Source organism: Triticum aestivum, chromosome 1B (assembly GCF_018294505.1).
Source record: "Triticum aestivum cultivar Chinese Spring chromosome 1B, IWGSC CS RefSeq v2.1, whole genome shotgun sequence".
Lineage (NCBI taxonomy): Eukaryota > Viridiplantae > Streptophyta > Magnoliopsida > Poales > Poaceae > Triticum > Triticum aestivum.
In genome coordinates, this window is record NC_057795.1 from 236,666,848 (window position 1) to 236,738,936 (window position 72,089).

The window sequence follows — 72,089 nt, forward strand, 5'->3', positions numbered from 1 at the left end:
TCCGCTTGGTCAGCACCGTTTGACCGTGACGGCTCGACGTTTTGGACACATTTGCCCCTGGGTTTGATACCCCCCACCTGTTTAGTCGTCTTCTAGCTCCCGCTTCACAAGAAAACAGAGAAGCGGCTGGGAAGAGAGGTGTGACATCGTGGTGTGGGGAGAGATGGGAAGGACCATGTCGACGTCGGCCATCTCGACGGAGAACTCGCCGCCGGCAGCCGAACAGGTTTGATAGCTCATCTGGTCCCCTGCTTTTCTAGGGTTTGCTAGATTTGGGGGTTAATTTCTGGATCTTGGCCTGATTTAGGTGGATGGGGTAGGCATTGTTCAGCACAGCTCCGAGTTCTACTTGGCAGACTCGACATACTGTGGCTTGGAGCCGCGCTCGAAGCATCGTTGCCCGAGGCACCAGCTAATCCCGGCTTGTCGTGTCGCCTGGGGAGGCGCAAGCACTAGACGTCGTTTTTTGGGTTGCCCTCTGGATGTATGATTTCATTTGCACTGCATTTTCGTTTCCATTTTCTTATTTAACTTTCAAGGAGAATTTTAATCAAATTTATTGATTCAGTTGCCAGATGAATGTGAATGGGCAGTTTGGGTTGACCCACCACCTCCAGAACGTGTTGGTCTTGCCTTTGAAGAACTGCACGAAGTGATCGAACATAGCTGGATCAGAAGTCACCACCTGGAGAAGAGATCAATTGATCTTGCGAAGAAGAATCGTGCATTGAACAAGGAGTTGAAGAAAATGAAAGAAATTATGTGCATAGGGACAATGTTGTTTGCTAGCATTTTCATTTGTTTTCTAGCAATCTCAATGGCTGTCTGTGCACAGAATGCACATTAGTTTATGATCTATGTAGCTCAAATGCACTTGTTATGTTATGAAGCTGTAATGAACATATGAAGTTGTATGAACCTAGCAGTTGTTATGTTATGTTATGAAGCTTTATGGACGCAACAATTTGCCAAATGCATGTATTGTGAAAAGAAAGATCAAACAGAACATAATTCACAACCAATCTTGCTGCAACTAGACATAGTTCACAAGTAGCATTTGATATTCTTCAACAACCAAAAGAACATAGTTCACAACCAATCTTGTTGCAACCAAAAGAACACATTACAACAAATCTAACAGTTTCAAACTTGCACAACACATTAGTACTCATTTTCCATATTTTGCCTTCTTGCTCCTTGTGTTGCTAGCTGGGATTGTCATCTCCCTAGCCCTGCTCCTAGTCAGTTTCACAGGGACTTGGGTAACAACTGGAGGGAGAACTTGCTCTTCACATGCAGCAACTCTTGCATCTACATTGCTGCCAGTAACTGAGCAAGGTTCTTCTTCTAGACTTGTAGAAGTGTTAAGCTTCCTCTTCTTGCTGATAGCCATTGGAGATGCTCCTCTCTCTGCTGCCTTCTTATAGTTCTTCCTTGGTGTGCTAACAAATAGGGAAGAAATAGTTGGTTAGTAACAGTACAAGAGATATTTGCAGGTAAAAGCACATAAATAAGGCACATAAATAAATCAAAGAGGAATATTACCTTTGAACTGTGGAAGCTTGTGTTGCTGTCTCATTTGTTTCACTGTGGGGCTCTACTGGAGCATCCTGTGCACCTGCAGGCTGCACTGGAGCATCATCTGCACCTGCAGGCTGCACTGGAGCTTCATCTTCACCTGCAGGCTGCACTGGAGTTTCATCTTCACTGTATGCCTCCTCTTCTTCTTGTTGTTTATCATGTAGGTCTGCATTTTGGTTAGGAGGGTCTTCTTCAGCATTGTCAGCTCCCCAGTGTGCATCTTCTTCACCAAATGCTGGATCAATGGCTTTTTTGCAGGTTTTCAGTAAGTGACCCAAGCCACCACACCTCTTGCATTTTCTCTTCCTAGGACCAAGTCCTTTTCCTTCACTTGCTGGCTTAATTCTTGTCTTCCTTGGCCTGCCAGGTGCAGCTTTGTTCTGTACAGGTGGACTTAGTTTGAAACCAGGGTCTACAATATCCCACTGCTGTTTTCCTTCAAGTGCAGGCAGGTTCTCAGTATATCTTTTTTTAAACATTTCAACTGAGAAGTACTTGTGCACATACTGGTCTATTTCTTTAGCTTCCCCTCTTAATGATGTTATGAAGAATAGACCATGTATGCATGGCTGGCCTGCAACTTGCCACTTTCTGCAACTGCATGTTCTTTTCTCTACATCCACAGGGTATCTCCACTCCCTCTTCTCCTTGTCTATGGCAGTCACCTCTGCTTCAGTTGGACTTCTCCTAACTAAAGTCATGTCCAAGCCTTTGGATTTTGCCATCAAAATCTTCATAACTCTGGGAATTATGATATGCCCATTGAATTTTTGTAGTTCTATGCTATTCCTAAGGCCAAATTTTTGCATTAAGTACTGCCTGATCTTATCCAACAAGTCCACAATGTGGAGACCCTTGAACTTTTTAATTTTGGAATTGAATGATTCTGCAAGGTTGTTATTGACATAGTCAACCTTGCAGGAATTTTAGTGTCTTTGCAGCCAGGTTGCCTTGGTACATTTGCAGTAGGAGTTGCAGGTGGATTGCAAGTACTACTAGGGGGTGTTGACCTGCTCCTAGAAGTACTTCCTGCAACATATGTTTTAGATGTTGCTTTAGAGGCAGGGGGCTTTGCTGCTGTAGTTGCTGCTTCTGCTCTACATCTCTGAATTACAGTAATTTCAACATTTGCAGTTTTCGAATCAGCATATGTAGCAAACATTACACCTAACTCATCATCACACTGTAGAGGATTCCAAGTAGCTTTCTCTACATTCCAGAATCTGAACTCAGCTGCATCATGCATACCCCAAGGATATTTCCTATAGATTGTAGACCTAAAATCATTGAAAGAACTTGTGCAGTCCACCACTAGAGGGAAACTGAAGCTTGCATCATGTCCCTTAGTACCACCCTTTGCTAAAAGAGTGGTCTCCATTCTAATTGTCAGAAAGAACACAACCGAAGTCATGGAATGCACCTTTCTAATCATGGAAACAGATGAGTAAGTACTGGATCTGGAAACTTACCCTACTGGGATCTCCTGCCTTGAATCTGTCGTGCAGTCACTCCTCATGGCATCGTCACCGCCACCACCACCGCTGTGCGAAGAGCGTGTCTCCACCATCACCGCCGCGTGATGTAGATCCGGCGATGTGGACTTCACGACATCGAGGCCATGGTTTCTGTGGGAGCCCGCGTCGCCGCCGAGTGCTAGGGTTTGGGTCGCCTTTGTCGTCGCCGATCTAGGGTTCGGGGCTGGGATAAGACAGAGGGAGGGGAAATGGCAACTACACTGTCTAATCTATGTGGACCCACTTGTAAGGAAGGCCCAGGGGCAACCAGTGTCCAAAACGTCTAGCCGTCACGGTCAAACGGCGCTGACCAAGCGGAGCTGTGACAGAAGGGCATTCGAGCTGACGGAGGGGAAAAACTAAGGGCAAAACTGAGCATGCCCGAAAAGTAAGGGCAAAACCCGGGGGTGTGAACCAACTAGGGGCAAAGATGCAATTATCCCTTTATAATATTACTATTCGTTATCGTCATCCTATTCCTAGGCTAGAGGATATGCTTGATGAATTGAGTGGCTCTATAATATTCTCCAAAGTTGATTTGCATAGTGGATACCATCAAATTTGTATGAAATTGGGGGATGAATGGAAAACAACATTTAAAACTAAGTTTGGATTATATGAGTGGTTAGTCATGCCTTTTGGGTTAACTAATGCACCTAGTACTTTCATGAGATTAATGAACGAAGTTTTACGTGCTTTCATTGGACAATTTGTGGTAGTTTACTTTGATGACATATTGATTTATAGCAGATCTTTGGAGGAACATTTGGAACATTTACGTGCTGTTTTTATTGCTCTACATGATGCACGTTTGTTTGGTAACCTTGGGAAGTGCACCTTTTGCACCGACTGAGTGTCTTTTCTTGGTTATGTTGTTACTCCATAGGGAATTGGAGTTGATAAAGCCAAGATTGAAGCTATTGAGAGTTGGCCGCAGCCCAAAACGGTCACACAAGTGAGGAGTTTTCTTGGCCTCGCTGGATTCTATAGGCGTTTTGTGAGAGATTCAGCACCATTGCTGCACTTCTCAATGAGCTTACAAAGAAGGATGTGCCTTTTGTTTGGGGTACCGCACAGGAAGAAGCCTTCACAGTATTGAAAGATAAGTTGACACATGCTCCTTTACTCCAACTTCTTGATTTTAAAAAGACTTTTGAGCTTGAATGTGATGCTAGTGGAATTGGATTAGGAGGTGTGTTATTACAAGATGGCAAACCTGTTGCATACTTTTTTGAAAAATTGAGTGGGCCTATCTGAATTGTTCTACTTATGATAAAGAATTATATGCTCTTATTTGGACTTTAGAAACATGGCAACATTATTTATGGCCCAAAGAATTTGTTATACATTCTGATCATGAATCTTTGAAACATATTAAAAGTCAAGCTAAACTGAATCGTAGGCATGCTAAATGGGTTGAATTCATTGAGACTTTCCCTTATGTCGTTAAACACAAGAAGGGTAAAGAAAATGTTATTGCTGATGCATTGTCTCGTCGCTATACTATGCTTTCACAACTTGACTTCAAAATATTTGGTTTGGAGACCATCAAAGCTCAATATGTGCATGATGCTGATTTTAAAGATGTATTGCAGAATTGTAAAGAAGGAAGAACATGGAACAAGTTCGTCGTTAATGATGGATTTGTGTTCCGTGCTAACAAGCTATGCATTCCAGCTAGCTCTGTTTGTCTTTTGTTGTTGCAGGAGGCGCATGGAGGAGGACTAATGGGACACTTTGGCGTGAAGAAGACGGAGGACGTACTTGCTTCTTTTGTCCAAAGATGAGACGAGATGTTGAGCGTTTTATTGCTCGCTGCACTACATGTCAAAAAGCTAAGTCACGACTCAATTCTCATGGTTTATATATGCCTTTGCCTGTACCTAGTGTTCCTTGCCAGGATATATCTATGGACTTTGTTTTAGGTTTACCTAGAAAAAAGAAGGAGAGGGATAGCATATTTGTTGTCGTGGATAGATTCTCGAAAATGGCACACTTTAAACCATGTCATAAAAGCGATGATGTTGTTAATGTTGCTGATTTGTTCTTTCGTGAAATTATTCGCTTGCATGGTGTGCCAAATACTATTGTTTCAGATCATGATACTAAATTTCTTAGCCACTTTTGGAGATGTTTATGGGCTAAGTTGGGGACTAAACTGCTTTTTAGTACTACTTGTCACCCCCAAACTGATGGACAAACTGAAGTAGTCAATAGAACATTGTCTACTATGCTTAGCGCTGTTTTGAAGAATAATAAGAAAATGTGGGAGGAATGCTTGCCTCATATTGAATTTGCTTATAATCGTTCATTGCATTCTACTACTAAGATGTGCCCTTTTGAAGTTGTGTATGGTTTCCTACCTCGTGCACCGATTGATTTGTTGCCTCTTCCATCTACGGAGAAGGTTAATTTTGATGCTAAACAACATGCTGAATTGATTTTAAAAATGCATGAGTTAACTAAGGAAAACATTGAGCGTATGAATGCTAAATATAAACTTGCTGGAGATAAGGGTAGAAAACATGTTGTGTTTGCACCTGGAGATCTTGTTTGGTTACATTTGCTTAAGGATAGATTTCCTGATTTGCGCAAATTAAAGCTAATGCCACATGATGATGGTCCCTTTAAGGTGTTGGAGAAAATAAATGATAAAGCATATAAACTTGAGCAGCCTGCAGATTTTGGGGTTAGTCCCACTTTTAACATTGCAGATTTGAAGCCTTATTTGGGTGTGGAAGATGAACTTCCGTCGAGGACGACTTCATTTCAAGAAGGGGAGGATGATGAGGACATCAATACCATTGTTACACCTACAGCCCCTGCTGCTATACATACTGGACTAATTACTAGAGCTCCCGCACGCCAACTAAATTACCAGGTACTTTCGTTTCTTGGTAATGATTCTAATGTTCATGAGAATATGATGCTGCCTAAATTGGATACATTTGTTTTGCTTACAAATGAAGGGCCTAGCTTGGAGAAGGATGAACATTGGAGCAAGAACAAGCATGGAGATAATGGCATGCGCAAGGGGAGCAAGAACGGAGTTACAAGAGATGATTTCAGGTCTTTGGAGCCACCATAACGAGTGCATGAAGCCTTGGACGAAATATACAAGATGTCACTTCATAAATTTCGTCCAGAGGCTATTCTAGGTGCTGCGTCACCTTATTATTGGGCCAGGCCCATGTAATTTCGAAATACATAAGTATAGGCTATTTTTAGAGTCCGTATGAGTGGGGAAACAAGAGATAGGGTTAGTTTCGGACCCCTCCACCAAGGGCCACGAAATTCACCCCCTCTTCCTCCATATATACAGCCCTTAGGGCACCATTTAGACTTTGGGATTTGTTTAGTTAAAAGTTAGCCATTGCAACTTCGTGTACTTTGTTTGTGTCCAACGACCAGACCAAGACCGCTTATGGATCCCCACCTTTATCAATACTTCATATATACTCGCAATATTCAGATTGCTTTTATCATATTCTTGCTTGTTCTTCGATTGCTTGCAGGAATAGACCTTCGTGGTCAGGTTGATTGTGCTCCGGCGTGGTCAATAACCTCTCGGAGTTGGTTTAGCGATTGCTAAGGCGCAACGTCGTGCACGTTTGTAGTCGGATCGTCAAAGTCGACTTCCACCAAAGCAATATCCATCATCTCATCGAAAGACGGGACACCTTTGCCTCTATCACATTTGGGTGGTTCCCTACCCTGGTACTGATATAGTAGGCCGCTTCAGCCTGGATGATCAGTCCTGCGTTGGTCTCCAGATCGACAATGGATGGCCCGTCCCAGAGAATCACTTGTGGTTCAAAGCAAGCGTTTCCAACGCCGAGGAATGGTTGAGTTGAAGTTCATTTCATTGCTTGTTATTTGTTGTGTGGTGAAAACTTTAGTATTTATAATGTATCCTCGTTGTCGATGTGGGTTGATGACCTGTTGTATGTAATAAAATGATATGCCTGTGATAAACTTACTAAATTTATGAATGGCTTTCGAGTTGCTTCTGTGAGTGAGTGGTGCAACGAGGCAAAAAATATATTTTCCAAATACATAATTGTACGTGCATTGCAACAGGTTATCGGATGAGGCCAATCAACAATAGTAGTACACTATTTGTACTAGCTTCACATGCTTTGCGCGTCGTGCGGGTGTTTTTACTGTAGCCATACTGTACTACGTAACTAGCACCTCGAATCCTCGATACTAGTAGTACTATATAGTACTAAGTAGTAGGAGTAGTAGGGTGGCATGGGCCAGAACAAGCATTCACGTCCAGGAGTACGACACACGCCAGCAGCACGACTTCCATCTGACACCATATTTCTTGGAGTCCGTGCTAGAGCAATCTCTTCAACCTCATCGTTTCTCTAACTCAGCCATCGCACGGTGGGCGAGGTGGGGGTTTGCCAATAGTCGGTTTCCTTAACTGCGGTCCCACTTGTAAGGCCAACTGCAACGCACGACCCCAAACGGACCTCCGTTTTGCACGAACTCCAATGATAATTTTGACTAGAAAAGCAAGACCAAAGAAAACAAGAACCACAAGAATACATTTTACTACTCCTGTAAGTTGGATTAGTCTCTTCTCGATGCATTCATTGTTGATCTGTGGAGGCTCGATCTTGCGTGCTTCTTTCTTCTTTGAGTGTAAAGAAGTAGACCGTGCTTCCTCGCATCTAGTCTCATGTCTAGCCTCTATTCTAGTACTCCCTACGGTCCATTTTTCTCTGCATCTAAGCAGCAACACGCATACCAAGTAGGAGTATCAACAAGTGCACTAATCTCATCTATAGCCTCTGTGCTAGCTAAAAGTGATAGAACATCTACTAAATTGTGCTCTATCAATATATGGATGTACTTTTCTTCCCAATACAAAAACTTGCATCCATTCTACTCCCTCCGTTGCACAATACATGCCTTCTATTTGTCAAAATATATATGTATCTACACATGTTTTAGTATATAGGCACATCCATTTTTGGACAAATGGAAGTCAAGTATTTTGGAACGGAGGGAGTACATAATAACAAATTTAAGTTAGCACAACTAGTCTAATCCGGGAGCACAACCGAAGATTTGGTCGGGTTCTTCCTCCTTTTTCCGACACGTGGGACATCCAGCATCCAAGTCGTGTCATGAAAGAAAATAGAGTGGTAGTTGAAGCCATGAGATGTGCATCTTGGGTTAAACTGTAAATAGAATCTTACTACTCTTGAGGAACTCCAAAAGCGGCCACCGAAGATCTTTCTTGGATTTGTTTTTCATCAGCAGCACGTTGAGGTGAAAGATGTGCAGGTTCAGTGGGTCTGCTTGCGTTTTCACTAACATGTGGGACCGCATGTGAGCAAACAGACAATGGGCTCCGCGCGTCCGCTGGTTGGCTGAGAAGAGAGATAGAGGAGTGCTGAGCATGGACTGCAGGAAATTTGTTCTACGTACTGTACCTCGATATAGGCTCGATATAGCGGGGTGGCATGGGCCATAACTAGTATTCACGTCTAGTAGTACGGCACACGCCACCCACATGAGTCCCATCCGACACCAATTTTCTTGGAGTCCATGCTACAACCATCTCTTCTCCCTCCTGTTTTCTCAGCCATCGCGCGGTGGGCGGGGTGGGGGTTTGCCGATAGTTGGTTTGCTCAACTACGGTCCCACTTGTAAGTGAAAATGCAACACCGCACGCATTCCTGCTTGAGCGGCGTGCCGGACCAATCGTGTGGGGGTGCGATGCGAACACGGCAGGCTTTTCCTTTTGAACTCGTAACTTCTAAAATTTGGTTCTGCTCCATGGCGCGATCGATAGATAGAAAATAACGATTTTGCCTAGAGTAATGAGAAGTTTGGTTCTAGCGTCGTTCATGCATGGAGTACGTACGAAAAGTATGAAGTTGATGCGAAAGGTAAGATAATTACTGTAGTATCATATACTACTACATGGATTTGACGGAAAGATAAAAATACATATGGATCCATCAGTGACATCCTCACGCCCTTGTGCGCCGGGTCACCAACTGACGTGTGAGGAGCAGCGGCATTGGCGGCGAGCTCAACGTGCTTCTGAACAGTGCCGTCCAAGGTTGCCCTGCGGTCCAAGAAGGCCAGCGTCCTATCGTCCTCCTCTTGCATGCGCGTAGACGTGGGTGATTATGTCCATGGTGTCTTGCTGCACTAGGCGCTGCGCGGTGAGCGCGACCTCCAGGTGGACATTCTCCGGCGCGACGGCGGGCAGTCGCAGGGCCACCAGTGCGTCAAACAGGTTGTCACCATAGTGGCCGTTGAGGGCGGCCGGCATCGCAGAGCCTGGGCGCGTCAGCTTAAGGCTTACGTCAAAGTCGTCCGCGAGCTTCAGGACGACGATGAATTGTCGAGGAAACCGACGAGGACCTCGTCGAACAAGGAGACGAAGCTGTCGTCCAAGCGGCCTCTCGCCCTGCCGGCCTCAAGCAATACTACCTGGAGACGTTCCTTGTTGCCGGGCCGCAGGCCGGCGTCGTGGACCATCTGGCACAGCCGGCTGATGCTCGCGCTCATCGCCTCCATGGGTCTAGCTTAGCTTCTACTACCTCCGTCCTGGTGTATTGGTCCCCATTGTAATCCATGTCAAATTTTGACCACAGATTTAACTAACAAAATGTTTACGCATGTTACTAAAAATTATATCACTCAAAACTATGCTCAAATATGAATCCAAAAATATAATTTTTGTTGACATGCATCAACATTTTGTTAGTTAAATCTTTGGTCAAAATTTAGCACAAATTACAAAGGAGACTAATAAACCAGGACGGAGGTAGTAGTAGTCAACTGATCTTGCGATTCAAGTGATCACTCTTGCCCTTGGTTTGCTTGCGTAGGTGCGTAGGATTTCGTACTACTCCTCGGCCCTCTACTGCACCTGCCTTTGGCTGTATGATAGGTGGGCCAGCCACCCCCTGGGCCCACGTGTCATTCACCCAAAGGCAGTTGCCGTAAGTCAATGAAGCTGCGCCCCCTCTGTGCCGGTGCAGTATAGTCATCTCACCGGACCTCTAGTTTGGGCCAAACGAGAGAAGTTTGATGTTTACTGGTTTGGTCCCCTTTGCATTTTGCGCCAAGTTTTGACCTTTGATTTAACTAATAAAATGTTAATGCATGTAAACAAAAATGTTGTGTAAGTCACATTATGAAAACCAAATAATCCCAAAACACTTAGGCATGGTGCATTAACTCCCTCCTTGTTTCTTATTTCGTGACATATCAACCAATGAGAGATGTGGGCCGTGCATGCTTTCAATGACTTGAGACTACCAAACATGACATGTAGTGTTTAGTTCATTGCATGTAATCCTATTAAGACTCTAGTTAGCAAGAAAACATTAAGTTCTCTCGCTGATAGGAATAAAACACCATGTATTCATTTATAGAGGGAGTAGTACATTTTTTGTGACATGCATTACTAGATATTGCTAGTCAAATACTAAAATCCAGATGGAAGTGGTAGTACTCCTAAATCTAGACGGTGGTGCTACTAGTACTAGTAGTAGTACTACCAATGTAGTACTCCTAGGAGTACTAGCACTGTACTACCCATTGGTCAAATTATTATGTGCTGCTCCTCACAATGAAGTGACAAGACCCTGCGCCGGAGATGGCACCTGAGTATAGGCGCCGTGTTCGGCATACCATAGTCAGCCTCACCGTCTGCAGTCACTATCATCATGGCTGTAGAGCTAGCCTGCTTACAACTAGCCCTGTTCGACATAATTTCCCGTGTGTAGATGCCCATGCATTGCACGGAACACAAGATTGGGGGTGGACTGCTCCGGCAGCGTCCATCGCGCCAGATTTTTCCACGGCCTTCTAGATGTGGTGGGGAGGAGATAAGGCTGATTGTGAGAGACAAGGAGTTGTTTGTAAATAGGGAACAAGTGCGGGCATCTTTTTACAAAAATGGAGAAGCTTGGTTTGTATGCGTCAGATCTAGATCCGACGGCTATTGGTGAAAGATGGGAGGCACAACATCATCACTAACTCAGGACTTGTTTGATTTGCAGGATTTTGAAAATGCAGGAATAGAACATGGCAATATTACAAGTTTCAAACTGATATTACAAATGTTAGGAGTAATGCTGCACCAAGGAAGAGGGAATTACTAGGAAGTTCACATAAGAAATTTCGTTACTTTAGGTGGATGCAGCGTTATCGTAAAAAACTAAAATCCACCGCCCTGACAAGTCACTAATGGGCAAATAAGTTTTCGAGTCTCTGGCCACTTGATGTTTCAAAAACAAATTCAGCTTTTGCGGAGACTTTGTCATTTAGGCTTAGACGCTTGCGGTGATTAGCACGCCATTCATTGTTGCGCAAGAGAACACCAAACCTCATTACCTTGAGCACACTTGCCTCTAGAACAAAGAACCTGGCCAATTTAATCTCATATGTGCTGCCTCGGTAGTCGATCAAATCAATTTCTGTAAGATGGAGATCAAGGCATTCGATGAGATTGTTATAGTGCAACACATTTTTCACTTTCGGGTCTTTTTTATCTGCAAAAGAAGAGAACATATTAGAGCAGCTGGCTGCATAAGATTGCCGTGTCATCAAGAGGTACCAATATCATTCGCTCATACGATAGGGTTGGCTGGCTAGTGATATTTTTTCACTCTCTCTCTCCCTCTCTCTCCCTCTCTCTCTCTCTCTGTTTCTGTTTCCTCTCATTTAACTAGGAGCACGTGAAGAGCTTGGGCATTTGTTGCCTTCCACTATGTGGCCGATGCCATATTTCGCAAAAGTATGCCACATAATACGCATCGATGTCAAATCAAAAGATTTTGGCACCGCTCTCGCGATGTGAGAGAGTTGGCACCGCTGTGCACACAGACCCACATGTATAAACAAATCAATCAAACCAACTACACCAGCCTCTCACTCTCCCAAACAAGTGTTTTTTTATTGCCTCGGTCCTCTCTCTCTCCCATGCAGTGTTTTTTCATTGCGTGAGTTAATTTGGCACTGGAGCAAAGTAGGTGCTCCATATTGGGGCACCAGGTGAGCAATGGAGGGGCATCGATGCCAAATGCATCACAAGTGAATTTGGCACATGTTTTGGCCTACATAGCCCACTTTTGTACTCCCTCCGTCCCAAAATTCTTGTCTTAAATTTGTCTAAATACGGATGTATCTAGTTACATTTTAGTGTTAGATACATCCGTATCTAAACAAATGTACGAGAACAATTTTGGGACGGAGGGAATACTACCTCGTATTTAGTATAAAATTTTGACCATAGATTTACCTAAGAAAATGCCAATGCATGTCACTAAAAATTACACCATTTGAAATTATGTTCAAATACGAATCCAACGATATAGTTCTTAGTGACATGCATTAACATTTTGTCAGTTAAATCTATGGTCAAATTTTGATACTGCAAAATTGGAAGAGTAAACCAGGACGGAGGTAGTACTTGCCCTTAGGGTAACCATAGAGTTATTGGAGTAGTCTAAGTTACTTTCCACTATGACTAGCCTAGGCTACTATAGTAGTACAACATAAAAATGATGCAGGTGATCACATGAGAAAAATACTAAAAACATTTCTTTCGATGCAGTGCGTAGATGTAGTTTTGAACACTACACTTGTCATCGTAATTTGGGAAAATTACGAAAAAATTGAGCTACGTTGTGATTACCGTTTACTAATAGGAAAGAAGTTTCACCTCGATGAGTAGCTTCTCCATGCATGGAAAGCATGTAAGGAATCCATCAACTTGATCCAGATTGGGGCCGATAGATTTTAGTGCTAAGATCTTCACTGTGTGCATGGACTGGGTCAAGCTTGTGGGAATCATTTTCTGGAAGACGGTCATAAATACATCAAGAAGAAATTTAAAAATGTGAATTTCAAGAAGACGGAGAAGAAGATGAGTGCTGTACCTGAACGATTACGGATCCAATAAAGAGTTCGGAGAATTTGGCAGACGAGTACACCAACGCTGTCAATTTCGGCGCGTCAATGACCCTGATTTTTGTTGGACCTTCTAGATCCGATACAAGCAATCTATCAAGGAAAGGCGCATTCTCAATGACCATAACGTGGAACAGCTGGAGTGATCTCTTCCCAATTGATGTCTTGTTGCGGGGCCAGCAAGACACATAAATCCATCGGAGATTCGTCGAGGCGATGTGGAGGCTAATGAACCCGTGGATCTTCTCAAGGCGAAGGTACTCGAGCGGAGTACAGCTGCGGAGCAGGTGCTCCATAGCCTTCTTCGAGATGACAACGTCGAAGAGGTCGAGTTGCTTGAGTTGAGGGAGAAGAAGAGCTGGCGCGACATTAATCTGGGGAAGATAGCAGGAGCTGAAGCTGGCGCGGCGCAGCGTTGGCGTGACGTGGAGCGCGGACGGCGGCAGAGAGTGACATTGTCCAGCTTCAAAGCTGAGCTCCTCGAGCTGATCTAGGGCGGGGGACCACTCGTCGAACTTGGGTTGGACCTTGCAGTTGGTACTAAACATGCGGATGTCAAGGCGTCTGGCTGGCCCAGGGTGCGATGAAAGGATCTTGGAGACTGCGGCCATGCATTTGCAAACCCCGTCGCAGAGGCAGCAGTCGACGGTGAGGTTGAGGGGGACGCAGCGCCAGATGGGGCGCCACCACCGGGAGAGCAGGGCGGTCCGCACAGCAGATTTGGTGGGGAGGAGGCCGATGATGACGAGTAGCATGTCGTCGGGGAGGCTGTTGATGAAGTCCAGGCTCACCGGATGCGGTTTTGGCTCGAGCGGCCTCTGCTTGTTGGCTGCCTCGCCATCCATCTCAACCGGCAGTGACGCTGTTGTACACGTGTGCTGGTGTGTGTTGTGTGCTGGGTGTGCGCGAGTGCGTCCTTCTGTGCATGCCGCCGCGCAGTGGTGAATTGTGCGCGAGTGCGTCCTTCGCGCGCAAGAAGTTTGTCCTCAATGCGCCCTCAATTTACTAGCATGCGGGGTGCTACCCCGAGTGGTTTCAACTTTGTTTCCTTCACCGCGTGTCAGATGGGCCTCTAGTTTACTTATTTTCACCCACTGCCACATGGGCCAACACACCAAGATACAGAACACGAGCTGACAACGCATCATGTGGATTGGTTGACCGGTCAACTAAACAATATATAGAGCTATACACTGACACAATGAGCATATAATCCGTCGGTATAGAGAGTTCGAGTGAGAGGGGAGGCCCATGAGAGATAGCAGAGAGAGAGAAAGAGCTACTCCCTCTGTTTGATAATGTAGTTACAACATTTTTTTAAGTCAAACTTTTGAAAATTTGACCAAGTTTATAAAGAAATTACTTATATCAGCAATACCAAAGATAAATGATAGTATGAAGTAAGTACATGTTGTGATGAATCTAATGATCGTTCCAGATGTAAATGGTTTTCTCCACATGTACCTAGTCAAACTTTTCTGAGGTTTGACTTTTCAAAACATCCATATGCTTATGGACGTGACAGAGTCCCTGACGAGAGAGAGAGAGAGAGAGAGAGAGTGAAAAAAGTGTGTGTGCATGTGTGAAAGAGACATGGACAACACACGATAAAAGTGGAGAAAAAGCATGCATGTCTTATGCAAACATATCACACATGCATCCTCGACAACGGAGACGAGGTGAGGAGATAGTGTGTGGTTGTTTGGAACCGAGAGAGGAAGACCCCTAGCACCTGGCCAAGAGGGGTCTGACAAACAAGGGAGAGAGGTCGAGAGAGACGCATGGAGAAAATGCAGACATGGGGAGGAGAGAGTGTATGTTTGTCATAGAGAGATCCCTGGAGATCGTGATGGGACTACATGTGTGGGAGATCGAGTGACAAGGTGTGTGCGCGATATAAGATGCCCCGAGAGATGATAGACGTATGGATGGAAGGAGACAGTACGTGTGTTCCTGATGGCTAGTAAGAGATAATCATACTTAGGGGGGGGGAGTGCTTGCGCCTATGGCCCTGTTTGGATATTCTAACTCAGTTAGAGGTTAGAGTTAGATTCTAACCCTGAACTAACTCTAAGTAAAGAGGTGTTTGGATGGCAGGGTTAGATGGAGCATGGATACGGCGAGGCACCTTCACGGGCGGTGCGAGAGGGAGGGAGGGAGAGGACGAGAAGCTTCGAGGAAGTGGGGAGGGATCTGTTGCGGGGAGAGCGAGAGAAAAAAGTATTTATTAGTGCTCCCGAGAAGAACTAACCCAAATAAGCACCTCTTGGATGGGTTAGTTTTTTTGGATGGGTTAGATGCATCTAACCTAAACTAACCCTCCTGTTGAGATCCTTTTGGGTTAGTTGACTCCAAACTAACCCAAACTAACTCTAACTCGTGGATCCAAACAGAGCCTATGATGGAGTGAGGGATTATGGTACTTAGGGGGGTGCGTGTCACATGGAGAGAGAACAAGGGCGGAGAGTGTTGGATGGGTCTATATGTATAGCGCGAGCGAGACATGTGTATGTGTGAACCAGGGAGATATAAGGCCCGTTTGGCTTGCTTCATGAGCATCTTTTGCGTGGCCTGGGGTTGTGACTGGATTTCATGCACGCTTGTTTGGTTGCTACCCTCTGAAAAAGAAAGCCTGCCTGGGCTGGGTTCCCTTGCACTTTAATTAGCCTGGCTGAACTCCAGACACTGCAAGTAGCCTGGCCCAAGCGACCGATTTCGAACGCCTGGCCGTGCCTGGTCGTGCGGCCACGAGGCTAACAGCAACATGGATGGATACTGGCATTAAATAATTGATGCATGGATTGATTGATGGGATGTTGATGCTTTGCCTGGCTCAGGCATGAACCAAACACTTCGGCACCACACAAGCCTGGCCAAGCAGAAATATTTTACATCTCATGTCCACACCAGGTAGTACCGACCATCAAGGCATGAGGGTCAGGTCACGAACCAAACTAACCAATAAAGTTTGAGAGAGATTAAGGAGCCCTGATAAGGCTGAGTGGTGCGTCAGATAGCTGAGAGGGGGAAAGAGATATTCCATCCGCTCGATAATGCAGTGCATGTAAATTTTTTAGAAGTGAAACTTTGGAAACTTTGATCAGGTTTACGCAAATGTTATTTATATCTACAATACCAAAGATACATCATACAAAACTACATCTCATGGTGAATCTAATGGTATATGTTTGCCGTACTAGATGTAATTCTTTTTCTCCACGTACATGGTCAAACTTTGTGATGTTTGACTTTTCAATAAATCTATGTGCTATGGACGGAGGTGAGTGCCTCAGTTGAGACAGATCAAGTGCGTGTGAAGGAGAATGAATAAGTGTGCAAAAAGAGTATGTGTGTGAAAGAGAAAGTGACAACAAACGATAAATTAGAGAGAGAGTGTGTTTTTTCATTTCTTATGCGAACATATAACGCATGCATCTCCGAGATGGAAAAGTGAGGCGAGGAGATACATGAAGATAGCTAGTGTGTGATTGTTTGCAACGGAGAGAGACACCCCTGTAGCACATGTCCAATAGAGGTGTGGCCAACAAGGAAAAAAGGTCGAGAGGGACACATGGATGGCATGGATGCATGGGGAGGGAGAGAGGGTGTGTTTGTGATAGAGAGATCCCCTCGAGATCATGAGGGGACTATATGGGTGGGAGATCGAGGGAGTGCGTGCGCGATACTAAGATGCCCCAAGAGAAATAGAGATAGACCATGCACATGTTTCTGATGGAGACTAAGATTAGCTAGTAATATACATATAGGGGGGACTGCGTGTGCCTACAATTGAGTGAGAGACCATCATACTTGTCTAGCAGGGCATGAGATTGTGTGTGTGTGCGTGTGAGATGGAGAGGGGACGATGGAGAGAGATAGATTTTTAGATGGGCCTATCGAGTGCGAGTGAGATATGCATGTGTATGTGTGACCCAAGTGGATGGAGAGTTTGAGAGAGGGGGGAAGAGCTCCGAGACGACATAGTGGTGTGTGAGAGAGTTACGGGCAAAGAGCCAAGGAATTTGTGTGCGTACGATGAGTGCACCCAAGATATCTAGCTTGGACTAGCTAGAGTATCATACATAGTGTGCGAGAGAGACCTATAAATGGTGTATATATGAATGCGGACTAGAAAGACTCCCCCCCCACACACACACACACAGAGAGAGAGAGGGAGAGGGACCAGCAAGGTTTTTGTGTCGGATGCGTGCGGCAGAATTTAAGATTGTCGATGAGAGAGTGAGAGAGAGAGAGAGAACAGGAGTCTGGGAGAGGGGGAGGTCGCGTTTTATGCATCAAAGACTGATATAAACCATGTTTCGATATAAACTTGCATTCAAATATTTAAATTGGAGAACATGTTGTCTGCAATCCACACATGAACGAATATATGCGTATATCAAACAAGTTCATTAATTTGACTTTCTACATGTTCATGGAGTACTATAATATTGTACAACATACTACTCGACTGAGGTGTTCAATTTTGGATTTAGTTCACTATTTTGACCTACTGAACAAGCTAGTTCATTGAATCGAGATATTTCATTTTGGGTTTGAATCGCGTTTTTGAGTGGGTTAACTATTTGTCATATAGTAAATTGCTAGCAACGAGCATGTAAAAACACATTACTCACGAGCATCATCTCTCCATCTAAAAAAGAAGTGGCAAGATAATATTTCAAAATTTGATTCGAATCGACTTGGTAAGGTAGACGTGGATGCTCATTCTCCGAAAATTTGAACGAACCGTTAAACATCCTCTCTGCTTGGTGGAATTCGCCCGAGCAAATAAATGGGAGACGCGAAATTACCGACCTATGTGGGACACGCATCAATTGGCCCATTGTACATCAAGGGTAGGTTCGTAACTTCATCCAAGCGTGCCTTCTCCTCGGTCGAAATGACATGTGCCGAATAATTCATAAACCATGGTCGGCAAAACACCCTCTCCTCTCCCGAAATAGCTCGTGCCCACTATTTCAAAACACACTCTCCTCGCCCGAATTCGCTCACGCTCACTATAGTTCAAAACATGCCCTCCTCGCCCGAAATCGCTCCCGCCCACTATTTGGGGAGAAGCAAAGTTACTCCACTATCCCCGACCCTCAGTACACAGACCCAACCCGAGAAGCCTATAGGCAAGGGTAGAACTGTAACTCCCCCTCACATTTCAGACAAATGCGTCGGTAAGACATGGTTCCACTCCCCTCCCAATCCCCCCCCCGCCCGCCCCCATTCATACCTCGTGGGCGCCAAATCACCTTCTCCCCGGGAAGCTCCCTTCTCCGGAGCCGTGAAACCTTAGCCCCACCCCCATGGCGCCCCCCACCGCACCAATTTCACAGCCGCCCTCCTCCCTAATGCTGGAGATGTTGTCCAATTGTCGTCGTGCACTGGGCCGTCTGCCTCTTACTCCGTGCTGCTGGTGCTGCCTCGAGGACGGCCGCGTGAACCGTACCAGAGCCGATTCACTCCCACCGTTGTTCACGGCGCCGGAGTGGCTCCAACTTCAGATCCGTCCAGAGACCTGGCGCTGCTTCCTCGTAGCCGTCGACCGTGGCGACATCGCTCTTTCCCTGGCGCCGGTCACCACCGCAACTGCGCCGGCCTCACCGACTCGGCAGCTGGACCAGCCTACTTCACCATGCTGCCAGATAGGTCGCACCCTCATCTGAAATCACTTTATTTAGGCGTCAATTGTCTGAATTTTTATTCTGGGCCAATCGATTCCCAATGGGACGTAGCACCCCTCGAGGCGGCGGAGCTCCTAGGCTGCCGGTTGGCTGGTGTCTAACGTAAGGGTGAGGGGCCGCAAGTTCGCCGCGGAAGCAGTGCTTAGATGGCTATCTTTTAGAGTTGCGTGGGTTGAAGGTACTGCCGCCGCCGAATCTGGATGACGGGGAGTCTTTGTGGATTGGCCCGGGGGCGGCGCAACCATCGCAGTGCGGTGGGCGGGGAGCGGGGTTCTGGATGGGGCCACGGACGGCGGAGGCAGGCTGCTCTGCCGTTGGTCGCTGGCTCTTCGGGGAAGATTCCAAACAGTGTCAACCGGGAGGCACAAGACGGCCATCAAGCTATCCGCCGTAGATCGGACAATACCAAAATAAAATAAAATCATGTGACCCCAATTTAGTCTTCAGTCAACACACGTGTGACCACTCTCGTACCTTGCTGTTGATCTCTTAGTCTATTTCTTTGGATCAAAGAGATATGTCGTTCTTAACATTATGCGTTATTTGCATCTTCAGACACACCATCTTCCAACTCACCGCAGCTGCTCCAACAAGGGAAGCATACACCAGAAGGGAGCTACAGTCCCCACTCAACAGTTCCCTGCATCGAATGCGCGTGCCCGACATGGACAGCCACAACAACTGCAGGGCCATCGAAAAGTCGGCACATGATGCTCACTCCTATGGATGGCAGCTAGATAGGTTGTACCCTCATATTACCTGTGTGCAACATTTATGGCTTTGTTATTCATCTAAGCACGGAAAATAGATCATCACATTTCATTGTATATTCATGCTGATCTCTTATGGGTCTTGTTCAGGAGTTCACGTTGTTCCATAGTTCAGCTAAGGTACTTGTTCTTTAGGTAACGCTGTTCCATAGTTATCATCCATCAGCCAATGCTATCCCACAGGCAGGTGATTATAGTATTATACCACTTCTAGTATTACCTATGTTGTTCTTTAATACTTTTGTCTGCCATCTAGTTAATCTCGAGTACAAACGATACATATTCTGTAGCTTTCATCTGTGTTCTCCCTTTAGTTTATGAGACCTGTTGCTGCTAGTTAACCCCAGTCCTACTATTTATGCCGTCTCCTACAGGCACTCATTTACATAAATCTAACTACTAGTTGTCTTCCATGCATGTCAGATATAATTGCACACACTGATATATCCACAAGAACCTCACGGAGCAATGTAAAGGCCAATAAACTTGATGTCAATGATACCCAATATGATGGAACATGTAAAGGCAGTTCTTTAGAAGACTTGCAGAAAGATTATGAATCCTCTTCATACCACAAGGTCCTTGCTCTAACTTGGCATGTGTTATGGGTACAACATGCATATAATGTCCTGGAGTGTATCTACTCTGTTGCAATGCCATGTGCTTAGCATGCTGATCATGCATGTAAATATGTCATGCCTTCCTGTTTTTCAGTACCTATTCCATTCATGATAACATGTTTTCAAATTCAAGTATTGTCATTCTACTCTATCGCAATGGCATCTGCATAATTTGGACATCATGCTTCTGAATATCTTATGCATTGTTATTCATCAGTATGTACTTCATCTGTCTGCCATACCATGTTTTTTTACATTGAAGTGATGTTCTAGTGCTCTGTTGCAATGCCATCTTATTTTCCCAATCATACACGTGTATGTTGCCTTAGTTATTTCAGTACGTATTCCACTAGCATATAGTTTTACATTCAACTAGTTTTTTTGATGTGTTGTCCTGTCGTATCCCTAGCTCTTACACCATACTTCCTCTGTCCGGATTACATGTTGCCGAAATGGATAAAAACGGATGTATCTAGAACTGAAATACGCCTACACCCATCCATTTTTTTCCGGATGGAGGGAATACATGTCAATATGTCATGCCTTTCTATTCTTCAGTACCTATTCCATCTCTCTGCTGTCGCATGTTTTATAATTAAAGCACCATTCTTCTATACAAGGCATGCAAGGAGAAGACGACTATGTTAGAATCTGAAGGGTTACAAACAAGGCCTTTACAAAAGATCCAAATGTCAGGAGATAATAAACCAACTCCAGTTTTTATAGATACTGCTCCAGCACAGAAAAACCCAACTCCTACTGATAATAAGTAGATTCCAGTGGCCAAAGAACTAGTCCGCTCCAGTCGAGCAAAAATATGTCAACTCAATTCTAAGAAGCGTGTGCGTATCCTTGTTGCTGATCATATTTTCTACATGTTTCTTACCCATCTCTCTTTCAGAAAATAAGCTTAACAGATAGAAGAATTTCTGCAATGGTATCATTTATGTGGAAAGATTCTTGCAGGAATTCTCTGTGCTCCAATGTAGATGTAAGTACCTGTTGTATATCACTATATTTTTACACCAGCATGTATTTTGTTAATCGGCGTGAATCTAACCTTTATCCGATATAAATTTAGTTGTAGCAAAATGTATGATTAAAGGCCACAATGTTGATTTTTGTAAGGAAAACTGCCTGGTAGTTTTGCATCCTGAGCTGCATGAGTGTACTATCTCATATCAGTGGATTTGAATACTTTGGTTCTGCAGTGGGTTTTTCAGTTTTTTTACTGTGTTGTCCTGTCGTATCCCTAGCTCTTACATCATACTCCCTCCGTCCAGATTAAATGTTGCAGAAATGGATAAAATTGGATGTATCTAGAACTTAAGTACGCCTAGACCCGTCCATTTATTTCCAGATGGAGGGAATACATGTCAATATGTCATGCCTTTCTATTCTTCAGTACCTATTCCATCTCTACTATAGCATGTTTTATAACTGAATCACCATTCTTCTATATAAGGCATGCAAGGGGAAGACGGCTCTGTTAGAATCTGAAGGGTTACAAACCAGGTATTTGCAAAAGATCCAAACGCCAGGAGATAATAAACCAACTCCATTTTTCATAGATACTGCTCCAGCACAGAGAAACCCAACTCCCACTGATAATAAGCAGATTCCAGTGGCCAAAGAACTAGTCCGCTCCAGTCCAGCAAAAGAATGTCAACTCCATTCTAAGAAGCGTGTGCGTATCCTCGCATCATGAAATTTTATAGCATTCTGATCATATTTTCTACATGTTTCTTACCCATCTCTCTTTTAGAAAATAAGGTTAAACGATACAAGACTTCCTCCATTGGGATCGTATTCGAGGAAAATATCTTGCGGGAATTCTCTGTGCTCCAATGCTGATGTAAGTACCTGTTGTATATCACTATATTTTTACATCAACATGTATTTTGTTAATCGGCGTGAATCTAACCTTTATCTAATCTAAAATTAGTACGAAAGCAAAATGTTAAAGGCGCCAATGTTGATTTTTGTAAGGAAAACTGCCTGGTAGTTTTGCATACTGAGCTACATGAATGTACTATCTCATATCACGCACATTACTGAATTGTAGTGCTTCTCTGGTTGCCCATTCATTCATTGTGTCAATGTTGCTTTCGTACTACCTTACCTGGCTGATGATAGCTATGCCATATTGTGTTAATTTGGTGTAGGCTACTTGCCCAAACGTTCATTATGTCAATGTTGCTTTCATATTATCTGACTTGGCCAATGATAGCAATGCTAGTGTGTTAATTTTGTGCAGGCTGCTGAAGATAAGAAGACAAACTCTGAAAACAGCAAGGCAACCCCATTGTTTCTTTCAGTAAATCTAGGCCAGGTAATATGGCAATAACTCATGATTAATCTATTTGGTTCCCTTCCTAATTTATGTTATGATGGAGTGGTCGAGACACTCTCCACTATCAATAATACAAGCCTGCCAAAATCGCCATCTGAATCTGTTCAGTATCCTCTGTCTTGAATGCAACGGAATAAATGTATGTTTGTGAACAAATTAATGGCTAAAGCAATGATGGAAATGGTGGATGAATCAGAGGTGCAGAGTCATGCGACACAACAACTGATCAATGTTTTCAGAGACAGTGTAGCAAAGCAAAAAGAACTTGCCCACATGCTTATGGGCGTCATCTGTGCTGAGGTTGCAGATTGTGACGTTGTAGATGGTTAGGTTCTGCTCTTTTATTTGTACTGGCATCAATCTTTGATTGTCCAGTGGATGTAATTTCCTGTAATATATGCTGGATGTGCAACCTTATTCCCTGTATGCCGTACCTTTGCAAGATCGGTTTTGGTCCTGTGCATAATTGCTCGTCGTAATGGGCTCAAATTATCTAATTTGGCCTAAAGACATGTACGAACTTTAGTGGGCCCATTAAGTTAATGGGTCGTTACTAGGCCGAAAGTTAATGGTCGGCCCTCTTACCTCCCGGGTCGTTAACAGGCCGACATCGAAGCGGGCAACATGTGGCCCCAGTTTATTGCACGGGCCGTTAACAGGCCGTTACTGAGTTTGGGCTACATATGGCCCAACTATACTATAGGCCTTTAGCAGGCCGAAAGAGACAGCGGGCTTGTACTGGACCATGAAGACCATGGGCCACTAAGAGGCCGAAAGTCAGGTCGTATTGTAAATGGCCCAACTGTGTTGTGAGCCTTTAGCAGGCCGAAAGAGAAACCGGGCTGGTATTGGACCATGAAGGGCATGGGCCATTAAAAGGCCAAAACTAAGGCCCGACTACAAATGGCCCAACTCATTTATGGTCCGTTAACAGGCCCAAAATCACACAGGGCCGGGAATTGGCCCAACACTTAAATGGGTCGCTAAAAGGCCAAAACTCAGGTCTGACTAAAAATGGCCCAATTGATTTATGGGCCGTCAACAGGCTGAAAGTGACACCAGGCCAGAAAATTGACCCAACACTTAAATGGGCCGCTAAAAGGCCGAAACTCAGGTCCGACAACAAATGGCCCATCAGATTTATGGGCCATCAACAGGCTGAAAGACACACCGGTCCGGAAACTAGCCCAACATTTAAATGGGTCGCTAAAAGGCCGAAAGATGTACATCCTGAAAATTGGCCCATCCATTAAACGGGCCGTTAATAGGCCGAAATCTCATCGGGCCAATATTGAGCCCAGATATATAGCGGACTGTTAATGGGCTGGAACTGACGATGGGCTGCAATGGTGTCAAATCTTTAACGGGCCGTTGACGGGCCGAATTGGCTCATCTCGTATGGGTCGTGGGCTTAAATGGACCTGACACAAGTAGGCCTTATATGGGTTGGCCTGATAATTTTTACTGGGCCGGCCTTTTCACAGGAATGGGCCTCTGTTGGGTCGTGCCACGTGTCGACGTACCATAGGCATCTTCCGTCCAATGAGTGAATGACATCTGTCCCAATGGTCAGCCGACATGTGTTTCCTCCAGCCAATAATGATTTTACACGTGGAAAATCCCCATTGGTCGGGGCTGTTAACGGGTTATCAGATCCAAAACCCGACCCGATAGCTTAACGGCGTTCCATTACGGTGGATGCCACGTGTTGGTCACCCTTGACGAAAGCACTTCTGTGACGCGCGATTTATCGTCATGGAAGTGGACACTTCCGTGATGATAATTTTGGTAATGTCATGGAACACTTCTATGACATCACAGGTATCTTGATTCTGTCATAAATTTGTCATGGATGTACATGCATGATAAAAAACGCGACCTACTGTGACAAACACGTATCATCATGGAAGTGTATTTTTTCGTAGTGTCTTGAGCTGGCGCGGTGGTCTACTTGGGATGGATTTGGTCTCTGTTGGCTAGGTGAGAACTCGATCCCCCCTCTACGGTGGTGTCTATCTCTATATATAGATGCCCGGGTCCTCTTCCCAAATATTGAGCGGGAAGGGAGCCAAAGACAGCTATTTTGAAGGGGAACATCTAGTACAAGCTATCCTGACTAAAGTTGGTCTTTGACTGCCAAAGGCACTGGCGATGATGCCGTCTTGGGCTCCACCATGACCTCCATCCTGCCACTCTGCTGGTCTTGGTGTCGTTGCACCGATATGGTATGCTTGATGCCTCGGTACTCCGCGCCTGCGCTTTCCCCCTTTGCACCAAAGAGGAAACGAGGACACTGCACCAGCTAGCGCCCGCCTGGAGCCTGCCTGGTCTTGATCGTCATGGCTTGCGTCATGAGCACCTCGCGAGGTACCCCTGCCTTGATCTCTCCGCCTCCTCGCGAGCCTGCCTGGTGAGACCGCCCTGAGGAAGTCTTGCGTCATCCGCCCCGTGAGGCTTGGCCCCTCGCGAGGGTCTTGATCTTGGGTTGATGAAGACGGGCCATACTGGGCCACTGCTTGAGCCACGCCGCAGGCCGCAGGCAGGCAAATCTGGGGACCCCCGTTCCCAGAATGCCAACAGACATCTTATGAACTTCTGACTGGTAAGATGCCAAACGTCAGTTACTTCAAAGTCTTTGGTGCTAAGTGCTGGATCAAAGATCCACATCACACGTCTAAATTTGCTCCGAAAGCACATGAAGGTTTTATGCTTGGTTACGGAAAAGACTCGCACACCTACAGAGTCTTCAACCTATTTCACTATAAAGTGGTTGAAATTGTGGATGTGCGGTTCGATGAGACTAATGGCTCACAAAGAGAGCACCTGCCTAATATTCTAGATGAAGCTACCCCAGGTGAAGCTATCAAGTTAATGGGTACTAGAGAAATCATATCCACAGATGAACTGGCTGAGGATGAGATCATCATTTCTGCACCTAATCAACATGAAGACAATGCTCAGTCCAAAGCCAATCCTGATGACGAAAACAATAGTCAGTCAAATCAAAATTTTCGTCCAGCTCATTCTCGAGTTGCAAATGAAGTCCAAATTGAGAAGATCATTGATAGCATCAACGCTCCTGGCCGTCTCACTCGATCAAGGGCTACACAACTAGCAAACTTCTGTGGTCACTTTCCTTTTGTCTCTATATCTGAACCCAAGAAAGTCAAATATGCCTCCATGGAACCTGAATGGATTCAAGCTATGCAAGAAGAGCTTCAACAGTTTGAGCTGAATAATGTATGGGAGCTTGTCAAACATCCTGATCCTCGCAAGCACAATGTCATTGGCACGAAATGGATCTATCGCCACAAGCAAGATGAACTTGGACAAGTTGTCAGAAACAAAGCTCGGCTGATTGCTCAAGGTTACACACAAGTGGAAGGAATCGACTTCGATGAAACCTTTGCTCCAGTGGCTCGGCTTGAAGCCATTCACATACTGCTAGCTTATGCCAACCATCACAACATTCTTCTATACCAAATGGATGTTAAGAGTGCCTTTCTCAATGGAAAAATCGAGGAAGAAGTGTATGTTGCTCAACCGCCTAGTTTTGAAGATCCTAAGCATCCTGATATGGTGTACAAGCTCAACAAGGGACTGTATGGCCTCAAACAAGAACCTCGTGCTTGGTATGACACACTAAAGGAATTCTTGAAGAGCAAAGGCTTCAAACAAGGTTCACTAGATCCCACTCTCTTGATGAAGACATATGATGGTGAACTATTTGTGTGCCAAATATATGTGCATGACATTATCTTCGGATGCACTAATAAGAGATCCAGTGACGAGTTTGGATACATGATGCAAGAGCAATATCAGATGTCCATGATGGGGGAGCTGAAATTCTTTCTTGCTCTTCAAATTCGTCAACAGCGCAATGGCATCTTCATATCACAAGAAAAATACCTCAAGGATTGCCTGAAAAAGTTTGGAATGCAAGACTGCAAAGGGTACATGACGCCATTGCCAACCAAAATTCATCTCGTCCCTGACTACAATGGTAAAGTGTTTGATCAAAAGGTATACCTCTCCATCATTGGTTTTTTGCTCTATTTATGTGCATCTAGGCCTGATATTATGCTTCGTGTTTGCATGTGTGCCCAATTCCAAGTGGCACCAAAGGAGTTGCATCACCTAGCGGTGAAGCAAATACTTAGATATTTGGCTCACACCCCAACACTAGGATTATGGTATCCAATGGGCTCATCATTTGATCTAGTTGGATATTTTGATGTTGATTATGCTGGTGACAAGGTTGATCGCAAGTCTATATCTGGCACATGTCACTTTCTTGGACGATCTCTTGTCTGTTGGTCTTGAAAGAAGCAGAACCGTGTATCACTCTCCACTGCTGAATCTGAATACATAGCTACTGGATCTTGTTGTGCTCAGCTTCTCTGGATGAAGCAAACTCTCAAGGACTATGGCATCAACACGAAGAATGTGCCACTCTTCTGCGACAATGAAAGCGCCATCAAGCTTTCCAAGAAACTAGTTCAGCACTTGAAGACAAAGCACGTTGAGATTCGTCATCACTTTCTCAGAGATCATGTAAACAAGGAAGACATTGATATCATTCATGTCAACACTGAAGAGCAACTGGCAGATATCTTCACGAAGCCCTTGGATGAGAAGAGGTATTGCAAGCTGCGGCGTGAGCTAAATATCTTAGAATCGTCAAATGTCCAGTGAATGGACACACATCCTAACGCTTATGCATGTTGATGACTTAGATGTGCAACACATGAAGTAACATATTTCTTCAATCAATGAAGACTTACCCTATGAGTGTGAATACATTAACATGGAATTTGACTTCGGAGCGCCATGATAATTGTGTGCCATGTCTGGGTCTAATACTTCCTATACGGTGGGTAACGCCACCACCAAAACTTTTCGAAGATTTTCATTTGGTGTCATAACTGCATTATCTTCGCATTTTGATTATCTTCAACTTTAATTTATCTCTATATCTTCGCAGTGTTGATTTGTTATCAGTAATAATTATGTCTGCATATGCGTTCTGTCCTCTACAACATTAGCTATGTCTTCATGTTACTATTTTTCTGACCTAAGTGAATGTGATCGGACCCTAATCCCTTTTGTGCTACTCCCTAAAATTCTTTCTGTCCAAGTCATGTGCATTCTATTGACACTTGTCTGATATCTTCTCTGCGTCCTTGTCAGTAGAAGAAACAGAGTCACACATTTACAAACTTCTTTTAATGTTCTATCCTTTTGCCCGAAAACTGAATAAGCCGGAACGACCACCCGACAATCCAGGCGTGCGTGGGAACATAGATCAACTCCTGATAAGTTGCATGCACGCCACGTGTTTCTTAGATGTGAACCGCCAGGGACACCTACGTAATTGCACTACGCCACCCTCCTCCTTCTTATAAATACACACCCCTTGCGTTCAAAATTCCTTCATCCACCTCGCCTCGCTCAAACCCTAGCGCCTCCGCTAGCTCGCATCAACGCCGGAGATGAAGCGCTTAGCTGTCGTGACTTCTTCGACGCTGTCCTCATGCCGGCCGCGGACCTCTTCCTCTCCGCCGCCGCCGTAGGTGTCTTCCGCCACCATGTTAGGGCGCGGAAGATTGGACTGCTGGGCCTCCCGTCTACTTCGTCTAGCAGTTCATTTGTGGTAATTAAAACCAACTTTTTACAGTCTTTCCGCTGTGTCAAATCCATCCACTTCAACCAAAAGTCGTTTATACACTTCCAAATCTGGATTTGTCTCTTTCTGAGTCTCATATATTGCAAAGTCTGTTCACTTATGTGTCAAAACTAGTTAGATTCCTCACTTGTACCTATTCGTGGATTCGTACAAATCTGGAACCAACTTACTTTAATAAGTGAATGTCTTCGCACTATGAGGTCAATGTCTTCTAAACTGATTTATCTTCAAAATCTTATGAGAATGCATATGACCTCTTCCCCCTCCCTAGCATCTATAACGCTGTCATAGGTGCATGTCCATGGGAGAATCCCTTGGTTCTCATAGTTTGCATTCATTTGCAGAATTCTTACAGCGTCACTGTCGGAGTAATGGGCCACGGGTAGCCTAACCCGAGTCCCTAAGCCTTTCAAGACTTAGGGACTGCTTCGCCCCACGAGACTCCAGAATGAAGCGCCACCTTCCGGTGGCCGGTTGGCTCAATGGCCGGCTGCCCGAAGACGGCCGAGCACTAGCAGACGGCACCAAGACGGGCCGACTCCTCGCAGACGGCCTTCGTAGAGGCCGGCTTCCAGCAGGTGGCCACCCGGCGCCCTCAGAGTCTGTGCCCCTCATCAAGAGGACATGACAGGGTGAGGCTACAGTGTAGTCCCTCGCCCCGAATCCCGCGTTTGGCATGGCCACAGTGTCCCGTACAGGCAGAGATCTCCGCACGATGTGGCACTGTTGCTACTCCATCCTCGATGTCACCCTGTTAGAAGGGGCCTGCTCCCACGATGGCCTGTCGGTACGGCTCACAGGGGGCGGGCCCTACCAGGCAGCGAGGGCCCGGAGGGCGGCCGAGCCTTGCCAGTCGGATCCAAGGGGATCCGGCTCCCGGCGGGCAGCCGGATCCTTCCTCAAGACTTGAGCGCCATTTACCAGACTAGACACGGCGAGGCTACAGTGATCTCCCACCAGGCGGCGGGACTGTAGCCATGCCTTTCCCGACCAAGCCTGCTTCATTAGCATCACGGCTACAGTGATCAGCCACCAACCAGACCTGCCATCAGCGGGGGCGGCCTTTCAGCTCCATACCAGACCAGTCGAAGGGGCCCACCAGGCAGCGGGTCCGAGCTACCGGCGGAGAAGTCGGCGACCAGAGACGCTGATGGTCGGGTCCTACACCCGACCAAGTTACCATCGTACCCCTGGGGGGTAGGCCTATATAAACCCCCCAGGGCACCCGTGCAAAGGGTTCCCAACCGGTTAGAACTAGACCACACCTAGAGGAAGAAGAGTGCTAGCCCTGCCTCCTTCCACCTCTAGCATACAGCTCGAGGAGCACCATTGTACTCACTAGTGCTGATCATGCGGAGACCTTGCAAACAGGACTAGGGGTGTTATCTCCTAGGAGAGCCCCGAACCTGGGTAAAGTGCGCCAGCGTTCGTGTCTACGCCTCAACCCGCTTCCAGGCACCGGTGACGTTCTACTCGCTCCCACCATGATAAGCCATTCTTTGGCATATGTCGCACCCAACCCCCGACATTTGGCGCCCACCATGGGGCGAGGTGCACCGTTATCCGGAGACATGTTCTGAACGGGAATCTTGTTCCTTCCTGGCGAGCGCGACCAGCCCAGCACGCCCGACGGCATCAGCCTTGACGCGTTGTACGGTGCGGAGATCGCCTGCGCGGTGAGCTGCCTCGCCGACCTTGTTGGCGAGATCCGCCTCTCCGACGAGCCTGCATCCGACGCGGGCACCGACTGCCCTGGGAGCCGCCTCGTCAGCCTCCTCGACCAGCTTCTCGTCGCCAGCGAGCCTACTGTGGACTTGGAGTTTCTTGGCTCCACCGACCCAATGATCGTTGACTCTGACACAGTGTCGCTTGACGCGTTCCCCACCAACATGGTGATCGACGATGAGCCGCCTCCTCACGAGCACAGTGGCGGGAGCACCGTCACGAAGGTGCTGTTCATCAATAGTGGCGAGCACTCGGACAAAGGAGTTAAAGACCCACTCGATTCGGCGCTGCGCGACTTATCAGCGCCCATCCCGGAAGACGCAGACGCCGAGACGCTGGAAGCACGCCGTGTCCAGCTCATCGAAAGCGCCAACCGACTGGCCAACATGCGACGCCTCTCGGAAGCCTACCGGTGCGAGATGGACCGAGCCATCGGCGGCACGCCGGCTCCTGAGGGGCCTAGCCACATCAGCTCGATCCGGCAGTGTGGCGCGACCATCTCTAGCATGTTCAGGACAGACCGTCCCGTCTATGCCACGCCCGCGGAAAACATACGAGCTCCCCAGGCGGTGGCAGATGAGCTGGACAAGTACGAGGGCGACAAGCGTTGCCACATGACAGAGCGCGTCCAGCAGCTCCTTGATGCGGCCGCCGAGCAGCAAGAAGCCTGCTGCCGCGCTGAAGCTCGCATCTGGTGGAACGACAAACCACCCCTTTGCCAGGATCACGGCGTGACATCTCAGACGCCGACTAGTGGCGTCCGCTGTAGAAGAGGCAATGAGTCGGCTGTCAGCCGTAGTCGGACTCACCTCTCCATCGAGCGTGACGCAGAAGGCCGCCCCGAGCCATGGAGCGGCAAGACGACCCGCCTCCCCCTCCGCCTCGTGGAGAAAGGCATCCCACTCTGCTGCCTGTCACGCACCCGACACACGGCGACCGCCTTGGCCATTGGGAAGGAGTCGGAGAGAACGGCGCTCGCCATCGGATCGACCGCCTCAATCGTTCCTTGGCGCTAGAAGAAGAAGGCGTGTTGGGCCCTCCCTGTTTCGACCCTCGAATCCGTGATGAGCCTTTCCCTCGAGGGTTCACTCTCCTAAGAGATACGCCCAAGTACACCTGCTCCGTGAAGCCGGAGGACTGGCTGGTCGACTACTCCATGGCCATCAATATAGCGAACGGCAACAAGCGCGTTGCTGTGAAGTACGTCCCGCTCATGCTTCAGGGCACAGCCCGGACGTGGCTTAACAGCTTGAAGCCCCGTAGCATCAACAGCTGGGTTGATTTCACTGAAGCCTTCATCCGCAACTTCACCAGCACGTACAAGCGGCCTCCCAAGCCCCGCCAGCTCTCTTTGTGCATCCAAGGGCCCAGCGAATCAACTCGCGACTATCTCATGCACTGGGCCGAGCTGTGCAACTCCTGTGAAGGCGTGCACGAGGTGCAGGCCATCAAATACTTCACCACCGGGTGCCGAGAGGGCATCCTCCTCAAGCATCGACTTCTCTGCGACGAGCCGACGACTCTCGACAAACTGCTGATCATCACCAACAAATACGCCACGGCCGACTTCTGCATGAAGGCGGAGATCCAAGTCGACGCATCCGGCAAGGTAGCTCCTCAGGCTCCTCGGACTTCGGCTGGTGACACCAGTCAGCGACACCAAGCAAGCGATAACAAGCGCAAGGCCATGCAGCTGGCTTCCACCAGCCGGCAGGTGGCAACAGTTGAGGACCAGCAACCAGAAGGGCAGCCACCGCCCAAGCGTCAAAAAGGCGGCAAGACCAATTGGTTGCTCGCCTTCTCGTATGAGCAGACTCTTGACGCCCCCTGCAAGTTCCACAGTGGTGTGAAGTCGTCCAACCACACCACTCGGAAGTGCCATTGGCTCACTCGAATGGCCAAGGGAGATGGACTCCTGCCTCCTCCGCATGCCGGCCCACCGCCTCCTCCGCCCCAGCAGCTGGCGGTTCAGCCAGTCAGTGCCATACAAGATGAGTTTCCAGAGGAGCATGGAGCCTATGTCGTGTTCACCAGTGTGGCCGAAAACAGGCGCAGCAGACGGCTGCAACAACAAGAATTACATGCAGTGGCATCAGATATCCTAGAGTTCATGCACTGGTCTGAGAAGCCCATCAGTTGGAGCACAGTTAACCATCCCGAGGTGATGCCCTCCCCTGGTTCTTATGCCCTGGTCTTAGATGCCACCTTCCCAACAGAGAGGTGGGAAGCTCGTTTCTCCCGAGTCCTGATATATGGCGGCAGCAGCATCAACATCCTATACCGTGACACGATGGAGAAGCTGGGAATCAAGAAAAAGCAGCTTCACCCCAGTCAGACTGTATTCCACGGCATAGGTCCTGGCCTTTCCTGCTCACCAATCGGCAAGACCCAGATCGATGTTCTCTTTGGGGACAAAAATCACTTCCGCCGAGAGCCAGTCTGGTTTGAGGTGGTGGACCTTGAGAGCCCCTACCATGTGCTACTTGCCCGGCCTGCTCTGGCTAAGTTCATGGCGGTCCCCCATTATGCTTACCTCAAGATGAAGATGCCGACTACCAAGGGAATCCTGACCATAGTCGGAGACTACAAGAAGTCGTCCGCCTGCGCTGCAGACAGCAGCCGGCTGGCCGAGTCCCTTGTGATTGCAGCTGAAAAGCGGCTCCTTGACCGGGCTGTGGCGATGGCAAGCAAGCAGCCAGAAATGTCATCCAGTCCCAAGGAGTCGGAAGTTGAGGGCTCGTTCAAGCTGGGAAAGGAAAGAAAGAAGATACCCTTGGACCCGAAGCACCCGGAGAGGCACGCTGTCATAGGTGCAAACCTTGACAGTAAATAGGAAAGCAAGCTCGTCAATTTCATCTGTGAGAATCGGGACATCTTTGCATGGTCTCCCAAAGACATGTCGGGTGTTTCGACGGATTTCGCGGAGCACAAGTTACATGTCCGACCTGACGCCAAGCCGGTCAGGCAGCCCTTGCGCTGCCTGTTAGAAGAAAAGAGAAGATTTGTTGGGGAAGAAATAGCCCGGCTTCTAGGAGCCGGCTTTATCATGGAAGTATTCTTCACAAAATGGCTAGCCAATCCAGTCCTTGTGCTGAAGAAGAATAAGCAGTGGTGCATGTGTATTGATTATACCAGCCTTAACAAAGCTTGCCCCAAAGATCCCTATGCTTTGCCAAGAATTGACCAAGTGATAGACCATAGTCGGATGCGAGCTGTTGATTTTTCTGGATGCGTACTTAGGGTAGCATCAGATCAAGCTGAACCCGGCCGATAGGCTGAAGTCCGCCTTCATAACGCCATTCGGAGCCTTCTGCTGCCTGACCATGACATTTGGCTTGAGAAATGTCGGTGCCACATTTCAGCATTGCATGTCGAAGTGTCTCCTCAAGCAACTTGGCAGAAATGCCCACGCTTACATGGACAGTGTGGTGGTGAAGACGGAGAAGCGTGGCACACTGCTAGAAGACCATAAGGAGACATTTGAGAACCTGCGCCAATTTCAGATCAAGCTCAACCCGGAGAAATGCATCTTCGGAGTACCAGCCGGCCAGCTTCTCGGTTTCCTGGTCTTGGAGCGCGGTATAGAGTGCAACCCTGTGAAGATCAAGGCCATCGAGAAGATGAAGGTGCCCACCCGACTGATGGACGTGCAGAAATTCACCGGCTGCCTAGCATCTATTAGCCGTTTCATCAGTCGGCTGGGCGAGAAGGCTCTCCCCCTGTACCAGCTCATGAAGAAAACCACTTTTTCGAGTGGAACAACAAGGCGGACGAAGCTTTCCTCCAGCTCAAGAAGATGTTGACCACTCCGCCTATCCATGCGGCCCCAACTGATAAAGATCCCATGCTCCTCTACATCGCCGCCACTAGTCGGGTGGTTAGTACAGTCATAGTGGTGGAGCGCAAGGAGGAGGGCAGAGCACTGCCAGTCTAGAGGCCGGTGTATTACCTAAGTGAAGTACTGTTTGCCTCCAAGTAGAACTACCCCCACTATTAGAAGATGTGCTATGGTGTGCACTTTGCCGCCAAGAAGCTGAAGCCTTACTTTCAAGAGCACCCAATTACTGTTGTCTGCACTGCTCCGCTCACTGAGATCATTGGAAGCCAAGATGCTTCAAGCTGAGTGGCCAAATAGGCCATAGAGCTGCCCCCTATAGCATCTACTACCAGCCTCACACTGCCATCAAGTCACAAGCGCTGGCCGACTTCGTCGTCGACTGGGCCGAGACCTAGTACCTGCCGCCAGCGCTAGATTCCACCCATTGGCGGATGCACTTTGATGGTTCAAATATGCGCACCGGTCTAGGAGGCGGCATCGTCCTCACCTCTCCCAAAGGCGACAAGCTCAGATATGTGCTGCAAATCCACTTTGCCGCCTCCAACAACGTAGTTAAATACAAGGCACTCATACACGGGCTCCGGCTTGCCAAGGAACTCGGCATTCACCGGATCCTGTGCTATGGTGACTCCCACTTGGTGGTCCAGCAGTCGTCGGGCGACTGGAACGCCAAGGATGCAAATACGGCAAGCTACCGCTTCCTCGTACAACAACTCAGTGGATACTTTGAGGGGTGCGAGTTCCTCCATGTGCCAAGAAATGACAACGAGCAAGCATATGCCCTGGCACGGATCGGCTCCACCCGGCAAGCAATACCAGCCAGCGTCGCCCTACAACGCCTCCTCAAGCCATCTGTCAAGCCATCGCCAGAATCAGACTCCATCTTTGTGTCGGCCCCTCCTAAAGCAGTCGGATCCAACTTGAGGGCCCCAGAAGCCGGCACTGGGACTTCAGCATGCGGCCCGGGGACTGCAGCAGTCGGCCGGGGACTTCTCCCACTCAACAGGCGGCAACCAACTCCAACCCGCCGCCTCACAGCCCAACCGCCCTTGTACAAGTTGCAGTCGTGGTAGTCGAATAAATAGCAGCACCTTCATGGGCTCAACCCATCCTCAACTTTCTGGTGAACAAAGAACTATCGACTGATGAGATCCTAGCCCGACAAGTGCAACGGTGGGCAGCAGCATATACTGGTGTGTACAAGCGCTGCATGGAGCCGGACCAGGGCCAAGCAATCCTCAAGGATATCCACCAAGGTGAATGTGGTCACCACGCGGCTTCAAGATCACTTGTTGCCAAAGCTTTCTGCCATGGTTTCTTCTGGCCGACTGCTCTAGAAGACACCAAAGACTTGGTCTAGAATTGTAAAGGGAGCCAGAAGTTCTGCTCCAAGCCACATCTGGTGGCTTCTGCACTCCAGACCATTCCCATTGCCTGGCCTTTTGCCGTCTAGGGGGTGGACATGGTAGGGCCATTCAAGACGGCTCGTGGCGGCATGACTCATTTGCTTGTTGTTGTGGACAAGTTCACCAAGTGGATAGAAGCAAAGCCAATCAAGAAGCTGATGGGCCGACTATTGTGACTTTCATCGCTGACATCACCACTCGGTACGGCATACCACACAGCATCATCACCGACTATGGCACGAACTTTGCCAAAGGAGCCTTGGCTCGTTTCTGCGCGACGCAGGGCATCCGACTGGACTTAGCGTCCGTTGCCCATCCACAGTCAAACTGTAACATCCCAAAATTCTAAATTTTGGAATGTTATAATAAATAGATAGATTTGATTGATTGTTTGAGTGATTGTGTGAAATTGAGTGAAATTCGAAACTTTTTGAAAGTTAAATGAGAGGGAATAAAAGGACTTTCCCAAACTTTCATTTTTCATTCGCGATCTCCGTGAATTCAAATTCTTTTCACCACAAAAACCTGGAGAGAAGATGACATGACTTCCTCCATTTATTTAAATGACAAGGGTTGTTGAAAATATTTGAATTTCATTTGGGAAATATTTCCAACCCACGAACTTTATGCAACTCAATGATTTTCACGAGCGAAGATAAAATGACTTCTTCAAAACATATGAAATATGAGTTGGGAGTTTCAAAGAATTAAATTCAAAGTTCTTTTGAATTTATTTTTCAATTTGGAGTTATTTGAGTTTTATTCAAATTATTTTTCTCCAAAAATAAAATATATGGAAAATAGGATAACATGATTCCCTACATCAGGAAATTGGAGAGAAATAAATTTGAATTAATTTGGTATTTTTAAAATGATTTTTACTGGATTTTACTACGGCTCTTTGCTTTATTTGAATTTGTGTGTATTTTATTTGACTCTAGAAAAATGTTCAGCTTGTAGGAAATCTTTTTCCGGAAATTTTGATATATAATATGCCTATAGTATGTTTTTATTTTGGTGGTTTATTTCTATTTATTGTTTTTTGGAAAATGTTAAAAAAAACTTCCCTCCGTCGAACTGGGCCGGCCCAGCTCCTGCCAGGCCAAGGCCCAGCCCAGCGAGCCAGTCGCTCCTGTCCCCGACCGGGACTCGTCCCGGGTCCGCCGCCGCGCCGCCATGGACGCCGTGCCGCCTCCGGCCTCCTCTGCCCCCTCCTCCACGCCACCTCCTTCCCTCCCCTATAAATCCCGAGGCCCCGACCCCGTTTCCCTCTCTGCTCGCGCTGCCGCCTCCTCCCGCACCTCGCCGGAGCCCGCAGCCGCCGCGGCCGTTGTCAACCGCCGCCGCTGCCGCTGCTCTGCACCACCGCCGTCGCCGCACTCCGCCGCGCCACCTCCGCCACCTCGCCGCCCTCGCCCCTCGTCGTGAAGCCGCGCCACGCCGGAGCTCGCCGTCACCACTGCCCCGCCTCGCCGGAGAAAGCCGTCGTCGCCACCGGTTCATCTCACCGATCCGGTATAAACCGAGAAAACCCGTCGGTTTTTCTGTATATAGATCGGTTTTTCTTCCAGATCGGTTTTATATTTTTTTAGGTTTTGTTAGATAATGAACGTTTTCCGTTTAGATCTTTTAGCGAACGGTTTTCATTAGTTAGCATTCGGTAACGAACGTTCGTTATTTAGACTTTTTCTTTTTCTGTTAGTTTTACTCAGGGATTTCTTTGTAGATGTTTTATTTACAATTTAGCCCCTGGACTTCAAACGCTCACAACTTTTTACTCGTTCATCCAAATTAGACGAAACCAACGCCCACCTCTTCGTTATGATTCCCTCTATCCAGTAAAACAACTTAAACATATTTTTGAAAGTTTAAATTTGAATTTCAAACAGTTTAGTATTTCAACCTCGTTTGATCATAACTTGAGTTTTATAACTCCGTTTGAGTTGATTCCTTTTGCAAATCGAAGCTCTTGACCTAAACTTTCTGATAAGGCAAAGTTCACATAATTTTGGTACTGTTAGAAATTGTTTTATGTTGCAAGAGTTATTCGCTTGGTTTTGATGTTTTTCGAATCGTACTCTTCGTTCTTTCCGATCTTTTGAGTGATTGCTTATGTGTGGTTACTATTGCTTGCTCACGATAGATTGATCGGAGTGTGACGAGTAGAATTATCAGGAGTTATGAGTGAGAATCATCTTCATCAACATTGCAGGCAAGTTCACACTTTGATCATACTTCCTTATTACCCAGTTTTTATGCATTAGATCAATCCTCAAACAATTGCATGATTAGGATCTGATTAACATGTGGGTTTTGGGAAGTAGATGAGGTAGTACCAATTACCTGTTTTATTATCAAACCCTTGGGAGTTACTTCTACGTTTGCTTATTATGCCATGCTATGCTCGTAGACGTGGATTGTGTTTGAGTGAATATCCATGACAGATGTGAGATTGATAATTAATGGTTTATTTAAGGTGGCAACATTAATACACGTCTGGTTGGATTGAGCTACCTGGTTATTCCGGGATTGCTTGTCTAGGCACCTGGGTAGACCAGGATTGCCTGTTTTTTTATGGACCGCCACCCAGGCTCAAAGGGATCATAAGATTATTCATGCTAGAAACTTCCGTGTGCAGCCACATGCTATTATGGGCTCTAGCATAGTTGACTAAGTCGTGCGAACTCTTATAGTGGTAGACTAGCAGATGCAGGGGAAAGTAGGTGTACCGGTCTACCCATCGTAAGGTGCTAGCGCTTCTGAAAGACTATGTCTCGGTCATTCGTTTCTCAAACACCATGTAGTGCGAGAAAACCAATGGAGGAGATCGTGTCATGTGGGGAAAAGTGTGCAAACCTCTGCAGAGTGTATAAACTAATCATGATTAGTCATGTCCCCGGTTATGGACGTTTTGAGTATCTAGTACTTGGATTATCATGTGAATCTCATCATGTTACTTTAATTAATATTGTTGGGTTTGTTCAATGATGATGCTTAATTGGGATTGAGAATGCTATCAACCATTCTCAATGTTTAACTACCACCATGATAGTTAAATAAATTTATTCCTTTGCAGTAGGGAAAAATTGGCTTTTCGCAAAAACATTATAACCATAGAGCCTCCACCAGCCAAATATGCATGTAGTGATAGCCTGTATTCATCATTGCTCTATGGTGTGAATTTGCTAGTACATTCAATGTACCGACCCTTTGTGGCTGCAACGTCTCATGTTGCAGGATCTTACGACGAGTAAGTGATACGTTAGGGTTACGATTTCTACACTCAACTTTTCCGTTGGTGTTGATGGGAATCCACAACCTTGTTACTTCTGCTATTTTGGATTGAGGTAATAGTATTTACGTTATTTTATACATGTGATTTACCTCTGTTATAAATCCTCGAGTATTGTGTGTCTCAGCAGACCGATCCAGGGATGACACTTAAGCACAGAGACTTGATCCATTCGGGTCGGGTCGCTACACAAACGGCCAAGTGGAGCGAGCAAACGGCCTCATTTTGTCTGGCATCAAGCCCCGACTGGTCGAGCCTCTAGAGCGTTCGGCCGGCTGCTGGCTCGATGAGCTACTAGCCGTCCTTTGGAGCCTGCACACAACTCCGAACAAATCAACCAGCTTCACCCCCCTTCTTCCTCGTCTACGGCGCCAAAGCCGTCATCCCGACGGTCATAGAATTTGATTCCCCTCGAGTCACCATGTACACTGAGGAGGAGGCCAAAGAAGCACGAGAAGACGGCGTCGATCTGCTGGAAGAGAGCCGGCTGTTGGCACTCAACCGGTCCGCCATCTACCAGTAGAGTCTGTGTTGACACTACAATTGCAAGGTCAAGCCAAGATCCTTCCAAGAGGGAGACCTTGTGCTCCGGCTGATACAGCGAACAGCCGGCCAGCACAAGCTCTCAGCACCTTGGGAAGGCCCTTTCATCATCAGCAAAGTGCTGGGCAATGGTTCCTACTACTTGATCGACGCTCAGAAGCCCAGAGTACGCAAAAGAGATGACTCAGGCAAGGAGACGGAGAGGCCATGGAACGCAAACCTCCTCAGAAGATTTTACAGTTAAAAGCAGTATGTATCACGCTACCTTTTGTACTAAGTACGAAGACTCCGGGTCCCCCGAGTAGAGCTCGGGGACTAACCTCTTTTATCTATATGATAAGTATTATACCTATGAATATGTTGTTTCATTACTCTGCATAGCACCGGGTTCGACCAGTCGGCCCAGAGGCTCCCCGCCTTCTACTATGTGTCATTTCCTGCAGTCGGACAAGTAGTGTGTTGGCACCAAAAAACTTCTCCTGTCAGAAGCCGCAACTCGCAGAGCTACTGTATGGTGGACAGGGGTCGCCAAGCGGTGCCCACATGAAAAACGGCTAAGGAAAAATGCGCACATAGCCAGGGCCGACATCCCACCTCTTCGACCGGCTACCGAGCAGCCTGCTGGCCGGCTTCTGCTTACCTTGCCACCACTCCAAACGGCTAAGTACTTGCTCTCCCATAAAAAGCTAAGTACTCAACCTAGCCGCAGCCCGCACAGCGGCTGTTTGGCTAGCAAGAGGCTAGCAAGGGAGGGTGGCAAAGGGAAAAAAGCAAGGAGCAGAAAGCAAGAAAAGTTTGAACTCGGCAAACAAAGCACAAGTTGTGGCGAAGGATATTTACATAGCAAAAGGCCCATTGTCCAGCATTCAACAGAGTTTTAAATAAACCCCGTGGGTGGAATTGTGCAAATTTAACAAAAGTTTGTCGAGAATGATAAGCAGGGATAATAAAGGCAACAACCTAAGCAGCAACGGAGGGTTCCGGCTGGACGGCGGAGTCGGCAGCGCCGGTTGGTGCAGCAGACGGCTGGGCGGCAGAGTCGGCAGCGTCGGTTGGTGGAGCGGACGGCTTGTCGGTCTCCGCCTGGTTGCCTCCAGTAGCAGTCGGCGCGCTTGAGCGTGGATCGTTGCTCGAGGCACGTCCTCCTCGCTTTCCTCGTCCTCCGCATCTTCCCCTTCATCGCTGGAATCAATCACCTCGGCCGAGTCCTCGCTGTCCTCCGGATTCAGCCCAAACCACTCCGGTGGCGCCTCGGCGCCATCATCAACCAGCTCCGGGATGAAGACGCTGGTGTCGGTGTAGTCGGTGATCGCCGCCGCCCTCTTGACAAGGTCGCCCTCCATAGCCACCAGCTCCTCCTGCGCCTCCAGCCGAAACATGGTGAGCTGGGCTAGATCTAGCCCAGGGTACCATGCCTTGGCGAATTCTAGAGCCCGGTGTGCTCCAGCCCGGGCCGAGGAGCCTTTCCAGGCTTCCAGGCGACCGGCTGCCACCTCCAGCCAGTCGGTAGTCCGACTGGGAGTGCACGGAGCCGGCACGCCTAGCCAGAGGGCGGAGATCGCCTGGGCCCCGATGCGTTGAAGACGGCACAACATCTGGTGAGCTGGTCGAAGGTGGGCCTGGATGCTGAGAAGCTGCTCGTTAAGGGTCCGGGGAGCGTCAGCGGCAATCTGCACACCTTCTGTCCTCCGCTCCTGGCGATAAGCCGCAATGGCCTGGTTCGCAGCGACGGAGTGGCCTGGGAAGAAGTCTGTTTGGGTGAAGGGCAAGGAAGCCAGAGGTTAGAAGCCAGCAGTCGGCCTGAATAGAGGCCGGCAACTCAAAGAAAGAAAAAAAGAAGAAGCTTACCGTCAACCATGTCCTCAATGCTACCGAAGCCGGCAGTCAGCTGCGCCTCCTTGTCGACCCAGGCAGAGTGCTTAGTCTCAAACTCAGCAAGGAGGTCGGTCTCTTTCGTCTCCGCGTCCTTTTGAGCCGTCTTGAGACGCTCTGTTTGCTCCGACAGCTGCCTGACCAGTCGGTCACGCTCCTCGGCCAGTTTGCTGCACTCTGCCTCCTTGGCGCACAGCGCAGTGTTGGCTTTGCGCAGCTGCTGCTGCAAGGCGGTGTTGGCCTCTGCAAAAGAGAGAAGAAGAAAGGATGTCAACACTCAACAAGGAAGGGATGCAGTTGCCGGGGAGATCCGGCCCGACTGCTCAGCAGTCAGCCCGAATCTCGGGGACTACAGCCCGCGGGGTGCACTATCATGCCCCTGCAGAGAAAGAAGTTATCAATGATCAACCAGAGAAATATAGTTACTGGGGAGATCCGGCCCAACTGCTCAGAAGTCGGCCCAAATCTTGGGGACTACAGCCCGCGGGTGCGCCAGTGCGCCCCCACGAAGAAAGAAAGCCAAGACTTACTCCAGCTCTCTGACAAGTTGGCGGTCTGCCTCTCTAGCTCCCGGACTCCGGAGTTGAAGGTGGCCGCGCGAAGGTTGTGGTAATCCTGCAAAAGAGATGTCAGACGGAGATAGCACTTGATGCTCGCAAGTTAAAGTTCTGGACCGCCTGCTCAGCAGCCGGCCCGAAACTTGGGGACTACACCCAGTGGGTGCGCTAGCGCGCCCCCACCAAGAAATAAAAGGATCAAAAATAAAGGAGCAAGAGGCCTACCCGGATAGCCGCTCGCAAGTCCAAGAACGCCTCATTGCACCGCTTGAGGGCGTCGGCTTCAGCCCGGAGCTTGGCCTGGACATCAAGGGCCGCCTGGTTCAAGGCTCCCGTCCCGCCTCCGCGCACCTAGCCGGAGGGCGCGGTCCTGGTCGTCTCGGTGTCTAGGACTGACGAGCTCGCAGCGCCGGCCTCCAGCGGTCGTGGTGCAGAGACCACCTTCACGAGCCGATGGTGCACGGGTATGCGGGCTTCAGGAGTTGGGCCCGTCACCACCTTGTTCCTGGCTGGTGGCGCCAACGGGGTGGGCGGCTGCCTGTCTTGCGCTCCGCCAGTTGATGACCCACAAGTATAGGGGATCTATCATAGTCCATTTGATAAGTAAGAGTGTCAAACCCAATGAGGAGCAGAAGGAAATAACAAGCGGTTGTCAGTAAGGTATTCTCTGCAAACACTGAAATTGTAGGTAACAAATAGTTTTGTGATAAGATAATTTGTAAAGGGTAACAAGCAATGTAAGTAAATAAAGTGCAGCAAGGTGGCCCAATCCTTTTGTAGCAAAGGACAAGCCTAGACAATTTCTTATAATGAGAAAAGCGCTCCCGAGGACACATGGGAATTATTGTCAAGCTAGTTTTCATCACGCTCGTATGATTCGCGTTCGGTACTTTCATAATTTGATATGTGGGTGGACCGGTGCTTGGGTACTGTCCTTACTTGGACAAGCATCCCACTTATGATTAACCCCTATTGCAAGCATCCACAACTACAAAAGAAGTATTAAGGTAAACCTAACCATAGCATGAAACTAGTGGATCCAAATCAGCCCCTTACGAAGCAACGCATAAACTAGGGTTTAAGCTTCTGTCACTCTAGCAACCCATCATCTACTTATTACTTCCCAATGCCTTCCTCTAGGCCCAAATAATGGTGAAGTGTCATGTAGTCGACGTTCACATACCACCACTAGAGGAGAGGCAACATACATCTCATCAAAATATCGAACGAATACCAAATTCACATGACTACTAATAGCAAGACTTCACCCATGTCCTCATGAACAAATGTAACTACTCACAAAGCATATTCATGTTCATGATTATAGGAATATTAATATGCATTAAGGATTTGAACATATGATCTTCCACCAAGTAAACCAATTAGCATCAACTACAAGGAGTAATCAACACTACTAGCAACCCACAGGTACCAATTTGTGGTTTTGATACAAGATTGGATACACGAGATGAACTAGGGTTTTGAGAGGAGATGCTGCTGGTGCAGATATTGATGGAGATTGACCCCCTCCCGATCAGAGGATCGTTGGTGATGACGATGGTGATGATTTCCCCTCCCGGAGGGAAGTTTCCCCGGCAGAACAGCTCCGCCGGAGCCCTATATTGGTTCCGCCAAGGTTCCGCCTCGTGGCGGCGGAGTATCGTCCCGTACGCTTGCTTCTAATTTTTTCCAGGGTAAAAGCCTTCATATAGCAGAAGATGGGCACCAGAGGGCCACCAGGGGGCCCAGGAGACAGGGGGCGCGCCCCTACCCTCCTGGCCAGGGTGTGGGCCCTCTCTCGTGTTTTCTTCGCTCAATAATTCTTATTGATTCCAAAAATGACTTCCGTGGAGTTTCAGGATTTTTGGAGCTGTGTAGAATAGGTTTCCAATATTTGCTCCTTTTCCAGCCAAAACTCCAGCTGCCGGCATTCTCCCTCTTTATGGTAAACCTTGTAAAATAAGAGAGAAAAGCCGTAAGTATTGAGACATAATGTGTAATAACAGCCCATAATGCAATAAATATTGATATAAAAGCATGAGCATGATGCAAAATGGACGTATCAACTCCCCCAAGCTTATTGTGTTGCCTCCCAACGTATTCACCTTTGGGTGATGTCAACAATAATAGCTCATGCTAACTTACATCCAATTGGATATAGATAGATAGATAGATAGATAGATAGATAGATAGATAGATAGATAGATAGATAGATAGATAGATAGATAGATAGATATACATCCCAGCTATTCTGCAACCCATTCCTGAATAAGCTATTTAGGAACCCTTCCTAACTGCACGAGAACAGACGACTAACTGTGCGACCTATACTAGTTAAGTGACGGGCGGACATTTTCTCACACTATTTTTTTGCATTTTTTGGTTGTAATTATTGAACGGTTCATAGGAATGATGCAAATGATATACCGTCGGATATCTATTGAAAAGGAGCAAAAAATTCATGTTGATCATTTTCCCAAAATCAATTCAGTTTTTAAACAAAATTCAAAAAACTAGAAATACATAAAACAAGTTTTCAATGATTTTGTGAAAGAAATTTTCAAACCATTTATCAGAATGTTGTGTATGATATACCGTGGGAAAGCTATGGATTAAACCAAAATTTGGTATATAGAACTCATTTTTAGATTCGCTACGGTTGAAGAGAAGTTTTCAAAAAACAAACATCATTTTCGTCATTTTTTGCCTGAACTGCTACAGTACACGCTAACTGCCCGACTGGAATAGCTAACTGACATATGATGATCAAGCTAACTGCCGGTACTGAAGAAACTTTTTTTTTGTTTTTTCCTGGTTTTTCTCGAATCAAGCTAACTGTCCGTATTGAAATAGCTAACTGTCGGGGATTGTGGCAGTTAACAAGAAGTTAACTGCCGGACTGAAGGTACTATTTTTTTCTTTTACATTTTGTCCCGGGTCGAGCTAACTGACGAATACCCTAACTGCTCGACCGTAATAGCTAACTTCCCTATCTTGAGCAAGGTAACTGCCGGACTGAAGAAACTAATTTTTTTCTTTTGTTCTTTTTTTTAGATCAAGTTAACTGTCGGGGCTGAAATAGCTAACTACCAGGATTGTGGCAGTTAACTTGGTGTTAACTATCAGGACTGCAGATATTAATTTATTTTCTTTTATTCTTTTTTGAAGGGGTCACGCCAACTGCCAAGAATGTCGAGGTTAGCTACCATGTTGGCCGATGTTAACTGCCAGTATGGATGTTTTTCCCCATATTTGTTAACTTCTTGGGGAATTTTTTTCATAGCTAATTGTGGCTAACTCGCGGAAAGAACTGCTTCATCTCAAAAAGTTAACTCCTTTATCTTAGTACAGATAACTACACATAACAGCAAATGCCACAGCTATCCAAAAAGGGAGCTCCTTCTTTTTCCTGGCACGAGCTAACTGTAGCCGCATCCGGTACCAAACTATTCTTTGACAAACATCCGGAACCATCGGTGCGCTCCCCTGTAGCTTTTTGCAAAGGAGTTAGCTTGGAAAGGGGTGGCCCAGGAGGGGCGGTGCTAGTGGAGCAGCAGGTCGGTGGAGGTGGCTGGCGATTGGGAGCACAAGGTCTCCGTCAGTGACGACCATGAGGCATGAGCATCCTTTGCCATGTTGGAGTTAACTTTATCCTTTTTTAAAGATGAATTTTCCGACTGGTCGAATAAAACCAGTTTTTTAAGTAGTGAAACTTCTTCTTTGAACTATTTTAATTTCTTTTAGGAAACTTCTGCAAGTCCCAAAGTTAACTGGCATTTTTGCTCAGTTAATTTCATGTGTCTTTTCATATGTACTACTGCTACGTGAAGTTCATGGACTGAAAGTAAACCAATGTTAACTGAACGGAAGTTAACCGCTCCATTTATAGCATATCTTCACAAAGTACTAGTAGTTAACTGAACTGAAGCTACTACATACCTTGCAAGCCAAGTACCTTTTTTTAGCAAGTGGATTGCAAGTGTTTCCGGCCATCGAACTACTTGGCTGGCGCAAGTAATTGTACCCTTTTTTATACATACAATGCTCTTTTGATACATGTGCACTTTTAAACCAAAGTTTTGTAAGATGTTTCTAGACATGAGTTTTTTTATAGGAGAGCCGAACTGAACCCGAAGGCACAAGCTAACTTTTGGATTCTAGCTAACTGATGGTTTCTCCGAGTAAAAAATGATTTTAAAAAACTAACTGTTTGTTTTGCTAACTTCTACACATACCCCCAAGTGAACCACCACAACATTTGAAAGCTAACAGTTGATTTTGCTTATATAATCAGACTTTTTGTGCTGAAAAAACCATAGAACAACTGCTGCAAATTTCTAAGTAAACTGCCATTTTATTTTATTCAATAATGAATTATACTCTTTATGGGTTTTTAGTTAATTGCAGAAATTCCAAAGTTAATTTCCCCAGGCTTTTCTATGTTTTTTTACACATAACTGCTGAAACCCCAGGAGTTAACCGAGCCACCAACAAAATCTGGATTTCAAAAAGAGGGAGTCACGGAGAGTGACATGATACATTTTCATAAAATTATCTAGTTTTACTTATGGTGCACAAAGTAACAAGTATTGCGGTGCACTTAGAAGAAAATGAAGGAACTTCTCTCTACCACACGTAATCTTATTCTTTCACAATGCTTGTCTTTTCCTTTTTTTCGTCAATAACTGTAAGCACTAATACTCCTAACTGCACTATAGAAACTGAACCAAACGAACTCCATGGGTGCTGCTAGCTCACCCATCATCGACGGGGAATGAAACAATTTTTTCGTTAATCACAATGGCTAACTGTTGAAACTATACGTAGCAGTCAAAACACAAACAGAAAGAACCAGATTTGAGAACTTCAGAAACTATAAATATGTAGCTGCTGAAATATACACAACCGCTGCCAATGCCTACTAGTATTTTTCACAGAGAACAACCATGTACAGTTAAAAAATGCTAACTGTGTTGGAGGGAAGTTGATGGTGCTCGATGTCTAAAGTGAGGCCAGCTCGTTTAGGGAAATTAAATTCACCATTTTTTTAGGTAAAGCTACCTACATAGGCCAACTGGGTTAACTTCTATTTTTTTAGTTAAGCTAACTACATAAGGCCATCGAAGCAGAGATATGGAAGCCATGGATCTAGAGGCAGGGGAGGAGCCACGTCGGAGTCGTGTGCCGGACCAGGAGGTACAGGGAAGCAACATCCGACAATTTGGGGAGCAAGGGAAGAGGGTCGGCGTCCTCGGTCTCCATGGCCATGGCCAACCAAGCATGAGGTCGGGGGAGTGGTGGCACTAGAGGCAAGGGGGGAGGGGGTGGTGATGGAGAGAATGAGGCCACCATGGGAGGAGCATGGCGGAGGCCACCACGTGGCGACGACGAGTCCATCGGTCGGATCTCGTGGATGGGAGCCAGGCCGGAGAGAGGATGCTGGTGAAGAGGGGCGCCGTCCGGTGGTTGTAGGCGGAGCAAGAGATGTGCACGGCTATGGCAGGAAGGTCCACCGTGGGGGAGGTTGAGGAATGGTGAGCGTCGGCGGGTTGGTGGTGGAGCGCGGCTGCGGCGGCCGGTGTTGGCGTACTATGCGTGGGGCGGCGACATGGCCAGGATTGGCTGCATATGGTGGCAAGGGGCGGCGGCGGCGCCTGGATAAGGTGGTTGGGGTGGCTGAGGGCGCGCAGCAGCCGGCGGCAGACCAGAGCTCGGTCGCTCCCTCGCGACTCTACCGCGCCGCTCCCTCGCTCCCTTCGGGAAAAGAAACAGGATTAGGAGGGTGGTTCCTAAATAAGCTTATTTAGGAACTCTAGAGGGGGTTGCAGAATAGTCTCACCCTATATATATATATCAAGATCTTTCCAACACAAGATGCTTGCCAAAGGATAAAATGAAAAGGTGAAGATCACCTTAACTCAAGCATAAAGTAAAAACATAAAGTAAAAGATAGGCCCTTCGCAGAGGGAAGCAGAGGTTGTCATGTGCTTTTAGGGTTGGATGCACAAAATCTTAATGCAAAAGAACGTCACTTTATATTGCCACTTGTGATATGAACCTTTATTATGCAGTCCGTCGCTTTTATTACTTCCATATCACATGATCGTATAAAGCTTATTTTCTTCGCACTAATAAGTCATACATATTTAGAGAGCAATTTTTATTGATTGCAACATGACAACTTACTTGAAGGATCTTACTCAATCCATAGGTAGGTATGGTGGACTCTCATGACAAAATTGGGTTTAAGGATATTTGGAAGCACAAGTAGTATCTCTATTTGGTGCAAGGAATTTTTGGCTAGCATGAGTGGTAAAGGCAAGCTCAACATGTTGGGAAGATCAATGACAATATACTTTAACTGAGATGTGAGAGAACATAAACCATTACGTTGTCTTCCTTGTCTAACATCAACTCTTTAGCATGTCATACTTAATGAGTGCTCACAAACATAAAAGATGTCCAAGATAGTATATTTATATCTGAAAACCTCTATTACTTTATTACTTCCTATTAATTGCAACGATGACCAAAACTATGTTTGTCAACTCTCAACAACTTTTATGCCTCATACTTTTTATATGAGAAGTCATTACTATCCATAAGATCAATATGAACTCTTTTATTTATTTTTATTCTTCTACTTTCTCAAGATCATAGCAAGATAGCAAAGCCCTTGACTCAACACTATTCTTTATTATAGATAGCTCACGGACTCGATTACATAGAAGGGATCACAAAGCAAAACTCAAAACTAATTCATACCAAAACTTCCATCTACTAGAACAAGATATTATTAAAAGGATTGAACTAAGTAAAACAGTAAAGATAGGAGTGTGATGGTGATACGATACAGGGGCACCTCCCCCAAGCTTGGCTGTTGCCAAGGGGAGTGCACATACCCATGTTAATATGTCTCCTTCTTCATAGTTGGTGTTATGACCTTCTTGGCGATGATGCCCCTCAGGATACGATTCTCCTCCTCGAGCTTATTAACTTGTTGTTTGAGGTCCATATTTTCCTGACGGAGCTTGCCAGTGATGGCTAATGCTCCTTTTACCCAAGGATGCTGCATAGCTTCTGGAGAACAAGTGGCACTCTTTTTCATATTTTCATAATAAAGAAATTTAACATTGGAAGGGATGACCGAATTTGGAATACCCGAGCTCTGTAGTTCCTCAATCATGAATCCTGCTTGAAAGCGGGAGGTAACTTCTTGATCCTCCTCCATGGCATCTATCCTTTTTAAGTTGGCCTCCATCTCATCCTCCGTTGATGGCCCAAAGTGATAAGTGTCGCTGTTTGCTCCTGGACCTAGCATCAGGTGAGACACCTGGCTCTCCCCGACTGACTCTTCAGAAGATATCTTGCTCTAAATCTGTGATAGAAACAGCTCGAAACAAAAATAGAGGATATTCGCATGATACTGTGGTCAAAACCTTCGGGGGATTATATAGTGAATTTTTACCGACCAAAATACGTAACGTGCAAGAAAATGGAGTCCGGGAGGCACACGAGGTGGCCACGAGCCAGGGGCGCACCCAGTAAAGGTGGGCGCGTCCTCCACCCTCGTGGAGGCCTCATGTCCTTCTCGGATTACTTCTTGCTTCCCAAAGTTCTTAAATATTCCAAAACGGAAGAAAATTGCCATTAGAATTGTTTTGGAGTCGGTTTACTTACCGTACCACATACCTATTCCTTTTCGGAGTCTGAAACGTTCCGGAAAGTGTCCCTTATGTATTCCTCCGGGGTTACGGTCTCAATAATATTAGTTTCAACATTGATAGGATTACCTGAGATATAATGTTTGATTCTTTGACCGTTTACCACCCTCGGACTTGTGCCTTCGAAGTTGTTGATTTTTATGGCACCGGGACGGTAGACCTCCTTGATAACGTAAGGACCTTCCCTTTTAGAGAGAAGTTTTCCTGCAAAAAATATTAAACGAGAGTTGAATAGCAAAACATAATCACCTACGTTAAACTCACGCTTTTGTATTCTTTTGTCATGCCATCTTTTCACCTTTTCTTTGAATAGCTTGGCATTCTCGTAAGCCTGGGTTCTCCATTCATCAAGTGAGCTAATATCAAATAACCTCTTCTCACCGGCAAGTTTGAAGTCATAGTTGAGCTCTTTGATAGCCCAATATGCTTTATGTTCAAGTTCAAGAGGTAAGTGACATGCTTTTCCATAAACCATCTTATACAGAGACATACCCATAGGATTTTTATATGCAGTTCTATAGGCCCACAATGCATCATCAAGTTTGTTGGACCAATTCTTTCTAGAGCTATTCACAGTCTTTTGCAAAATTAACTTGAGCTCTCTATTGCTCAACTCTACTTGACCACTAGACTATGGGTGATAAGGAGATGCAATTCTATGATTAACATCATACTTAGCAAGCATCTTACGGAAAGCACCATGAATAAAATGTGAACCACCATCGGTCATAAGATATCTAGGGACTCCAAACCTCGGAAAAGTAACTTCCTTAATCATCTTGATAGAGGTGTTATGATCAGCACTACTAATGGGAATAGCTTCTACCCACATAGTAACGTAATCAACAGCAACCAAAATATGAGTGTAACCTTAGAGGTAGGAAAAGGTGTCATATAATCAAAGCCCCAAACATCAAATGGTTCAATAACAAGAGAATAATTCATAGGCATTTCTTGACGTCTACTAATATTACCTATTCTTTGACATTCATCACAAGACAAGACAAACTTACGAGCATCTTTGAAGAGAGTAGGCCAATAAAAACTAGATTGTAATACCTTATGTGCACTTCTATATCCAGCGTGGTGTACTCCATATGGTTCGGAGTGACACTTGCGTAGGATCTGTTCCTGTTCATGCTCAGGTACACAACGTCTAATAACACCATCTACTCCTTCTTTATAAAGGTGTGGGTCATCCCAGAAGTAATGTCTTAAATCATAAAAGAACTTTTTCTTTTGCTAGTATGTGAAACTAGGTGGTATAAATTTAGCAACAATGTAATTAGCATAATCATCATAGCAAGGAGCAGTTCGAGAAGCATTAATGACCGCTAATTGTTCATCAGGAAATCTATCATCAATAGGTAGTTGGTCATCAAGAACATTCTCTAACCTAGACAGGTTGTCTGCAACGGGGTTCTCAACTCCCTTTCTATCAATAATATGAAAATCAAATTCTTGGAGCAAGAGAACCCATCTAATGAGTCTAGGCTTAGCATGTTTCTTTTCCAATAGATATTTAATAGCAGCATGATCAGTGAATAGTAACTTCGGAATCAACAATGTAAGGTCTAAACTTATCACATGCAAACACAACTGCTAAGAACTCTTTTTCAGTAGTAGCATAATTCCTCTGGGCAGTATCAAGACTTTTACTAGCATACTGGATAACATTCAATTTCTTATCAACTCTTTGCCCTAGAACAGCACCTACAACATGATCACTAGCATCACACATGATTTCAAAGGGTAAATTCCAATCAGGTGGCTGAACAGTAGGTGCAGTGATCAAAGCTTTTTTAAGTATTTCAAATGCTTCTACACAATCATCATCAAAGACAAAAGGAATATCTTTTTGCAATAAATTAGTCAGAGGCCTAGAGATTTTAGAAAAGTCCTTAATGAACCACCTATAAAAACCGGCATGACCAAGGAAACTTCTTATACCTTTTATGTCCTTGGGACATGGCATCTTTTCAATAGCATCAACTTTAGCTTTATCAACTTCAATACCTCTCTCGGAAATCTTATGCCCCAAGACAATGCCTTCATTAACCATAAAGTGGCACTTTTCCCAATTCAAGACGAGACTAGTGTCTTCGCATCTCTGCAAAACTCGATCAAGGTTGCTCAAGCAATCATCAAAAGAGGATCCATAAACGGAGAAATCATCCATGAATACCTCACACATCTTTTCACAAAAGTTAGAGAATATAGCCATCATGCATCTTTGAAAGGTAGCAGTTGCATTACATAAACCAAAAGGCATACATCTATAAGCGAAAGTACCAAAAGGGCAAGTAAAAGTAGTTTTTGATTGATCCTCCGCTGACACAGGTATTTGACAGAAACCAGAATAACCATCTAGAAAGCAGAAATGTGTATGTTTGGATAGTCTTTCTAGTATTTGATCAATAAAGGGTAAAGGGTAATGATCTTTCTTAGTAGCTTTATTTAATTTACGGAAGTCAATTACCATCCTATAACCTGTAATAATTCTTTGCAGGATCAATTCATCTTTATCATTAGGAACAACAGTAATACCTCCCTTTTTAGGAACACAATGGACAGGACTTACCCATTCACTATCAGCAACGGGATAAATTATACCTGCCTCAAGGAGCTTTAGTATCTCCTTTCTTACAACTTATTTCATCTTAGGATTTAACCGTCGTTGAGGATCTCTAACTGGTTTGGAACCTTCATCCAATTTAATTTTGTGTTGGCATAAAGTGGGACTAATGCCCTTAAGATCATCCAGAGTATATCCAATAGCAGCACAGTGCTTCTTCAGAGTTTTCAATAATCTTTCCTCTTCCTGCTCTGAAAGTTTAGCACTAATAATAACAGGATATATTTTCTTTTCATCAAGATAAGCATACTTAAGATTATCAGGTAATGGTTTGAGCTCAAACATGGGATCACCCTTGGGTGGAGGGGGATCCCCTAGGATTTCAACAGGCAAGTTGTGTTTCAGAATAGGACCCTGTTTAAGGAATACTTCATCTATTTCCCTTCTTTCATTCATAAACATATCATTTTCATGGTCTAGCAAATATTTTTCTAACGGGTAAGTAGGAGGCACGGCAATAGAAGCAGGACCAATAATCTCATCCTTACTAGGTGACTCTTTATCACAGGGTTGTCAATGAAACTTTGCAAAATTAAACTCATGAGACATATCCCCTAAGCCAATTGTCACAACATCCTTTTTGTAATCAATCCTAGCATTAACAGTATTCAAGAAGGGTCTACCAAAAATAATGGGACAAAAGTCATCTTGTGGGGAACCAAGAACAAGAAAATCAGCAGGATATTTAACTTTCCCACACAAGACTTCAACATCTCTAACAATCCCAACCGGCTTAATGGTGTCCCTATTGGCAAGCTTAATAGTAACATCAATATCTTCTATTTCAGCAGGTGCAATATCATGCATAATTTTTGTATATAAGTCAAAGGGAATTGCACTAGCAGTAGCACCCATATCACATAAGCCATGATAACAATGATCTCCTATTTTAACAGAAATAACAGGCATGCCTACAACAGGTGTATGTATCCTAGCATCTGGTCTAGCAATATTAGCAGCCTATTCACAGAAGTAAATAACATGCCCATCTAAATTATCATCCACGAGATCCTTAACCATAGCAATACTAGGTTCAACTTTGATTTGCTCAGGAGGTGTATAAGTTCTAGTATTACTCTTACGAACAACAGTTGAAGTTTTAGCATGATCCTTCATCCTAACAGGAAAAGGTGGTTTCTCAACATAACTAGTAGGGACAATAGGATCCTTATAACTGATAATCTTTTCTTCAACTGTAATAGGTGCAACTACTTTTACTTCAATGGGAGAATTATATTTAAACCACTTCTCCTTAGGGAGATCAACGTGAGTAGCAAAATATTCACGAAAAGCAGCTACTATCTCAGAGTCAAGTCCATACTTAGCGCTAAATCCACGAAAAGCATCGGTATCCATAAAAGATTTAACACAATCAAACTTAGGTGTTATACCTGACTCCTTACCATCGTCGGAACCCCAATCTTCAGAGTTGCATTTAATTCTTTCCAATAAATCCCACTTGAATTCAGTAGTCTTCAGCATATAAGAACCAGCACAGGAAGTATCAAGCATGGTGGGATCATTGAGAGAAAGCCGAGCATAAAAGTTTTGAATAATCCTTTCTCTTGAGAGCTCATGATTGGGGCATGAATATAACATTGACTTAAGCCTCTCCCAAGCTTGAGCGATGCTTTCTCTTTCGTGAGGCCAAAAATTATATATGTAATTACGATCATGATGAACAAGATGCATAGGATAGAACTTCTGGTGAAATTCCAACTTCATTCGTTTATAATTCCAAGATCCTGTATCATCACATAGCCTATACCATCTCAATGCATATCCCTTCAAAGATAAAGGGAAGACATTCCTTTTGACAACATCATCGGGAATACCTGCAAGCTGAAATAATCCGCAAACTTCATTCACAAAGATAAGGTGTAAATCGGGATGCAATGTTCCATCTCCTGCAAAGGGATTAGCTAGCAGTTTCTCTATCATACCCGAAGGAATCTCAAAGTAAATATTTTCAGTAGGTTCAGTAGGTTGAGGAGCAACTCTTTGCTCTACTGGTCGGGGTGAAGATACCCCGAACAAGCCCCTCAAAGGATTAGTTTCCATAGTAACAAGTGACAGAAAATTTCAGCACACTATATAAATGTTTCCTTACCAAGTTCCACTCACCAAAGGCGCTTCACTCCCCGGCAACGGCGCCAGAAAAGAGTCTTTAAGACCCACAAGTATAGGGGATCTATCGTAGTCCTTTAAATAAGTAAGAGTGTCGAACCCAACGAGGATCAGAAGGAAATGACAAGCGGTTTTCAGTAAGGTATTCTCTGCAAACACTGAAATTGTAAGTAACAGATAGTTTTGTGATAAGATAATTTGTGACGGGTAACAAGCAATGAAAGTAAATAAAGTGCAGCAAGGTGGCCCAATCCTTTTTGTAGAAAAGGAAAATCCTGGACAATTTCCTATAATGAGAAAAGCGCTCCCGAGGACACATGGGAATTATCGTCAAGCTAGTTTTCATCACACTCGTATGATTCGCGTTCGGTACTTTCATAATTTGATATGTGGGTGGACCGGTGCTTGGGTACTGTCCTTAATTGGACAAGCATCCCACTTATGATTAACCCCTATTGCAAGCATCCGCAACTACAAAAGAAGTATTAAGGTAAACCTAACCATAGCATGAAACTAGTGGATCCAAATCAGCCCCTTACGAAGCAACGCATAAACTAGGGTTTAAGCTTCTGTCACTCTAGCAACCCATCATCTACTTATTACTTCCCAATGCCTTCCTCTAGGCCCAAATAATGGTGAAGCGTCATGTAGTCAATGTTCACATAACACCACTAGAGGACAGACAACATACATCTCATCAAAATATCGAGCGAATACCAAATTCACATGACTACTAATAGCAAGACTTCACCCATGTCCTCAGGAACAAACGTAACTACTCACAAAGCATATTCATGTTTACGATCAGAGGAGTATTAATATGCATTAAGGATCTGAACATATGATCTTCCATCAAGTAAACCAATTAGCATAAACTACAAGGAGTAATCAACACTACTAGCAACCCACAGGTACCAATTTGTGGTTTTGATAGATGATTGGATACAAGAGATGAACTAGGTTTTTGAGAGGAGATCGTGCTGGTGAAGATGTTGATGGAGATTGACCCCCTCCCGATGAGAGGATCGTTGGTGATGGCGATGGTGATGATTTTCCCCTCCCGGAGGGAAGTTTCCCTGGCAGAACAGCTCCGTCGGAGCCCTAGATTGGTTTCGCCATGGTTCGGCCTCGTGGCGGCGGAGTTTCGTCCAGTAAGCTTGCTTCTGATTTTTTCCAGGGTAAAAGCCTTCATATAGCAGAAGATGGGCACTGGAGGGCAACCAGGGGTCCCAGGAGACAGGGGCGTGCCCCCCCACCCTCCTGGACAGGGTGTGGGCCCCCTCTGGTGTTTTCTTCGCTCAATAATTCTTATTTATTCCAAAAATGACTTCCGTGGAGTTTCAGGATTTTTGGAGCTGTGCAGAATAGGTTTCCAATATTTGCTCCTTTTCCAGCCAGAATTCCAGCTGTCGGCATTCCCCCTCTTCATGGTAAACCTTGTAAAATAAGAGAGAATAGCCATAAGTATTGAGACATAATGTGTAATGACAGCCCATAATGCAATAAATATTGATATAAAAGCATGATGCAAAATGGACGTATCAACTCCCCCAAGCTTAGACCTCGCTTGTCTTCAAGCAGAAGCCGAAATCGAAAAATATGTCCACATGTTTAGAGATAGAGGTGTCGATAGAAATAAAATACGGACATGAGGGCATCATGATCATTCTTATAACAACATCATATATAGATTTTGTCATATGGTTTCTTATGCTCAAGTAACAATCAATTCACAATGTCAAGTATGGTTCAAAAACTTCATTGAGAACTAACAAACTATAATCTCAGTCATTGAAGCAATTGCAATTTATCATAACTTCAGAAAGAGTCAAGAATAGAGCCTTTCAGCAAGTCCACATACTCAACTATAATATAGTCTTCTACAATTGCTAACACTCACACAATACTTGTGGTTATGAAGTTTTAATCGGACACTGAGAAAGATAGGGGCTTATTATGTTGCCTCCCAACGTATTCACCTTTGGGTGATGTCAACAATAATAGCTCATGCTAACTTACATCCAATTGGATATATATATCAAGATATTTCCAACACGAGGTGCTTGCCAAAGGATAAAATGAAAAGGTGAAGATCACCTTGACTCAAGCATAAAGTAAAAACATGAAGTAAAAGATAGGCCCTTCACAGAGGGAAGAAGAGGTTGTCATGTGCTTTTAGGGATGGATGCACAAAATCTTAATGCAAAAGAACGTCACTTTATATTGCTACTTGTGATATGAACCTTTATTATGCAGTCCATCGCTTTTATTACTTCCATATCACACGATCGTATAAAGCTTATTTTCTCCGCACTAATAAGTCATACATATTTAGAGAGAATTTTTTATTGCTTGCAACATGACAACTTACTTGAAGGATCTTACTCAATCCATAGGTAGGTATGGTGGACTCTCATGACAAAACTGGGTTTAAGGATATTTGGAAGCACAAGTAGTATCTCTACTTGGTGCAAGGAATTTTTGGCTAGCATGAGGGGGAAAGGCAAGCTCAACATGTTGGGAAGATCAATCACAATATACTTTAACTGAGATGTGAGAGAACATAAACCATTACATTGTCTTCCTTGTCTAACATCAACTCTTTAGCATGTCATACTTAATGAGTGCTCAAAAATCATAAAAGATGTCCAAGATAGTATATTTATATGTGAAAACCTCTCTTTCTTTATTACTTCCTATTAATTGCAGTGATGACCAAAACTACGTTTGTAACCTCTCAACAACTTTTATGCCTCATACTTTTTATATGTGAAGTCATTACTATACATAAGATCAATATGTACTCTTTTATTTCGTTTCATTCTTCTACTTTCTCAAGATCATAGCAAGATAGCAAAGCCCTTGACTCAACACTAATCTTTATTATAGATAGCTCACGGACTTGATTACATAGAAGGGATCACAAAGTAAACCAATTAGCATCAACTACAAGGAGTAATCAACACTACTAGCAACCCACAGGTACCAATTTGTGGTTTTGATACAAGATTGGATACAAGAGATGAACTAGGCTTTTGAGAGGAGCTGGTGCTGGTGAAGATATTGATGGAGATTGACCCCCTCCCGATGAGAGGATCGTTGGTGATGATGATGATGATGATTTCCCCCTCCCGGAGGGAAGTTTCCCCGGTAGAACAGCTTCACCGGAGCCCTAGATTGGTTCCGCCAAGGTTTCGCCTCGTGGCGCCGGAGTATCGTCCCGTACGCTTGCTTCTAATTTTTTCCAGGGTAAGAGCCTTCATATAGCAGAAGATGGGCACCAGAGGGCCACCAGGGGGCCCAGGAGATAGGGGGCTCGCCCAATAGGGGTGGGTGCACCCCCACCCTCCTGGCCAGGGTGTGGGCCCCCTCTGGTGTTTTCTTTGCTTAATAATTCTTATTAATTCCAAAAATGACTTCCATGGAGTTTCAGGATTTCCGGAGCTGTCCAGAATAGGTTTCCATTGTTTGCTCCTTTTCCAGCCAGAATTTCAGCTGCCGGCATTCCCCCTCTTCATGGTAAACCTTGTAAAACAAGAGAGAATAGCCGTAAGTATTGAGACATAATGTGTAATAACAGCCCATAATGCAATAAATATTGATATAAAAGCATGATGCAAAATGGACGTATCACCAGTCGGCGGTTGCGGAGGCATGACAATGTCCGGCATGGCGGCATCACCGCCCTCCCTCTCCATGGCTGGCTGCTCGTCGCCGGCTCCCCCGGTCGATGCCACAAACTCTAGTAGAGGTGGTGCGGAGTTCAGGGGAGTGATGAGTAGCGGCTCCTGGCGGCGTGCGGCCTCCGCTAACCACTCCTTTACCGCGGCATCAGCTTCCGCCTCCGACAGCTTCTTCAGCGCGGACGCCTCTGCCTTCTCCAGGCAGGTGGCTTCCTGCTCCTCGCGCACCTCCCGCGCGTTTCGCTCTTGCGCCTCCCGGAGGTCGACGACCGGATCGATTCGCTGGGTGGTGGTGGAGGTCTCCGCCGACCTGAACATAGAAGCGGCGGTCGATTTGTTGAGCGAGAGCAGGGCCCTGGGACAAAAAAAGTAAAGCAAAGAAACTTTAGGCTGGATCAGCAAGGAAAAGCCCAAGGGAAAGCACAAGGGAGGTACTTATGGTGACACCATGGGCGGCACCTTCGGCAGCTTCAGGAACTTGGCCACCTTCATTGCGACCTCTTTCCACCTAGTCGCGGTGGCCGGGTTCTTTGGCTTCTTTGGCAAGCTGCCGAACAGGGCGGCCCCCTATTTCCGCTTGCGCTTGCCGCCTCGAGCAGACGGCCCGGTGGAGGGGCCCGCGCTTGTATTAACGGCGTCCCGCACAGGGCGCGGCTCGTCCTCCTCCTCGTCGTCATCAGGCCAGGTCTCCACGCTGCCCCCCTCTTCGGAGCCGCCCGCTCCGACGCCGCTGCTTACGGCGTCGTCCTCCAAGGCGGCCGCCCCCAAGTCGGGGTCGTCCTCGTCGCTCACCTCCCGGTCCGGCTAGTAGTTACCACCCGGCCCCACGATGGCGGCCGTCGCCGAAGACATGTAGATCTGTGCTCCAAAGAAGTACCACTTCATACCAAGACCAAGGCAAGAACTAAAAAGGGGAAGCTAAGAGACTCACGGCAGGCAGCGGGTTGTCGCGGGAGTATGGCGGCTTGCCGAACCGCCAGGACTCCTCCGACACCTTGAGGTCAGTGATCTCGTTCACCATTCAGGCCACCTCGGCAGTCGGCATGTCCTTTGTGCACATCCGTCTCGGGTCGCGGTGCCCGCTCATCCGACAGATCAGATGAGGACGGCCTTGTAGTGGGAGAACCCGGTGCTCGACAAAGGCGATCAGCAAGTCAGACGCCATGAGACCCTCCGCCTCCGTCAGCACCCAGAACCGGTTGATGGCGGCGGCCGTCTCAGCCGATACGGGCTTCGGCTTGTAGCTCCAGTTGGCCCGACGCCCAATAGGGGGGCCAGCCTCGTAAGGCAGCAGGTTGATGAAGTCGACCGCCGGGTCGATGTTCTCCACGTAGAAGTACCATTGCTGGCACTATTTCACTGACTGTGATAGCTTGATGACCGGGAAGGCGTTCTTCTTCGATGGCTGGCGCACGACAACGAAGGCACCTCACTGGGCCGCCGTCTCCTTGGCGGAGGTGCCTAGTTTGGCATAGAAGAAAGCTCCCCACAACTTGATGGTGGGGAGGATGCCGAGGTAGCCCTCGCACGCCGTGATGAAGGTGGACAGCAGCGTCTTGGTGTTGGGCGTCAAGTGGTGCGGCTGGAGATGGCAAAATTCCATGAATGAGCGGAGGAACCCGCTCACCGGGAGGCCGAAGCCGCGGAGTAAATGCGAGCGGAAGATGACCCGCTCGTCCCCTGCGGCGCCGGCGCGGTCTCCTCCCGCGGAGGCACCCGCACCTTGACGAAGGCTGCGTTGGGCATCCGGCGCATGGCCCGGAGAAAGGTTAGGTGATCTAAAATCACCATCGAGCCATCCCAGTCTCCTCCCTTCTCACGCGCCATGGTGTTCGAGCGGGGCTGCGTGAGGAGAAGAAGCTCGACGACGGCGAGCTGTGGTGGCGCTACGGCGGGCACGGAGCAGCAGCAGCAGACAGAGGAGGAAGAAAGAGTGGAGAGGAGGGCGCGTGTGCTCCACCGCTCCCCTGCCTCCCCCTACTTATAGCCCTCGGGCTGCAAAGCCAAGGGGGCGGGACATGGGATCGTGGGATTAACTGCGCCCACGACCCCACGACCCCCCGATTACTATGCAGAGTTACTGCACAGTAACTCCCATGGGAATCACAACCGCCCGCCTCGGCCGCAGCGGATCCGCCCGCGTGTCGAGGCCCGGTGGTGGCGGTCCCAGCCTGCTATCATGTCCCATCAAGACGTGGGTTGGCAGGCTGGATGGGCTGACATGCGCTGCGCGGCACGCTCGTGGCGTGCGGCAGTCCTAGGGAAGCTTAGCAGGCACGCCATCTATTTCCCGCACAGGCATTCGAAATCGGTGGACGAGCCCGCCTTGTCAAATTGGCCCCGGCAGCCAGCGCATCACAAGGCAGACCAAGCGTTCGATTAGAGCACGACAAGGAAGGAAACTACTGAGGCTTCATGGCCTGTCAACTGCGACACCTCACCAGCTTCGGGGACTACTTTCGGAGTAATGGGCCACAGGTAGCCTAACCTGAGTCCCTGAGCCTTTCAAGACATTGGGCCGGCTTCGCCCCATGAGACTCTAGAATGAAGCGCCGCCTTCCGGTGGCCGGCTGGCTCAACGGCTGGATGCCTGAAGACGGTCGAGCACCATTAGACGGCACCAAGACGGGCCGACTCCTCGCAGACGGCCTCCGTAGAGGTCGGCTTCCAGCAGGCGGCCACCCGGCGCCCTCAGAGTCTGCGCCCCATGTCAAGAGGACAAAACAGGGTGAGGCTACAGTGTAGTCCCTCGCCCCCGAATCCCGGGTTTGGCATGGCTACTGTGTCCCGTATAGGCAGAGATCTCCGCATGATGCGGCACTGTTGCCACTCCACCCTCGACATCACCACTGTCAGGCGGGGCCTGCTCCCACGACGGCCTGTCGGTACAGCTCACAGGCGGCAGGCCCTACCAGGCAGCGAGGGCCCGGAGGGCGGCCGAGCCTGGCCAGTCGGATCCAAGGGTATCCGGCTCCCGGCGGGCAGCCGGATCCTTCCTCGAGACATGAGCGCCATTTACCAGACTAGACATGGCGAGGCAACAGTGATCTCCTACCAGGCGGCGGGACTGCAGCCATGCCTTACCCGACCAAGACTGCGTCATTAGCATCACGGCTACAGTGATCAGCCACCAACCAGACCCGCCAGCGGCAGGGCGGCCTGTCGGCTCTGTACTAGACCAGTTGGAGGGGCCCACCAGGCGGCGGGCTCCAGCTGCCGGCGGAGAAGCCGGCGACCAGAGACGCTGACGGCCAGGTCCTACTCCCGGCCAAGTTACCATTGTACGCCTGGGGGTAGGCCTATATAAACCCCCCAGGGAATCCATGCAAAGGGTTCCCAACCGGTTAGAACTAGACTCACACCTAGAGGAAGAAGAGAGCTAGCCCTGCCTCCTTCCACCTCTAGCATACAGCTCGAGGAGCACCATTGTACTCACTAGTGCCTTAGTGATCATGCGGAGACCCCCCAGAGCAGGACTAGGGGTGTTATCTCCTAGGAGAGCCCCGAACCTGGGTAAAGTGCGCCGGTGTTCGTGTCTACGCCTCATCCCGCTTCCAGGCACCGGTGACGTTCGACTCGCTCCCACCATGATAAACCATCCTTTGGCATATGTCCCACCCAACCCCCAACAGTCACATTGAGTCTCCTGAAGCTAGTTCTTGCCTGACCAGCAGACGAAAGCCTTTCACTGTTTTGAAGCCAATCAGTCTGAACGTAATGGCTTCAGAAAAGTCTGCACAGAAAGGAGGCAAGCAACGTCGTGGCAACACTGCAGTTTATTTGCCTGAAGATCTGTATGAACTCTACAAGTTTGACCCAGAGGAGAGCTACACCTAGCACAAGAACCGGATCCAGTGGATCCGAAGATATTGGGAAGAGCAATGGTTCAAGTACAGGTTTGTAACACCTGAATATGCTGAAAAGAATGCCATCAAGCGCTCGTGGGGTGACTATCTGTACCGCGGTTTGGTGCCAAAGAACAAGGCTAAAGCTATTTAATAGGGGTTCTATCCCTGTATGGCCAGAGGACCACAGCCTGAGAATGCTGGCCCATCTTCTCTCCTATGGTGTCGTGAAGACAATATTTTCAAGTGCAACTTATAGTTTGCAAAAGATTATGCGGCTAAGAACCAAAAGGAGTTTGGCCTCGACGTCAACCCTAGCCCCTCCACTCCATGACCAGATGGAACTCGTGAAGCCAATCAGAACAGGATTGGCCCCTTCGCCAACTTCGACGGGCTTCTGTCTCATACTGCTTCCCAGAGAGCTACTGTGGAGCAATATGCTGAAGAAGCTGATTCTGATGATGCTCCATCACCACCAAAGCAGAAGAAGAAGGCAAAAGCTTCAAAGCCAACTACCTCTGCTGCCCCAAAAGCTTCAACCAAGAAGTCACTAACAACTGCACCGCCTGAATCCAGTGTGCAATTTGAAGATTTATCACGTGTGTCCAAGAGGACCAACAAGCCATTGCGCAAGAAGGCTACTGGGCAACCCCTCACTCCTGTTACCATTCTGCGCAACGAGGAAGACACCATTGATCTGTCAAGCGATGAAGATCTTGGTGATGAAGCCCTTGAGATGCTGATCAAGAGTAAGCAAGAGGCGGAGATCTTCAGTGATCTTCCCCTCTTTGATGTTGACATCTTGAACAATTTCACTAATGAGTGGTTCGACGACAAGAATATTGGCATTGACAGTCTGCAGCTGCCAGTGAGTATCAGCGTCACATTCCACTCTACCATTGCTAATGAGTTGTCCCTGGCACAGAAAATCGTCGAGCTCAAGAACAAGATTGACTATGAGAAGGCCCATTTCAAGAATAAAATGCACAAGCTCAGTGTGGCAGATGTGCAAATCTCCAAGAAGATGTTGCATGACCTCAAAACTGAATTGCATAAGAAGCATGAAGAAGACAAAGGCTCTTGAGAACGCATGAAATCTTACGCCCAGAAATGTGTGCAAGCACACAATGAAGCTGAAAAGAGAAAAGCTCTTGGGCGTCCTGCCATTGCTCCCAGAATGGCTGCTAAGAAGAGCAAGAAGCATGCTGAAGCTAATCCTGACACTGCAAGGCAGGGACAACTGAGCATTGTCTTCCCTGCCAGCATGACTGGCTCGAAGCCAAAGGTCCCCTCAGCTGCTTCTGAGCTCAAGAAGACTAGGAAGGCTGAAGCAGAAGCCAGGAAGAGGAACCACAAGGATACATCTGATGATGCCCCTTCCAACAAAAAGTTGAAGACTAAGGGCTCTAAGTCTTCAAGGAAAGATCGTGCTGCTGCCTCTGAGCCCCTTGTTGTTAAACCTATCTCTGTTGTATATCCTGCCTCTGCTAATTGCGAGCGCTATCTCATTGTTCATGAGCCTGCTCCCATAGAGGCACAAGAATCTGATGAAGTTCTAGCTGTTGACTCCAACGTAGCTGAAGGCATTGGTCATGAAGATAATGTAGTTGATGATGAAATCCTTCCTCAGCTCGAGCGCTAGTTGGTATCATCGCCTGCTCCTACGAGCAGTGAATACATTAGCATTGGTCGTCCATTGACGCCAATTGCTCAAGATGACTCCTGGGCTGAGTGCCAACAAGAAGATACCCATTTTCGTGATGAGACACCCCATACTCCACCAACTCAAGTTACGTATCCGGTACTTGATGATGACAATTACATGGAGACCACTCCATCTCCAAAGGCGTCGCCAGCGTTTCACAGGATTCGCAAAGGTCTCAAGCCATCCATCTCAATGTCCACCATTCTAGATGAAGATTCACAACAATCCAGCTCAGTGGCACGTCAAGTGTTCCCTGAAGAGAATGCTTCTGTGACTGATCAAGCATCTGAAGCTAATGCTGCTGAAGACATTCCGGGTGCATCAGTCAAGGATGAAAGAAGAGAAGAAAAAGAGAAGACACACCCCCTGTTGTTGATCAAGTCATTCTTGAAGAGAATGTGATCATGCCTGACCCTCTGGTCGTTGACCAAATGGAGGTTGAAAACAATGAGGCTGCCACCAACACTTCTACTGAAGCCAATGACCCTATCATGGCTGAAGACAATGTGGAGCTTGAAGTCAATGTGAATGTTGAAGCTACTGTGACGCCTGTCATCACTGATGGTGTTGTTCCTCCACCACAGCCTCACACAATGAAATTGTCTTTCGATCGTGACGATCAGCTGGTCACTGTTCGCTGGCCAATTATGATTCCTCCTACCGCTCCAGGACCACAATATGACTATCATGTGGAGCGAAGGCCTCAAGTCCAGAAGCCAAAGCCGCGTCTGCCAAGGCTTCCTAGCATTGTAACTACCCAAGGCTCATTCAGCGTGCTCAGTTTCAGAGAAGACAATACATTCTTCAATAGTGCCAAGAACCCTTACAAGAAGCCAAGAATCTCATCTGACAGATTTTGGAGCCACCAACAGCGAAGCTATTGCTCTTGCATTCTATACAATCAAGACAGGATCTTTCCTCACAGGCGTCTGGCTTTTGATGCTATGGCTGGGCTGCCATGTATGGAAGAAGCCCTTGACTGCTTCAGGGATGTTGGTCTTCTGGCATTTGTCACTGATAAAGAGAACTGGAATGAAGAGATCCTACTGCAGTTCTATGCCACCTTACACATTCGAGGCTACAACAGGGATCCGAAGACTTGGATCCTTGAGTTGATGATGGGTGATGTGCATCACGAAGCCAAAGCTCAGGATATCATCAAGCTGACTTCCCTGCCCACTCCAAGTGAGCTATGCGAGCTTGGTTGTTTGCATTATCAGAATGAACTACAGAGCATATTTCATAAGCCTGAGCCAAACATGAGCCAAATGCTTAGCATGATGAAGCCTTTGCCCCAAGACGTTGAATATCCAAAGGAATTCTTTGTTAAGGACCTCGAGTATCTGCCACGCACAGTATATCACATTCTGAGGCATACTCTCTAGCCCATCAAAGGCCATTCATCTGAAGCCAAACTTGAAGGCTCCATGAAGACTTTGGTGTTCTATCTCGTCAATGGCATTAGATTCAACACTCAAGATTTCTTCATCAGACAACTTGTTGCGTCCGGAATTGATCTGTTTGGTCTAAAGTTCTATGCTCCATGGGTGATGCGCTTGATTAAGCTTCATTCAACTGTTGACTACTGGCCATCAACTCACAATCACATTGTCTTCTTGCCTGATGTTGATATGTCTGTTTGAAGCCATGTACCCTGAGCCGGCAAAGAAGCCCCTCCATCTACAGAATGCCGAGTTCCAGAGCTTCACACAGCCCATTGATGGTTTTCATGTTCCCAATGTTGCAATTCATGTCTATCCCTGGGCTGGAAACCTGCGCCTACCGCATCGTGCAAACACCGAAGCCACTGCAAGCACCATTGCACAAAGGCCTCCGAAGCGTCCTCGTGTTCTCAATGACCGTGAGCTTTTGGTGTCCTTACATCAAAAGCATGACAAACATCCTGATTGGCTAAAGCGTCAAATGAAGAGTATCTTGGTGGATATCAATCGCATTCACAACTTAGCCACCAAGAACTCGTTTGTTGCTCATGAAGCTTGTCGCCATTCCTGGAAGAGTCTCACCTTGCCCTGCGCTAAGATGAACTTCGCGCGGATAGCTTCACTGAAAATTTCAAGTTTAACTCTAGGCCACCTCAAAATGCAAGTTGGCGTCGCACATCCCCCATTGAAAATTCTGAGTACTCATCCTCGGCTGCAACTGTTGTTGCGAGAGTCGTCGATGAAGAAGATGATGCCACTTCGCCAGCTCTCACTGCTCAGCATGGTGATGCTGGACAAGGCCCGTCTGCACCACCTAACTCCACCATCGACCCTGCTACTCCAACATCATCTCCAACTGGGAACGAGTAGATACTCTATGTCTTCAAACCTTTTTGGTCATTACTGACAAAAGGGAGAGAAGCATATGAGTGGATAGTCTTCAAGCGGGTCCATATGGGTGGTTGCTTAATTTTTGCTAAAGTTCTTACAACTCTCGTTCTGAAACATTTGGCTTTTTGAGTTGTAACACTTAAACTTGATGGTCGTCTGCTACTTTTACTGCCACTTTATAATGCGCTGATAAATTCCGCATGAAGTCATTCTGCAGACGTCCATTTTCCATTGTGCATATCATTATCTTCATTATCTTCTTATATGCATAATGCATTGTCTTCACACTTTGAAAATGCCCTCCACAAAGCAAAACCTGCCATGTGCATCTGCATTCAAAAGCAAACTATTTATATGCACATCTTCAGGGGGAGCCTCGTCATATGTATGAAGAAAATGCTCACAACAATGAACTTTCACATACTTTTATCCTCGTTGAAAACTTCAACCAGCTTTTCCTCAACCAACAAAAAGGGGGGAGATTGTAAGTGCATCTAGTGCCACCCCTAGTTGGTTTTGGAGTATTGACGACAAACATGGTTGAGGGACTAATGTGTTTGTGAGAATTGCAGGATAACACAGGTAGTGTCCCTCATGGATTCGGTTTACCTACTAGAGATGACCCCTAAAAATGTGTGAAGACATTGAAGACAATGGTGGTTCGTGAAGACATTCACGATGAAGAGTATGACGCGTGAAGCTATTCATTTGAAGACTATGGAGTGTGAAGACATAGTTGTTTCGTAGTTTCCTTTCCTTCTAATTGAGTCATAGGAACCACCGTACCATTAAGTGGGGTCCAAGTGAACAATCTCGGAGTGACTGAAGTAATGCTCAACCAAATCCTATGTCTTCGAGCAAAGACAATGAAACCAAATCTTATCTAGAGTTGGATGAGTCGGCTTTGCTTGTAGCCCAAGCCAAGCTGTCGCGTGTGTTTGAAATCTGACCATTGAATACGTGTCAGTTCCTTAGTGACCCAGGGTGTGGACAAATCAGGTTGGGTTGCCTCCTGGCTATAAATAGCCCACCCCCTACACCATAAATTGGAGGCTACTCAGAGTTAGTGCACGGCTTCTGTCGTTTGAGAGCAACCCACCTTCGAAGCATTTGAGAGAGAAATCCTTGCGAGGACAAAGCCCAAAACACCCAGAGCCAAAGAGTGTTAGGCATCACTAAAGTCTTTCTGTCCGCGTGATCTGAACACTTATTACACTTGAGGATTGTGAATCCTCCAGCCGGTTAGGCGTCGCGTTTTGAGCATCCAAGAGTCATTGTGGATTTCCAGTGAACGAAGTCTGTGAAGGTTTGGAAGTCTACCTCGAAGACTTACCATTGTGATTGGGCGAGGACTGGGTGTCCTTAGCTCAAGGGGAATAAGGTGAAGACACGGTCTTCTGAGCTAAATCTCAGCCTCCCTAACTAGACATACAGTTGTCACAGCAACTGGAACTGGTCTACCAAATCCTTGTGTTCGTCAAGCTACTGGTTCTATCCTCTACTCTCCTTACTTTATAGTTGTCTTTGTGAAATCATTGCTTACTTGTCTAATCTGTTTGACTTCAAACTGTGAAGACTATTATCTATTTAGCTTCGCACTATCTACCTTTCTGATCCTGTCTACCTAGTTGCAATTAGTCTTCATACTTTCATTGTGTTGTATGTTAGACTTATGCTTACTTAGTGTAGTTTTCATTCCGCCGCTTACTATTTAGGCTCAATTACTTGTTTGTCTTCAAAGCCACCATGTTTTGAAGACTTTCAAAAAAAATCGCCTATTCACCCCCCCCTCTAGTCGATAACTAGCACTTTCAGAGACACCCCGTACTCCACCTGCTCAAGTCACCTCTTCGGTGCTTGATGATGACAACTACATGGAGACCACTCCATCTCCAAAGGCGTCGCCAGCGTTTCGCGGGCTTCACAAAGGCCTCAGGCCACCTGTCTCCATGTCGACCATTCCAGAAGAAGAAGCACAAAAATCTAGCTCGGTGGCCCGTAAAGTGTTCCCTGATGCCTATCCCTCTGCGACTGCTCACGAATCTGAAGCTAAAGCTGATGAAGATATTCCGGCTCCATCAGCCGAAGAAGAAGAAGAAGAAGAAAGAGAAGCCACATCCCCTGCTAATGATGAAGTCATTCTTGAAGAGAATGTGATTGTGCCCGACCCTCCAGTCATTGATCAGATGGAGGTTGAAAAAACTAAGGCTGCCACCAACAACGCCACTGAAGCCAATGACCCTGTCATGGCTGAAGACAACGTGGATCTTGAAGCAAATGTGAATGATGAAGCCACTATGACGTGAATCACCTCAGATGGCGTTGTTCCTGCACCACGTCCTCATACCATGGAGAGAGCATCCAATCGTGAAGGTCAGCTTGTCACTGTTAGATGGCCGATTATGGTTCCACCCACTGCTCCAGGGCCCCAGTGTGATTATCATGTGGAGCAGAGGCCTCAAGTTCAGAAGCCAAAGCCACGTCTGCCGAGGCTTCCAAGTGCTGTCACCACACAAGGCTCATTCATCTTGCTCAGCTTCAGAGAGCACAATATTTCTTTGACAGTGCCAAGAACCCATACAAGATGCCCAAGATCACCTCTGACAGATTTTGGAGCCATCAATAGAGTAGCTATAACTCTTGCATCATGTACAACCAGGACCGGATTTTTCCACACAAGCGTCTGGATTGTGATGCCATGGTTGGGCTGCCCTGTCCTGAAGAATCCCTTGACTGCTTTTGGGATGTTGGTCTTTTGGATTTTTTGACTGATAAGGAACATTGGAATGAAGAGCTTTTGTTGAAGTTTTTTGCCACTCTACACATTCGAGGCTACAACAGGGATCCGAAGACTTGGATCCTTGAGTGGATGATAGGTGATGTACATCACGAAGCCAAAGTTCAGGATATAATTGAGATTACTTCCCTGCCCACTCCAGGTGAGTCATGCGAACCTGGTTGTTCGCTTCATCAGAATGAGCTGTAGAGCATCTTTCAGAAGCCTGAGCCAAATATGTGCCAAATGCTTTGTATGATGAAGCCATTGCCGCACGATGCTTGTCGGATTACGGGTTCCGCAAACCCTTGAGAGGTTCAAACTCTGGGGTGCGTGTGGAGATCTCAACCTACACAGCCTGCCTACTCGCGATCCTCCTAAGCCTAGCGTGACGAGCTCAAAGAGACAAAGAGACACAGCAGTTTATCCTAGTTCGGGCCACCTTGCGGTGTAATACCTACTCCAGTGTTTTGGTGGATTGCCTCGGGGGGATGAGGATGAACTAGTATAGTGGATGAACTAGCCTCAAGAGGTGAGGTGTTCTTGAGCTCGAGGTAGCTGAGGGGGTGTGAACTCGCTCCCCTCTATGGTGGTGGTTAAGTCGTATTTATAGTGGCCTTGGTCCTCTTCCCAAATGTTGGCGGGAAGGGATCCCACAATGGCCGGATTTGAAAAGGGACAAGTAGTACAGCTTATCCTGACAAAAGTAGTCTTCACCTGCAAAAAGCCTCTAGTCGTGATGCTGTGGTGGGCTCGTCGATGACCTCCGTCCTGCCGTCCTGACGGTCTTGGTCTCGTTGCACCAGAATGGAAACCTTTGGTTGATTCCTCAGGACTCCGCGCCCGTGGCTTGCCTCTTTTGCACCGAAGAAGAAACCTGCACTCTGTGCCCGCCTGGCCTTGGTCATCATGGCTCACGTCAGCTGAGCCTCGTGAAGTATACCTTGCATAGAATTCTCCGCCCCTCGGGAGCCAGCCTGAGGAAGCCGATCCCTTCAGGGATCTTGGCGTTGTCCGCCTCGCGAGGCATGGCCCCTCGCGAGGGTCTTGTGTTGTTGATGCTGAAGCTGGGCCGTACCAGGCCATCGATGGAGCCACGCGGTGGGCTGCAGGCAGGCAGAGCTGGATACCCACATATCTAGAACGCCGACAATGGTGAATACCCAAAGGAGTTCTTTGTCAAGGACCTCGAGTACTTGCCACGCACAGTGTACCACATTCTGAGGCGTACTCTCTTGCCTATCAAAGGTAATTCTTCTGAAGCCAAACTTGAAGGCGCCATGAAGATTTTGGTATTTTATATCATCAATGGCATCAGATTCAACACTCAGGATTTCTTTATCCGACAACTTGTTGCTTCTGGGGTTGATCTATTTGGTCTGAAATTCTATGCTCCATGGGTGATGCGCTTGATTAAGCTTCGTTCAACCATTGACTACCAGCCTTCAGCATGCAACCATATTGTCTTTCTGCCTGAAGTTGATATGTCTGTTGAAGCCATATTCCCCGAGCCTGCGAAGAAGCCCCTCTACCTTTAGAATGTTGAATTCCAGAGTTTCACACAACCCATTGAAGGTATTCATGTGCCCAATGCTGCAACTCCTCCTTATCCTCTGGCTGGCAACCTGCGCATACCGCACTGTGCCAATACTGAAGCAACTTCAAGCACCATAGCTCAAAGGCCTCAGAAGCGTCCTTGTGTTCTCAATGACAAGCAGCTTTTGGTGGCTTTGCATCAAAAGCAGGACAGGCATCATGACTGGCTGAAGTGTCACATGCAAAGTATCTTGCTGGATGTCAATTGAATTCACAACTTGACCACCAAGAACTCATTTGTAGCCCATGAAGCCTATCGGCGGTCCTTGAAGAGCCTCACCTTGCTCTGTGCTGAAGAAGATCTTCGCAAGGATGGCTTCACCGAGAACTTCAAGTTTAACTCCAGGCCTCCTCAAAATGCAAGTTGGCGTCGCACACCCTCCATTGAAGTTTCTGGGTGCTCATCTTTGGCTGCAACTGTTGTTGCGAGAGTCGTCGATGAAGAAGATAACGCCACTTCTCCAGCTTTAACTTCACTACATTACGATGCTGCGCCAGGCCTGTCTGCACCACCAAACTCCAATGTCGACCCTGCTCCATCCTCTACTCCAGCTAGGAACGAGTAGATACTCTATGTATTCAAACCTTTTTGGTCATTACTGACAAAAGGGGGAGAAGCATATGAGTTGATAGTCTTCAAGCGGGTCCATATGGGTGGTTGCTTTACTTTTGTTAAGGTCTTACAACTCTCATTTTGAAACTTTTCGCTATTGAGTTGTAACACTTAAACTTGATGGTCGTCTGCTACTCTTGCTGCCACTTTGTGATGCGATGATAAATTCTGCATGAAGTCATTCTATAGACGTCCATTTTTCATTATGCATATCATTATCTTCATTACCTTCATATATGCATGATAAATTGTCTTCACACTTGGAAGATGGCCTCCACAAAGCAAAACCTGCCATGTGCATTGCATTCAAAAGCAAACTACTTATATGCACATCTTCAGGGGGAGCCTCTTTTTATGTATGAAGACAATGCTCAAAAACTAAAGTTTCACATACTTTTATCCCTGTTGAAAACTTCAACCAGTTTGTCATCAATCACCAAAAAGGGGGAGATTGTAAGTGCATCTAGTGCCACCCCTAGTTGGTTTTGGAGTATTGACGACAAACCTGGTTGTGGGACTAATGTGTTTGTGAGAATTGCAGGATAACACAGGTCGTAGTCTCTCATTGATTCGGTTTACCTACCAGAGATGACCCCTAAAAATGTGTGAAAACAATGTTGGTTCGTGAAGACATTCATGACAAAGATCATGACTTGTGAAGATATTCACTTGAAGACTATGGAGTGCGAAGACATAGCTGTTTCATAGTTTCCTTTCTTGTTTATTGAGTCATAGGAACAACCGTACTGTTAAGTGGGGTCCAAGTGAACAAAGTCAGAGTGACTAATGTGATGCTCAACCAAAGCCTATGTCTTATAGCGATGACAATGAGAGCAAACCTTATCCAGAGCTGGATAAGTCAGCTTTGCTTGTAGCCCAAGCCAAGCTACTGCGTGTGTTCGAAATCTGATGGTTGGACACATGTCAGTTCCTTAGTGACCCAGGGTCATTTCGGATATATCAGGTCGGGTTGCCTCCTGGCTATAAATAGCCCACCCCCTACACCATATACTGGTAGCTGCTCAGAGTTAGTGCATGGCTTTTGTTGTTTGAGAGCAACCCACCTCCGAAGCATTTGAGAGAGAGATCCTTGCGAGGACAAAGCCCAAAACACCCAGAGTGAAAGAGTGTTAGGCATCACTGATTTCTTTCTGTCCGCGTGATCCGAAGATTTATTACACTTCAGGACTGTGACCTCCAGCCGGTTAGGCGTCGCGTTCTGAGCATCCAAGATTCATTGTGGATTGCCGGTGAACAAAGTCTGTGAAGGTTTGGAAGTCTACCTCGAAAACTTACCAGAGTGATTGGGCAAGGACTGGGTGTCCTTAGCTCCAGCGGAATAAGGTGAAGACACGATTTTCCGAGTTCAATCTCAGCCTCCCTAACCATACGTATAGTTGTCATAGCAACTGGAACTGATCTACCAAATCCTTGTCCTCGCCAAGCAACTGGTTCTATCCCTTACTCTCATTACTTTACAGTTTGTCTTCGTGAAGTCATTGCTTGCCTGCCTGATTCATTTGACTTCATTGTGTGAAGACTTATATCTGTTTGGCTTCGTCTAGTCTTTCATCCTGATCATGTCTACCCAGTTGTAGTTAGTCTTCATGCTTTCACTATATTGTATGATTGACTAATGCTTTCC